General features: G+C 41.8%; 3 non-coding genes across 3 annotated transcripts; all 3 read left to right on the top strand.

The window, feature by feature from the left end:
* Window positions 1–13,238: 13,238 nt before the first annotated feature.
* LOC112087398 lies at window positions 13,239–13,345 on the top strand. The gene has a single exon (XR_002900080.1). It is a non-coding gene; the product is annotated as a small nucleolar RNA R71 (small nucleolar RNA).
* Window positions 13,346–45,707: 32,362 nt separating this feature from the next.
* LOC112087375 lies at window positions 45,708–45,815 on the top strand. The gene has a single exon (XR_002900059.1). It is a non-coding gene; the product is annotated as a small nucleolar RNA R71 (small nucleolar RNA).
* A 15,046-nt stretch (window positions 45,816–60,861) lies between these two features.
* LOC112087348 lies at window positions 60,862–60,968 on the top strand. Its single transcript, XR_002900033.1, has one exon. It is a non-coding gene; the product is annotated as a small nucleolar RNA R71 (small nucleolar RNA).
* Window positions 60,969–72,089: the final 11,121 nt, after the last annotated feature.

Below are 72,089 nucleotides of genomic sequence, written 5' to 3'. Positions count from 1 at the left end.
GAGCACCAACGTCGCCTTAACCCGAACCTCAAAGAGGTGGTTAAGAAGGAGATACTAAAGCTCCTTGAGGCAGGGATCATATATCCAATCTCTGACTCTCGGTGGGTATCTCCTGTGCACGTTGTGCCCAAGAAAGGTGGTATCACGGTGGTAAAAAATGATAAGGATGAACTCATAGCCCAAAGAACTATAACCGGCCATCGCATGTGCATTGACTATAGGAAATTGAACTCTGCATCAAGAAAAGATCATTTCCCTTTACCATTCATTGATCAAATGCTTGAACGGTTAGCCAATCATCCTTATTTCTGTTTTCTCGATGGATACTCTGGATTCTTCCAAATACCAATAGATCCAAGAGACCAAGAGAAAACGACATTCACTTGCCCTTATGGCACTTATGCTTATAGGAGAATGCCTTTCGGTTTGTGTAATGCACCGGCCACTTTTCAAAGATGTATGATGCACATTTTCTCTGATCTAATTGAAGAGAAAGTCGAGGTGTTTATGGATGATTTCTCCGTATACGGCTCCTCTTTCTCCGAATGTCTTGCTAATCTTTCTCAGGTTCTAAAGAGATGTGAGGAGCATAGGCTTGTATTGAACTGGGAGAAGTGTCATTTCATGGTACAAGAAGGCATTGTCTTGGGGCACAAGGTATCAGAAAAGGGAATAGAGGTGGACAAGGCCAAAATCGAGGTGATGGTTGATAGACAAGACTTTTTATGGTCTCAGGGCTATCAATCCCCTTGTCAATGTAGCACAAAGAGGTTTATCAATCCAAATGTGGTGTTAGACACTAAGCTATATGTTCAAGTTCTTAATTCAAGCAAACAAGAATAGGTTTTGATTAATCTAGAGACAACTATAAACATAAACAGGTTTAAAGACAAATGACAATGACAAATGATGTGAATATGATATGATGGAGGCATGAGATTCTAGACATGATAGTTGGTTAGGGTGCCTTGGTGTTAAACTAGAAATGCTAATGACAATGATGAGACATGATTCAAATGATTAAGAACTCTAATCTAGGTTAATCCTCTCATGAAGGAATTAACCCCTATACTAATCCATTTTCAAACCAAATTCCCATTTGTGAAACATGAATCAATATGCATTAACAAACAGCTCTTAATGATCATTCAAGCATTTAACAAATCATTCCCATGATGAAAAATTACTTAAACCTCTAACACAACTCTTTCAGGAATTTCATCAAATACTTTTGGTGCATGAAATTCCCAGAATCTAGATCTCAAGTGATTATCAAGGATCTAGCATAGAGAACAGCTGTTTAGAGAAATGAATCAATGAATCTAGCCCTAAGCACTCCTAATCTAACACTTTAGCACCCTAACCTACACATCTAGAACCTCATTAAGGTGACTACTCACTAATCATACTAATCTCTCTTAAATCTTTGCAAGTTGAGTAGATTAGCATGATTAATGATGAGAAATGGAGATGGAGATGATAGATTCAAAAGAAAACAGCTTTAAACACCCAGATCCCTTTAAACTCTCTTGATTAAACACTCAAATAAAGATATTTCTCTTCTTAATGGAGTCTTTCACAAAAGAGGCAAGAGACAAAAGGAATAAAACTTAATCCTCTCCCAAAAAAACCCTAAAAAGTATTTATACTTCCTTAAAAACGAACCGGGTCAGCCCGGAACAAACCGGGTCCTGACCCTGCTTTAATGGATAAAGTGGGAATTACTGCGGGTCGGTCCAGTATGTCCCAGGTCGCACACCTAAGTCGCAGTAGATGAAGACTTGTCTTGTGAAGCCTGAATCGCCTTGTCTTAGCCGCACGCCTAAGTAGGAGTGTTTTGCGAGTGTTGCTGCGGCTTGGTCTCCTTCCTCTCCAACTCGCAGGGCTAAGGCGGTTTCTGGGGAATGTACAAACTGTGCGGGTTGGTCTCTATTGCACCTAGGTCGCAGGCTCAAGTCGGAGTAATTTGCGAGTGATCGTGCGGCATAGTTCCAGGCGCGGCTAACTCGCATGCCTAAGTCGCACGATTGTGGACTTAGCATTTCTCTTGCTCTTGAGCTTCAGACCTCTTCCAGTGATAGTTCACCCGCACATATCAACTCGCAGCATCAGCATTCAGGCGTTCATCTTCAGGCCTGCGGGTTAACCAAGTCGCAAGACCATCTCGCAGCATCCAGAGCAGCTTAGACCACTTCGCATTCCGGAGAGTGTAACTCCTATGAGACTTGTCCGAATTGAATGATTTCGGTTGCAGAAGACAGAGGACTCATCTATCTCCAACTTTGGTGAAGGAAGCTTCGGTGCTTGGGAAGTGTAAGGCTTCCTGGAGGGCACATCTTTGAAGTGCATGTACACGACCAGAGAGAGGCGTCTAGAGATGTGTCCATTCCGGAGACCATATCTTTGTGCTCATAGATCCGAATTGAATGCTCTTGGACGTTCTGGAAAGAAGACTCAAATGTCTCTGATTCTCATGAAGGACCCGGAAACTGAATCGGCCTGGAAGTGCACCGTCCTTCGCATCCTTCAGAACTGATCTGCTCGGTCCGGAATACCTGCGAGATAAGGGCTCCTTCCGACGAGCTTAACTCTCTGCTCACGCGTCCGAATTCCACGATTCCACTTGCTATGAGACCGTGATCCAATGCTCTCCAACTTCTATGAAGCACCCGCCATCTGAATCGGATCGGAAAGTTCCCCGGACAGGCGATTTCTGAGACATGTTTGCACCCGGAGATTTTGGCCGATACACTTCACTCGCGGTACGTGTTTTGGTCGACAAAGTCCACCCGCGGTACGTGAAAATGGTCGACAAAACCTTCCTGGCCAGCGAGAATGGCCGATAACCTCCATAGACCCAAGTTTTCCACTTTTTCAAGCTTTGCTCACCATTCCACCTCCTGGATTCGTCTTTTCAGCTCCATATTCACCTGATAGACACTCAAAACATGCAAAGACTCATTGGGACCTAATGCATCTCCTAAGTTCTAAAACAAACCCTAAGAACCTAAAATGCATGAAATAAAACATGATTTGGAATGATTTATGCAACCTAAATGGTGCAAATTACGAACGTATCAACTCCCCCACACTTGTTCTTTGCTTGTCCTCAAGCAAAAAGAGCAAATGAGAGAAAGAGGTTGTATGCAATGGGAGTTCACATTTTCTTTTTGAGAGAAGTGATCACAATGAGAACTCAAGTTCATGCTCAATTATGCAATGCAAAGTCATACTCAAATATATATCAACTCAGCAAGGAATCTCCACAAGTTCTTCTCTCTCTCAACTCTTTCACATTCATTAAGCTTTTATCAGGTGGATCTCATGATGCAAGGTTTAAACAAGCTGGCTTGGCTAGGGAGAGGCTATGAGATTAAAACGATCTCATCAGTGTTCAAGTGGGTTAAATGCAGCAAAGGGATCTCTCTATGAATGATCAAACTTTGGCAGAATGCTAAAGGTAAAAAGCAACCTATGCATACAAGGGCAAAGACTCACCACACCCCACCCTCTACTCAAAGCTTCCTCACTTGCTCAAAAATCCTCACTTTTCACTCTCATTTTCCTCTCACTAGGGGATTCACTTTTCACTTTTCCTCACAAGTCTTGGAACTCAAACTTTACACAGCTCTTTTTCTTTTACAACTTCTAGCCTCTTCTTTCTTTCTTAACAAAACATTTGAGCCTTTGGCTTCTTTTCTTCCTTTTTTACTTAGAGGCTAGACTCTTTCTTTTCAACAAACCAGAGCTCACTCTCTCAAAACACCAAGACTGATTTCTTTTTCTTTCATTCCCCTAGCTATTTTCACTCTCTCTTTTCCACTCATCTCACCTTTTTCCACTCACCAAAAGGTCTTTTCCCCCACACTTATTCCTTGCCAAAACTCTCAGTTCCTTGATGTTGGAACACAGCACTCAATGAGACCTGCCCTTGTCGCTCTAAACCTAACACTTTCTGCTAAGTTTGATCCAAGGTGGCCTTTCAATTCACACACAAACATTGGCTTAAAAGAAGGATGGGTTCAAGGTATGGGAACTGATCCATGATGTGGATTCAGCTACTTGAGCTAAGGAAAAGAGTGGTGAAAACTGTGGTTCTAGCTCAAGTATGTATATTGGTATCCACAAGCTTTTTCAAACAATGCATCACAAGATATTTTCAAGTCAGGTTCAAGGTTCCCACTTAATTAGAGTTGAGTTCAATTCAAACTTGCTTCTCAGATTCAAATCATTTCAGACTTTGCAAGCACAGAAAAAGATTCACAAGCATATTCAATTCAAGTTCTCAAAGTGATGTACTCTCTAGAAAACCTATCATTACTCCTTGCAAGATGCAACCTACATGCAAATGCAATCTAGACTCAATCCTAAAAATGAGAATGCAACTACATGATCATTTTTTTTTTTTTTTTTTTTTGTGTAAAATTTTCAGATTTTTCCATTTTTTTTTTGGTTTTTATATGTACTTAGATGAATATGCAACTAGAATGTGACTCAAGACTCAAAGTGTAAAATAAGAAAATAGAAAACATGATTAGTTAAGGATAAAACTCCTCCCCCACACTTAGATAACACAGTCCCTTGTGTTATAAAAGTATGAGAAAGAAGTGAAACCAAAGCAAACAGGCAAAATGCAAAAGAGAAAGAAAATCTACATGCTATTTACAAGGTTTTTAGTGGTACCTAGTGGCTGTTGAAATCGGACCCCAATGAGTAGGAGGGGTTCGATGTGTGGCCTGACGGTGTTTCCCAAGAATGGTGGCTGGCTTCATCACTTCCGTCGTCAAGATCTACCCAAGTGGTTCCATATGTAACCAAGGCTGTGCAGTTCATGGAACTCTCCCCAACTTCCTCTCTGTTCCTTGGTGAAACCGGTGCTGGAGCTCCACCTTTGCAAGGGTTTTCAAGCTTCTTGATCCTCTTCTTCATCTCCTTGATGCATTTGGCCATCTTGTGGATGGTTTTGTCTTGGTACTTGCACCATTGTTGGAGAATACCAATCTTCTGTTGAGCTCTGAACCCTGAAGTGCCTGGTTCCTCCCAGTTGTAATCATCAAAGTGATATCTGTTTCCACCAAGACGTTTTTGAGGTGGGGGCAGATCATCATCTTGAGCACCAGCTGCACTTGTGGTAGCATCTTCAGCGGTTGCTTTCTTTCCCTTTGAGGCTTCTTCTCTGCAAGCTTGCTTGTATGTGAGGATTGGTGGATCAGTTTGGACATTGTACAGCTCTTCCTTCAGCAAGAAGAAGTGAATGTTCCTTTTAACTTGGACTGTGGTGATTGAGGGATTGGGTAGGAGAACTTGGGCTGGTTCACTGATGAGTGTCTTGAAGTTGTAGACTACCTTGGTACCCACTCTTCCTTGGAGAAAGCCAATCCTACACAAATGTGCTTCATTAATCAGATCAAACTTTGCCTTGTTCTCCTTGAATCTGTACCCCATGGCTTTCAAGATCTTTGTTACCACCCATCCATGGGTCAGCTTTGCATCTTGCTTTGTAGAACCCCACATGCACTTTTTGTAGAACATCAAAGACCTTGCTAATTGAGATGCAAGGCAAAGTGGGTATTCATACCCTTCATAGGGTTCCCCATCTTCATGTGTTGGCATCAGCGGTCTCAGCCCTACACCAAGAAGCATCAAATCTCCCTTGTGAACTCTTCCAACATCAATCTTGAAGTAAAAGCTGTGAGAGAGAATCTTGTGTACATATCTCAGAACTGGGTTCCTTATCCAAGAGGCCTTTGCTGTTCCAGCTGTGTACTTCCCAGAAGCAATTGATCTCCATAGAAGTTGGATCTCATCTTTTCTGAGATTGACCTGGTTGGAGAGAAGTTCATTTCTAGGTGCTGAAAACCCAAAGATCTTATTCAATTCTCTGAATGACACTGAATACTCCTTCCCTTTCACAGTAAACTCCACATGTCCAAGTCCATCTCCTTGAATGATTCTTGAATCCCTTGGGTAGTAAATGAAAGCTTCAAAGGAGGCTAAGAACTCTTGGGACTCTTGCTCATAAGCGATTTCTCTCATCTCCAAAAGTGACTCAACACCCATGTTCCCAAGCAAAGTCTTGACATCTTCATAGAGGCCAATCTTCTTCAGAAAGTCCAAATCAGGGAATCTCCCTTGCTGGATCTCTATCTGCTGAAACTTAGCCAGATAATCAAGTGTTTCTGGTTCAGTTGTCTTGAACTTCTTTGATCCCTCTTCAATGGTGCCTTGGGAACCACCAGCTGAGCTGCTGGAGTCACTTTCAGTCTGTTCACTCTCAGATACCACAGCCAACTGTTTCCCCTTTTTCTTGGAACCAGAAGCAACCACCAAAACTCTTCCTTCAGGCCTTGTCCTTTTTGGCGCTGGATCACACTTTCCTTGCTTTGTGGTATTCTTTGCACCTTGACCTTTGTTTCTTGGCTTTGAAGTTCCTGAGACCAAACCTTTGCCTTTTGATGCAGGGCCCTTCTTCTTGGCCAAAGAGTTGGTTCTTTCAGTCATCTGCCAAGAGATTCTCAAAAAAATATTGTTAGTACAAGGATAAACCTCACAAAAGTCTCAAAATTTTGAAAAAAATTGTTGCAACAATTTTCAAAATTCAAGAACAGGTAATTACAAACAAAGTGCTCTGTTTTCCAAGACTATCTAGCACCCTAGCATTTATAAAAATAATCCCAAGGTCTAAAACAACCTATCAAAATCGATTCCACACCTTAAAGTTCAAAATCACCATTGAAGAACATGGAAAGAGGTGAATTTTAACAGGATGAAATACCTTGGGATTAAGATGCAACGAGTTCGAAATGCAATCAGGATGATGTTAACAACTCAAAAACGAGCTCAGAGCACTTTGAATCAACAATTTTGGTGGAGAAATGAGAGAGATATGGTGAAAACAATGGAGAGAAAAGAGAGAGAGAGAGTTGCAAACTCGGGTTTGTAGTAAGGAAGAGAGAGTGTGGGGTAGAGTCAAGCCTTTGGACTGGTGGTCAATAGATCTATTTTGACCAGTCAAGGCTTTGACCCATCCTTTTCTCATTGACCGGCCTCCTTTCTCTCTTTTGTGCGTCCGGGAACTGTTGGGATCGAGCCGTGTGACCGTCTCGGTGTAAAACCGGAAATAATTTTGTGCGACCTGGTCATCTTCTGTCTAACCCGCACAACCATCCCGCAGCATTTGGTACTTAGGCATTCTAGCCGTTCCTCTTTTTGCTGCGACTTGGTTTCCTATGCTTCTAGGTCGCACGCCCACGCCGCAGGGTTTTGTCACTTAGGCTCCTTAGCCGTTCTCTTCATGCTGCGACCTAACCCTCCTCTTTCCAGGTCGCACGACCATCTCGGAGTGAATTGCGAATGATCGTGCGACTTAGCCTCCTTGGGTTTCAAGCCGCAGCACCAGGTCGCACAGGTTTGGACTTAGGCGTTTTTGGACTCCTCCTGTTTAGTGCGGCCTGGCCTTCCTCTTTCCAGGTCGCACGACCATCTCGGAGTAGATTGCGAATGATCGTGCGACTTAGTCTCCCAGGGTTCTAGGCCGCAGCACCAGGTCGCACAGTTTTGGACTTAGAACCTTCGGCCTTCTTCTTTCTGGTGCGGCTCAGCGTCTACGCTTCTAGGTCGCACGCCCAAGCCGGAGTAAATTCCGAACCTTGCTGCGGCCTGGCTCCCTTTCTTCTGACCCGCACACCCATCCCGCAGGAAATGGGACTTAAACATTTCGGGCTTCTCAAGGTATTGTGCGGCCAGGGTTCTTTCACTCCAGGTAGCACGCTTATCTCGCAGGTTTTGGGACTTAAACTCTTTGGCCTCCCTTCTTTTTGTGCGGCCTGGCCTCCATGTTTCTAGGTCGCACACTCAAGCCGGAGTGAATTCCGAATAGACGTGCGACCTAGCTCCCTCTCTTCTGACCCGCACACCCATCCCGCAGTAAATGGGACTTAAACATTTCGGGCTTCTCAAGGTATTGTGCGGCCAGGGTTCTTTCACACCAGGTAGCACGCCCAGGCCGGAGTAAATCGCGAGTCTTGCTGCGGCCTGGGTTCTTCATGCACTAACCCGCACACCTAGGTAGCACTGAGGCGTTCTTCGAGTTTTTCTGGCTTTAAACAGTCCTCTCAGCTCTCTCACATGCTCCATTCCATTCATCACAAGTTATGTCCTCCAAGGGTCACCTAGTACCTGAGACCAACTCACAAAACCCATCAAAAAGTTCTGAAACATAAAGGAAAAGAGAAGAAACCAAAAGAACTATGTACAAAGATAAGCTTGGGGTGTCTCCCAAGAGCACTTTGTTTAAAGTCTCTAAGTTTGACTTTGAGAACCTGTTTAACAGGCTGGTGGATCAAGAAGAGGAACTGTTGTAGCCTCCTCTTTCCCTTGTGAAACTAAGTAATGCTTGACTCTCTGTCCATTCACCACAAATTCCTGACCATTCTTTCCTTTTAAGACAATGGCACCATAAGGCCTCACTTCAAGAACTTTGAAAGGTCCAGACCACCTAGACTTAAGCTTTCCTGGAAACAACTTAAGCCTGGAGTTGAAAAGCAAGACCAAATCACCATACTTGAACTCTCTCTTCAGAATCTTTTGATCATGCAGGACCTTGGTCTTCTCCTTATAGATCTTTGAGCTTTCAAAAGCTTCAAGCCTGATCTCCTCAAGTTCATGAAGTTGCATGATCCTTTTCTCTTGAGCTGTTTTGATATCAAAGTTTAGAAACTTCACAGCCCACATAGCTTTGTACTCCAACTCAACAGGAAGGTGGCAGCTCTTCCCATATAGCAGACTGAATGGTGATGTTCCAATTGGAGTTTTAAAGGCAGTCCTGTAAGCCCATAATGCATCATCTAGCCTTTTGCTCCAATCTCTTCTGCTTGAGCTAACAGTCCTCTCCAGAATGGCCTTGATCTGTCTATTGGATACTTCAACCTGGCCACTAGTTTGAGGATGATATGGAGTAGCTATCTTGTGTTTAACTCCATGCTTTCTCAATAACCCTTCCAGAGTCTTGTTCAAAAAGTGGGATCCTCCATCAGAAATGACAACCCTTGGAACTCCAAACCTTGGGAAGATGATGCTCTTAAACAGCTTTACTACAACCTTGGAATCATTGGTAGGGGAAGCAATGGCCTCAACCCATTTGGACACATAGTCCACAGCAACAAGTATGTATTGATTTCCAAAGGATGAAATGAAAGGTCCCATAAAGTCAATCCCCCAACAATCAAAGATCTCCACTTCTAGAATGGGGTTTTGAGGCATCTCACTTCTCTTAGATATGTTCCCATGCCTCTGACAGGCATCACATGCTGAAACCACCAACTGGGCATCTTTGAACATTGTAGGCCACCAAAACCCACTTTGAAGAACCTTTGCCACAGTTTTGAATGCCCCCATGTGACCTCCAAAAGCAGAACCATGACATTCCTGCAACACAGGTTGCATCTCCTCTTCAGCAAGACACCTTCTGTATAGCTGATCCTTGTTCAGAACATAGAGGTAAGGCTCATCCCAATAGTATCTCTGGACATCTCTGAAGAACATTTTCCTCTTGTAAGCATCCAATTCAGGAGGCTCCACCCCACATGCAAGATAGTTCACTATATCTGCAAACCAAGGCATCCTCCTTTCTTGAATGCTTTCTACTTCCTCAAACTCCAAGTAGGAATGGAGCACCATCAGAGACTCTTCAGGCAAAGCATCATCTATGGGGACTTTTTCTTCAATCCTCAGCCTTGAGAGATGGTCTGCAGCACCATTCTCAATCCCCTTTTTATCAAGCACCTCCATATCAAACTCTTGGAGCAATAGAACCCATCTCAACAGCCTTGGTTTGGCATCTTTCTTGGTCATCAAGTACCTGAGGGCTGCATGATCAGTATACACAATGACCTTTGATCCCACCAGGTAGCTTCTGAACTTATCAAAGGCAAAAACTATTGCCAGCATTTCCTTTTCAGTTGTAGCATACTTCTCTTGGGCAGAGTCAAGTGTTCTACTGGCATAGTAGATCACATGCAACTTCTTGTCTTTCTTTTGTCCAAGTACTGCTCCAACAGCAAAGTCAGAAGCATCTGTCATGACCTCAAAAGGTAGAGACCAGTCTGGTGCCTGAACTATTGGTGCACTAACCAATGCCTCCTTGATCAACTTAAAGGCTTCTTCACATTCAGCATCAAAGGTGAAATCCACTTCCTTACACAACAGTCTTGTTAAGGGCCTGGCAATCCTTGAGAAGTCCTTTATGAATCTTCTATAAAACCCTGCATGACCCAGGAAGCTCCTTATCCCTTTAACAGAAGTGGGGGTTTGCAGATTTACCATCACTTCCACCTTTGCCTTATCAACCTCAATGCCCTTTTCAGAGATCTTGTGCCCAAGAACTATCCCTTCTTGCACCATGAAATGACACTTCTCCCAGTTCAGCACCAAGTTGTGTTGCTCACATCTCTCCAACACCTGTGTCAAATTAGAGAGACAATCCGAGAAGGAGGAGCCATAGACACTAAAGTCATCCATGAACACCTCAACTTTCTCTTCAATAATGTCAGAGAAAATGTGCATCATACATCTTTGAAAAGTGGCCGGTGCATTACATAAACCGAAAGGCATTCTCCTATAAGCGTAAGTGCCATAAGGGCATATGAATGTTGTTTTCTCTTGATCTCTTGGATCTATGGGAATTTGGAAAAATCCAGAGTACCCATCGAGAAAACAAAAATAAGGATGATTAGCTAACCTTTCAAGCATTTGATCAATGAATGGTAAAGGAAAATGATCTTTTCTAGAAGCAGAATTCAATTTCCTATAGTCAATGCACATGCGATGGCCAGTTATTGTTCTTTGAGCTATGAGTTCATCCTTATCGTTTTTCACCACTGTGATCCCACCTTTCTTGGGTACAACATGAACAGGAGACACCCATCTTGAGTCAGAGATTGGGTAAATTATCCCTGCCTCAAGAAGCTTTAGTATCTCCTTCTTAACCACTTCCCTAAGGTTGGGGTTAAGTCTACGTTGGTGCTCAATAGAGGACATAGATTGGTCCTCTAGGTGGATCCTATGGGTGCAGATGTCAGGAGAGATCCCTCTAATATCAGCCAAAGAATACCCTATGGCTCTCCTGAACTTTCTTATTTCATTCAGCAATGCACTCTCTTGGTCCTCTAATAGGCTATCATTGATGATGACAGGATATGTGGAGTTTAGTCCTAAGAAAGCATACCTGAGCCCTGTTGGTAGAGGTTTGAGCTCAACAGAGGGTGCATCAGCCTCATTCCAGTCCTGGTCCAAGCTGCTTTGGCTGGTGACTGATTCTTGGATTGCCAAAACCTCAGTGCCATTCTGTTCCAGCTCCACAAACCTTGTCTCAGGACCCAGCTCTCTTGCATTGTCCAGATACAGCTTATACCCTTCACTTGCTTCAGCCAAGAGCCCATTGTCTCCTTGTTCTTGAGTTAGAGTAGCTTGAAGAGGATCCTCAGTGTTCAGCTCCTCAAGCAACTCATCAGCCAACTGATCCATTGTCTCTACATAGAAACATTGACCTTCAATGGTGGGCTTCTTCATCATCTCATTCACATCAAACTTGAGCTTTTCAGACCCAAGTTGAAGCTCTATTATCCCACCTCTCACGTCAATAATAGCTCCTGCAGTGGCTAAGAATGGTCTGCCCAAGATAAGAGGATCTACTGGCTCTTCATCCATCTCCAGCACAACAAAATCTGTTGGAACCTCAAAACCACCTATCTTGACAGGTAGATCTTCCAACATACCAACAGGCAATCTAACTGATCTATCTGCAAGGATTAGAGAAATCCTTGAAGGTTAGCCCAGCTTCTGTGCTATGGAGAATGGCATCAAGCTGACTGATGCTCCTAAATCACAACTAAATCACAAAGACATCCAGAGAATAGAAGAGGTCCAATGGCACAAGGGAGTGTGAAGCTCCCTGGATCAGTTAACTTCCTTGGAATGATAGCACTGCATTCATGACTTAGTACTACCATGCCTTGAAGCTCTTTTGTCTTGTTCAGAATAGCATCCTTCAAAAAGCATCCTTCAAAAACTTCCCCATCTTTGGCATCATTAAGAATGCATCAATGAGAGGCATTGTGAGTGGTGTCTCTTTCAGCTCTTGCCTTGTCCACTAGTTGCTTCTTAAATCTCCCTGGAAATGGGAGCTTGGGTTGGTATGGAGGTGGTGGCACATACTTCTTCTCTGGTTCTGGTTCCTTTGCTACCTCTTTACCCTTTTCTGACCTTGGTTTCTCAGCAACTTGATCATCCTTTAAGGCTGCCTCCCTCTCAGGTTGATCATTGTCCTCAATGATCACATTGTTGTTCTCAATACCAGGTAACTCCTTGCCACTCCTCAGTGTTATGGCCTTGGCATATTCCTTGGGGTTGGGTTCTGGTTTTCCAGGTAGGTGACCTTGGTTCCTTGAGCTTGATGCCTGGTTTTGCTTCAGTTCCTTGATTTCCTGCTGCATAGTCTGTTGACCCTGAAGTAGTTGTTGCAGAATACCAACCATATCTGTACCCATCTGTGGCTGCTGTTGAACCATTGGTGGCTGAAACTGTTGTTGAACCGGCGCCTGCTGTTGGAACTGTGGTGGACCAAACCCTGGTGGTGCCTTTGGCTGCTGTGAAGTGTAACCAGTGCCCTGAAATGGTTGCTGTTGCTGACCAAAACTCTGATTCTGACCAAATTGATTCTTGGGTTGGAATGACCCTTGAAAGTTGTTCTTGGAACAAAGTTCTTTGGAGCTTGAGAATTGGGATAGACCTGGTCTTGTGGGTTAGCTACATTGGACCTGTAAGAGAGGTTTGGATTGGCATTACCATACTGATATCTTTGGAACCTCTGATTCCCAATGTAGTTGAGCTCCTCTTGGGTAAGACCTTCTTCACTTATGTTCTCAAAAATTTGAGAAGGTTCCTCATACTCTCCAACAAAATGCATTGTCTTCTGAGTGGTGAATTTCAGCTTGTCCAATTCACTCCTCAACTCCTTAACTTCTCTGGTGAGCCTCTGTTCTGAGCTTGAACCTTCAGACCTATTTGATCTGTCATAGTCTTCACCATAAGTATCATTGCTCAATGCTAAGTTCTCCACTAGCTCTAAAGCAGCATGAATCTCTTTACCCAGAAAGTTCCCATTGGAAGCAGTATCCAGCTGGTTTCTAATCTTGGGAAGAGCTCCCCTATACAGTGTGCTGAGAAGAGAAGCCTCACTAAACCCATGGTGTGGGCATTGGTTTGTGTAGCTCCTGAATCTCTCATATGCTTCACCAAAACTTTCATTGCTTTGCTGAGTGAAGCTAGAGATTTGGTTCCTTAGTTTTGCAGTTCTTGAGGTAGAGAAGAACTTAGATAAGAAGGCTTGCTTGCATTGCTCCCAGGTTTGAATGGAGCCTCTTGGAAGATTCTTCTCCCATTGATGAGCTTTATCACCAAGACTGAATGGGAATAGTCTTAGCTTAAAGCTGTCTTCTGAAACTCCATTTATCTTGGTCAGATCACACACCTTATCAAACTGGTCCAAGTGTTCCAAGGGATCTTCCATTGCTAACCCATGGAACTTTGAGTTCTGGACCATATTCAGCAATGATGCTTTCACTTCAAAGTTGTTGTTCTGCACAGGTGGTGCCTGAATACCAGCTCCATACTGATGAGCATTGGCCCTGTCATTTTCGCCAACATAGATTTGGGGTTGCTCATATCTTCTTTGTTGTGGTTGGAAAGGGTGGGGTTGGTGGTGCACCTGGTGTCTTTGTTGAACATTGGCCTGATGCCTCTGTTGATGAGCCTGAGCTTGTCCCTGGTGGACATAGGCTTGTTGGTGGTGCACCTGTTCCTGCTGAACATTGCCCTGGTGAAACCCCTGACCAACTCCAATACCAGCTCCCTGACCTTGAGCCTGTTGCTCCTGAACTGGTTGTTCCATATCTACCACGTGATCTCCTTGTTCTGCCATCTCAGTCTGATCAATGTGTCTACCACGTCTGTCTCTTCTCCTCCCGGAATTTCGTTATCGGAGCCGAGCCTGGAACGGCCTGCACCTCTATTGAGTAATGCCTGAGTCTCCTCCTTGGTACCAAAAGGTTGATGTTGTCGTTTAGAGGAAAAGGAGGACCACAGCTTCTTGATCTAGACCTGGTGTTCATACACCTGAAATCACAAACAGAACTTGAAAGGAATCAGTAAAAACAAGAAAGTAAGCACTTGATCTCAAGAACAGATCAGAGCTTAATGCTAATCAAACCACAACTTGGCAACGGCGCCAATTGATAGACAAGACTTTTTATGGTCTCAGGGCTATCAATCCCCTTGTCAATGTAGCACAAAGAGGTTTATCAATCCAAATGTGGTGTTAGACACTAAGCTATATGTTCAAGTTCTTAATTCAAGCAAACAAGAATAGGTTTTGATTAATCTAGAGACAACTATAAACATAAACAGGTTTAAAGACAAATGACAATGACAAATGATGTGAATATGATATGATGGAGGCATGAGATTCTAGACATGATAGTTGGTTAGGGTGCCTTGGTGTTAAACTAGAAATGCTAATGACAATGATGAGACATGATTCAAATGATTAAGAACTCAAATCTAGGTTAATCCTCTCATGAAGGTATTAACCCCTATACTAATCCATTTTCAAACCAAATTCCCATTTGTGAAACATGAATCAATATGCATTAACAAACAGCTCTTAATGATCATTCAAGCATTTAACAAATCATTCCCATGATGAAAAATTACTTAAACCTCTAACACAACTCTTTCAGGAATTTCATCAAACACTTTTGGTGCATGAAATTCCCAGAATCTAGATCTCAAGTGATTATCAAGGATCTAGCATAGAGAACAGCTGTTTAGAGAGATGAATCAATGAATCTAGCCCTAAGCACTCCTAATCTAACACTTTAGCACCCTAACCTACACATCTAGAACCTCATTAAGGTGACTACTCACTAATCATACTAATCTCTCTTAAACCTTTGCAAGTTGAGTAGATTAGCATGATTAATGATGAGAAATGGAGATGGAGATGATAGATTCAAAAGAAAACAGCTTTAAACACCCAGATCCCTTTAAACTCTCTTGATTAAACACTCAAATAAAGATATTTCTCTTCTTAATGGAGTCTTTTCACCAAAGAGGCAAGAGACAAAGGGAATAAAACTTAGTTCTCTCCCAAAAAACCCTAAAAAGTATTTATACTTCCTTAAAAACGAACCGGGTCAGCCCGGAACAAACCGGGTCCTGACCCGGCTTTAATGGATAAAGTGGGAATTACTGCGGGTCGGTCCAGTATGTCCCAGGTCGCACACCTAAGTCGCAGTAGATGAAGACTTGTCTTGTGAAGCCTGAATCGCCTTGTCTTAGCCGCACGCCTAAGTAGGAGTGTTTTGCGAGTGTTGCTGCGGCTTGGTCTCCTTCCTCTCCAACTCGCAGGGCTAAGGCGGTTTCTGGGGAATGTACAAACTGTGCGGGTTGGTCTCTATTGCACCTAGGTCGCAGGCTCAAGTCGGAGTGATTTGCGAGTGATCGTGCGGCATAGTTCCAGGCGCGGCTAACTCGCATGCCTAAGTCGCACGATTGTGGACTTAGCATTTCTCTTGCTCTTGAGCTTCAGACCTCTTCCAGTGATAGTTCACCCGCACATATCAACTCGCAGCATCAGCATTCAGGCGTTCATCTTCAGGCCTGCGGGTTAACCAAGTCGCAAGACCATCTCGCAGCATCCAGAGCAGCTTAGACCACTTCGCATTCCGGAGAGTGTAACTCCTATGAGACTTGTCCGAATTGAATGATTTCGGTTGCAGAAGACAGAGGACTCATTTATCTCCAACTTTGGTGAAGGAAGCTTTGGTGCTTGGGAAGTGTAAGGCTTCCTGGAGGGCACATCTTTGCAGTGCATGTACACGACCAGAGAGAGGCGTCTAGAGATGTGTCCATTCCGGAGACCATATCTTTCTGCTCATAGATCCGAATTGAATGATCTTGGACGTTCTGGAAAGAAGACTCAAATGTCTCTGATTCTCATGAAGGACCCGGAAACTGAATCGGCCTGGAAGTGCACCGTCCTTCGCATCCTTCAGAACTGATCTGCTCGGTCCGGAATACCTGCGAGATAGGGGCTCCTTCCGACGAGCTTAACTCTCTGCTCACGCGTCCGAATTCCACGATTCCACTTGCTATGAGACCGTGATCCAATGCTCTCCAACTTCTATGAAGCACCCGCCATCTGAATCGGATCGGAAAGTTCCCCGGACAGGCGATTTCTGAGACATGTTTGCACCCGGAGATTTTGGCCGATACACTTCACTCGCGGTACGTGTTTTGGTCGACAAAGTCCACCCGCGGTACGTGAAAATGGTCGACAAAACCTTCCTGGCCAGCGAGAATGGCCGATAACCTCCATAGACCCAAGTTTTCCACTTTTTCAAGCTTTGCTCACCATTCCACCTCCTGGATTCGTCTTTTCAGCTCCATATTCACCTGATAGACACTCAAAACATGCAAAGACTCATTGGGACCTAATGCATCTCCTAAGTTCTAAAACAAACCCTAAGAACCTAAAATGCATGAAATAAAACATGATTTGGAATGATTTATGCAACCTAAATGGTGCAAATTACGAACGTATCAATGGTGAACCTACAAGCTCCGAATTCTGTAAAAGGGATAAGAAGCTTTCTTGGGCACGCTGGGTTCTATAGGCGGTTCATTAAGGATTTCTCCAAGATAGCTAGGCCTTTAACTAGGCTATTGTGCAAAGAGGTGGAGTTTATCTTTGATGAAGAGTGTGAGGAAGCGTTTAAGAGGATCAAGGAGGCTTTGATCAGTGCACCAATTGTACAAGCTCCCGATTGGTCTTTACCATTCGAAGTGATGACTGATGCATCTGACTATGCCGTGGGAGCTGTCTTGGGGCAGAAGAAAGATAAGAAACTCCATGTGATTTACTATGCCAGCCGCACCTTGGACTCAGCTCAAGAAAAGTATGCAACCACCGAGAAGGAAATGCTTGCCATTGTGTTTGCATTTGACAAATTCAGGAGTTATGTAGTGGGATCAAAAGTCACGGTTTACACAGATCACGCGGCCTTGAGGTACTTGATGTCTAAGAAGGACGCTAAGCCGAGGCTTTTGAGATGGGTCCTATTACTCCAAGAATTCGACATGGAAATACTTGACAAGAAGGGCATTGAAAACGGGGCCGCAGATCATCTCTCAAGGCTGAGGATTGAAGAAAAGGTCCCCATAGACGATGCTTTACCTGAGGAACATCTCATGCTGGTACGGTCTTACTTAGAGGTGGAAGAGGCCAACACGATCAAGGAAAGAAGCCTCCCATGGTTCGCGGATTTTGTGAACTACCTGTCTTGCGGTTTAGAGCCACCGGATCTTGATGCCTATCAGAGGAAAAAGTTCTTTAGAGATGTGATGAGATATCATTGGGATGAACCGTATCTTTACGTGCTTAACAAGGACCATCTCTATAGGCGATGCTTGGCCGAAGAAGAGATCCATCCGGTGCTACAAGAATGCCACGGTTCAGCGTACGGTGGTCACTTAGGTGCATTCAAGACGGTTGCCAAAGTTTTGCAAAGCGGCTTCTGGTGGCCGACTATATTCAAGGACGCTCAAGATGTGGTATCGAGATGCGAGGCTTGTCAAAGGCACGGTAACATATCCAAGAGGAATGAGATGCCCCAAAACCCAATCTTTGAGGTCGAGGTCTTCGACTGTTGGGGCATTGACTTCATGGGTCCCTTTGTGAGTTCATACGGAAACCAGTACATCCTTGTCGCGGTGGACTATGTGAGCAAGTGGGTTGAGGCTGTTGCATCCCCAACCAACGATTCAAAAGTGGTGGTAAAGCTTTTCAAAAGTATCATTTTCCCACGGTTTGGAGTTCCAAGAGTAGTAATCAGTGATGGGGGAAGCCACTTTATCAATAAGACTCTTGAGAGTCTTTTAAGGAAGCATGGGGTAAAGCACAAGGTGGCCACACCTTATCATCCGCAGACTAGTGGTCAAGTGGAGGTCTCTAACCGACAGATAAAGGCTATTTTAGAAAGAACCGTGAGCTCATCTAGGAAGGATTGGAGCAAGAAACTTGATGATGCTTTGTGGGCTTACAGAACCGCGTACAAGACCCCCATTGGAACCTCACCGTTTAACTTGCTCTATGGGAAAAGCTGTCATCTACCGGTTGAGTTGGAATACAAAGCATTGTGGGCAGTGAAACTTCTGAACTTTGACATCAAGACTGCACAAGAGAAGAGGGTTTTACAGCTTCATGAGCTTGAGGAAATCAGGTTAGATGCTTTTGAGAGCTCTAAGATCTACAAGGAAAGGACCAAGGCGCTTCATGACAAGAAGATACACAAGAGAGAGTTCAAAGAAGGAGACCAAGTTCTGCTATTTAACTCGAAACTCAAGCTATTCCCTGGGAAGTTGAGATCCAGATGGTCCGGTCCATTCAAAATTCTTGAAGTAAGACCTTATGGAGCGGTTGTTCTAAAAGGAAAAGATGGACAAGGCTTTGCGGTAAACGGTCAGAGGGTAAAGCACTACCTGGCATCAGAAACAAGAGAGGGAGCTACCTCAGTTCCTCTTCTTGAACCAGAATCAGCCTGAAAAGGTATGAAAAGTCAAACTTAGTGACGTTAAACAAAGTGCTCTTGGGAGACACCCCAAGCTTATCCTTGTACATATTTCGCTTTTCATCTTCTTTTTCTTTTTACTTGAAGCTCTTTGAAGGGTTTGTTAAGTGTTTCAGGAGTTAGATGGTGAATCTTGATGATGAGAGTAAGAAAAAGCTTGAAAATGACACGGCCTGATGAATTAAGTCCTAGAGTGTACGTAGCCTCGGTATCGACCCTTGGTATATACATACCGCGGTCACCTTTTACCGAGTAAAGCCTGAGAACCTCGGCTAGACTCCTCGACTCGATTTCATCATAGCCGTGTCCGAGAAGTGTCATAGTGAAATGACTAAGTGTGGGGGAAGGCCACGGTGTAAACACCTCGGTATAACTATACCGAGGGGCAAAGTTCACTTAAAACGGTCTAAAACCTCGATCCGAGACCGCGACCAGTTTACACCAGGGCCGGACCGTTTAAACCCCCTGCACCAAGAGATTCTTTGTTAAAACAAGTGACCTCGGCATGATACCCTCGTGGTGGAGCATACCGAGCTGCCCAGTTTCAAGAATGATCAAAAACATAAACACTTGGGACACTTGAGTCAAAGAAGAAGGTTTGCGCGGACTAAGGAAAAGATTTGAAGGCCGCGGGGAAATTCTTGTTAACTTGAGCTTAGCCCACTCGGCTTGGTGCCCTCGGGGTAGAACAAGTCGAGGCCGCTTAAGAAAACACGAGAAAACCCACTCTAGTCCGTACGGCCCACGTCATTCCCAAGTCGCGCCATTTGGAAGCTTTGCGCGGTAATTTGAATTTAAACGACCGGTCAAAGCTGTTTTGGCGCGGTTCAACGGTAGCAGCTGGAGGAGAAGGGGGGACCAGTCCCACTACAGTCCAAACGCCAGCTGGAAAGCGCAACACCGCCCATACCAGCCTCCATCCCGAGCCAAAACCGAGAGTTCGCCTTCTTCTCTCTTTTCTCTGCATTTCACGAGCACATCTCTCTCATTTCTCATCCATTTCTTGTGATTCCAAGCGTTCTAGACTCGTTAAGGTGTTGTATATTCATCATAAGCATTCCACTAAGCTTGAATCTTGGATTCCCAAAGGTATTTGCATCTTAAAGAACTCATCTTTTTCCTTCATTCTTTGCGAGCTTTATTGTTTGTGAAATGTGGAATCGATTCTTTTAGAACATGTCGGCCTTTGGGAACAATTTTAAAAATTCCATCACGATAGATAACATAATAAAAACCGGTCTTTGCTCTGAAAATCACTTGTTCTTGAATTTTTAAAATTCTTGAGAAAATGCGCTTGAAATCGGTCTTAATGATGCTTTGAGATGTTGAGCTGAACTGTTTAGATATCGTGTCTTTCTTTGCTTGTTCTGGTTTGTTCTTACTTCCTTTGATGTTTGGAAAAAGCTATAACCCTGGTCTTGTTAGAGAAAAAGCTCTGTTCTTGCTATCTTAAGAGACATGTGCTTGTTGATGTACATGATTCTAACGGTCTTTTTGAGGATCTGCCTTGTAGATGACCGGCGACCGAGCTGTTCCCACTCATGAGACGAACAAAAACGAGGTCCAGAGGAGGAGTACAAAAGGGAAAGTCGTGGCCGTGGCACGCAATGGTGGAACAAGCAAGAAACCCTCCGTGAGATCCGATGGTGAGCCAGCCGCCAAGCGAGCAAGGAACGCCGAGCTCACTCTGGTTCCAACCCTTGAACCAAAAAGGAATGGGGAGCAGGCAGCCACTGAGAACGATGGGGACGAGCTGAGAGCCATAGTCCCTCATGAACCCGATTGTGGCAAGAAGGCCAAGAAGGAACCAAAGCCCGAGCCCGAGGAGGAACATTTCCCGACTACTGAGGAGTACTTGGACCACTTTAACTCTATAAGAGTAGCTCAAGGTAGGTTCCCTGATATGGAGCTGTTGAGGAAGCTTGAGATACTCGATGATGTTACACTCATCTTTCAAAACATGGGCTTGGCCGAGTTCTTCATGATGAGCGATGTTGCTTACGAGGGGATCACACAACATTTTCTTGCCACTTTGGAGGTTGTCATCTACCCCTAGAGAGATCCCAAGCGTCTACATGGCAAAGGGTTCGGACACATTGAGTTTGACATAGAAGGCGTGCACTACAAGGTCAGTTTCAAGGAGCTTGATGAGATATTCGGATTTGAAAGGAATGGAAGCTCGCTTGACAAATTTGTGTACCCTCGTGATGAGTTGGCCGCGTTGTGGGAAACGATATCTTTTGGGCCTTACTTGGGAGGCAAGAGCAAGACAAGCTGCATCAGGAACCCTGCGATCAGATACACCAACCGGGTCCTGGCCTCTACGTTCTTCTCTACATACAACCCTGGTGTCATTCACACGGCAGAGCTTGAACTGTTGGGACTTGGACTTAAGCCGGTCATCACTCAAATGAAGAACAAAAAGGAGTTCCAAGGGCCAATGCATGTACCGTCTTTAGGAGCGTTCTTTGCGATCCAAATGCTCACCTATAGACACAATGTGTGGTGTGACCGAAAGAAGAAGGGAGCAAGGAGGCTTCAGAACGGTTGGATTGTCACTAAAATCTTGAGAGCTCAAGGGTTCACACTCCCTGATTCACCATCGAGGCCGAGTCTCATTAATGAGCAATACCTAAGTAAAAGTGGTTTCTTTGGAGGCAAGTCAGGGGATAGATGGGTTTACAACTTCACGCTGATGCACAGGGACGGTACACAAGTTCTACTGCCTAACCGAGGCCTCACCATGCTTGATAAGCAGTGTAACGTCTCCTTCTATGTCCTCAAAGATCAGTTGTACAACCCATCTCTCGGCCCACCAATGCGCAAGTGCACCAAAGCCATACCTAACAAGCCTCAGAACGAGAACGGCCCGGCCGGAGGTGAGAATGAAGAAGAACGGCACGCTGAGAGAAGGATGGGAGCAAGCCGATATCATTTTGATCCATACGTGTGGGGTGAGCCTGAATACCACACCAAGAAGCTGTATTTGCGAGTGAACACTCTCCAAAAGTGGTGTAAGTGGCAAGACAAGACCATTCATGCCTTGGTGGACTGTGTAAGGCACCTGAAGAAGAAGGTCAAGCAGCTCACACGGCCATCTTCTCCGGACAAGAACTCGGGGACCTCAACCGCACCAGTTACACAGGAGGAGGTTGGGGAAAGGTCAAACGCAAGGAACCCGGAGTTTCCACCAGGCAAAGAGGATTGGATCGACCCTGCCTTGGCATTCTTACCTGAACCCTCGGATAGCAGCCCACCACGTCAGTCCACACCCTCCTGCTCAACATCAAATCCCTCGTACTACTTGGGATCAGACCTCTCCGACTAAGGTATCGACTTCAAACTCTTGTACATATGCATCTTGTGTATATCATCCTGCATTCGTTTAGTTTGTCTTTTTACTTCTCTCACACGCTTTTATAACACACGGGACTGTGTTATTCAAGTGTGGGGGAGGAGCTTTGTGTTTTCTGATCTTGTTTTCTTTGTTCTTATTTGACTTTTGCATTCTTGAGTCTCATTTAGCTTTGTACATATGGTAAAACCGCATCATTAACATTCTAGTTGCATCTCGCATTCTAAGATCTAGTCTAGTTGCATCATTTAGGATTGCATCAGTGCAAGGAGCAATGATAGATTTTTTCCTAGAGAGTAAATCACTTGAGAACTTGAACTAAATATGCTTGTGAAACTCATTCTGTGCTTGTAAAGCTTGAAACGATTTGAATCTGAGAAGCAAGTCTAAATTACACTCAACTCTAGTTAAGTGATAACCCTGAACTTGAATTGTAAATATCTTTTGATGCATTGCTTGAATTGGCTTGTGGATACCGATATACATACTTGAGCTAGAATCATTGTTTTCACCACCCTCTTTTCCTTTGCTCAAGTAGCTGAATCCGCATCATGGATCAGTTCCCTCACCTTGAACCCAACTTTCTTTTCGAGCCAATGTTTGTGTGTGAATTGTAAGGCCACCTTGGACTGAACTTAGCAGAAAGTGTTAGGTTTAGAGCGACAAGGGCATGTCTCATTGAGTGCTACGTTCCAACATCAAGGAACTGAGAGTATTGGCGAGAAATAAGTGTGGGGGAAAAGATCTATTCGTGAGTGGAAAAAGGTGAGCTGAGAGAAAAAGAGAGAGTGGGAATAGCTAGGGGAATGAAAGAAAAAGAATCGAGTCTTGAATTTGAAAAGAAGAGCTCTGTTGTTCTAAAAAGAAAAGTATAGTCTCTGAAATGAAAAGAAGCCAAAAAGGCTCAAGTGTTCTAAAAAAAAAGAAAAGAAAAGAGGCTAATCGCTGTAAAAGAAAAGAGCTGTTTGAATAAGTAAACACCAAAGGCTTGAAAATCAAAACAAAAGTGAGTCCCCTAGTGAAAAAGAAAGCGATTGAGAGAGTGAGGATCTTGAGAGGGTGAGCAAGTGAGAAAAGCTTTGAGTGGAGTGTGGGGTGTGATGAGTCTTGCCCTTGTATGCATCGGTTGCTTTTTACCTTTAGCATTCTGCCGAAGTTTGGTCGTTCATTGAGTGATCCCATTGCTGCATTGCACCCGCTTGAATATTGATGAGATCATTTTTATCTCATGACCTTACCCTAGCCAAGCCAGCCTATTTGAACATTGCATCATTTGATTCACCGGTTACGAGCTTAATGAATGTGAAAGAGTTGAATGTGATAATGACTTGTGGAGATTCTGAGCTTTAGTTGTAAAATATCTGAGTATGGCTTTGCATTGCATATTTGAGCATGAATCCAAGTTCTCTTTGTGATCACTTCTCTCTAAAAAGGAAATATGAGCTCCATCTGCATTACAACCTCTTTCTCTCATTTGTTCTCTTCGCTTGAGGACAAGCAAAGGACACGTGTGGGGGAGTTGATATGTCTATATTTTACATCATTTAGAGAGCATTTTAGAGTCCTCATCATGTGTTTTCCCATGTAAATTGTGTCTTTAGGCATGAAAATAGGATTTAGGGCTTGCATTAGGTCCCAAAGAGTTTTGCATGTTTTGAAGTCTTTATCAGGTGCTTTGGGAGTCGTTTGGAACTTAAGAAGAGGAGCAGAGGAGAAAACGGTGAAGAAAAGGGTCAAAAATGGTGAAAACCGCTTGGAGAAATTTCTCGGCCAAATCGCGTACCGGACGGACGGAAACCTCGGCCAAATTCCTTACCGATCGCTCAGCACCGGCCAAATTCCTTACCGATCGCTCAGCACCGGCCAAATTCCTTACCGATCGACCAAAGTCAGCTTGGGTCGAAGATCGGGTGCAAATACCATGGGTTGAGTTTTTGGCCGAGGCGAAGGAATTTTTACGACCAAAAAGCTTACCGCGGTACACAACCCTCGGCCATTTTCCTTACCGCGGGAAGCTTTTCTCGACCAAAATTTGTCCTTGTCCGCGCGTTTCAAAGATCAGCAATCCGGGGAAGTCCGCGCGTCTCAAAGATCTGCACTCCGGGGAACCTTCCGGTCCGAACCCGTTGGCGGGGTCTTCATCAAAGTTTGAGATCTGTGAAAGACCTTTTCAAGACAGTTGGGGTCGCTCAATTCGGACGAGTGGTTTGAAAGATAAAGTCTCCAGAGTTCACATCGGTCCAAACAGCTTATTTTCCGGTGATTCCAATGCGGTTCAAAGATGTGAAATCCAGGAAGCCTTCTACTTCCCAAGCTCCGACGCTTTCTTCATCAAAGTTCGAGCTTATTGAGTCATCTTGACTATGGGACTGGTCTCAGTACATTTGGAGTCGTGGGTTGAAAGTTACTGCTTCCGGAAGGCGACATGGTCAATACGAGCCCAAATATGTTGCGATACGCGCTAAGTGTTTTCTCAGGGCTCGGCATCATTACCTCGACATCGGCCAAGTCAAGGCTCATATTTTGGGTAAGTATAGTGGTAAGTATTCCCGCCTGTCACGCGGGTGACCCGGGTTCGATCCCCGGCAACGGCACCAATTGATAGATAAGACTTTTTAGGTCTCAGGGCTATCAATCCCCTTGTCAAAGTAGTACTAAGAGGTGTCAATCCAGACTTGTCAACGAGACACTAGTCTATGTTGTTTGTTTATTTAAGTCAAGATAAAAAGGTGAAGGTTTTACTAAGCTAAATAACAACGATTAAGCATGTAAGTAAAGTAAATGATGAGAATCAAACAAAGCAAAGATGCAAATGATAACTAAGCGATTCAGATGATGATAATATGTAATAAAGCAAGAGACTTTAGACGAGATACTTGACTCGGGTGCTCCCAAGTTTAACTAGTGGGTTAATGAATCAAAACATCAAGCGGTTTCATTTAACTTTGAACTCAAGGCATGTTAATCTTCTCATGAAAGTATTAAGCATCTAAATTGATCCTCCTTCATACCAAAAATGTCTTTTGAGAAGCATCGAATCAATCAGCAATAAGAATCAGTTCAAAAATGTCATTTCAGAGAACAAACTATCACTCTCGCGATGAAAGACTCTTAAACCCTTAACCGAGTGGTTCAGACATTTCTACAAACACTTTTGATGCGAGATATGTCTCAGATCTGAACCTCAAGTGATGTGCTTGGATTAGAGATCTCGTCGGTTAAAGAATGAAACATGCAAGACTAGACACCTAAACCCACTAATCTACCTTGCAAGCACCCTAATCTACTCATCTAAAGCCGCTTAAACGACTACTCACTAATCATAACGAGCTCACTGAGTCCTTTGCAAGACGTGTAGCTGGTCATGATGAGGAGTTTAATGTTAGATGATAAAAGAAATAAAGAAAAAACAAGATTTCTCATGCAAAAACGAGATATCGGATTAGAATGATCAAGTTTCACCAAAGAGGCAAATTGGAAAAGCTAAAAACAGATAAGAGATAAGATGATTAGGTTTTTAGTCTCAAAATGTATATATAGCAAAGGTAAAGTGTCGCGGGTCAGCCCGGAACAAACCGGGTACTGAACCGCGTTCTTGGGTTGATGGGTGAGTGCCACGGTGTGTCGGAGAGTGAAGCCGAGGTCTTCATGTCGAGGAGTGCACGTGAGTCCAGATCCAAATGAAGATCTTCTGAAGAACACGTCAAGAACATGCATGAACCCTAGTCTTTGATCCATCTTCACTTGTGTGTTCTTGGGCAGCTTTGTTCTTGATTCTGGGTTCGTGACAATGGACCCCGGCATGAAATTCCGAGGCGCTTGGTAGTCGAGGGGTTTGGGCGAACAGGGTCCGGCATGCACGCCGAGGTCGCTACACCGAGGTGCACGTTCAACACTTAGTTGTTTCCAGCTTCATTTCTTACGTGTGCATGCCTTGATTCCAACGTGCCGGCGTGTCAGCACGAAGCCTAGTTCAGAATACCCCCAAAATATGAGCCTTGACTTGGCCGATGTCGAGGTAATGATGCCGAGCCCTGAGAAAACACTTAGCGCGTATCGCAACATATTTGGGCTCGTATTGACCATGTCGCCTTCCGGAAGCAGTAACTTTCAACCCACGACTCCAAATTTACTGAGACCAGTCCCATAGTCAAGCTGACTCAATAAGCTCGAACTTTGATGAAGAAAGCGTCGGAGCTTGGGAAGTAGAAGGCTTCCTGAATTTCACATCTTTGAACCGCATTGGAATCACCGGAAAATAAGCTGTTTGGACCGATGTGAACTCTGGAGACTTTATCTTTCAAACCACTCGTCCGAATTGAGCGACCCCAACTGTCTTGAAAAGGTCTTTCACAGATCTCAAACTTTGAAGAAGACCGGGCAAGCTGGTTCGGTCCGGAAAGGTTCCGTCCGCCGTGATCTTTGTGCTCCGCCGTTTGGTTCTCGGATGCGCGTAATGTTGGTGCATCTTCCGGAAGCTGTATCTTTCTCCCCACGGGTCCGAATTGGATGATTCCAACTGTTCTGGGATCTTTGTTTGATTATCTCCAACTTTTCTGAAGACCCCGCCAACTGGTTCGGACCGGAAGGTTCCCCGGATTGCAGATCTTTGAGACGCGCGGACAAGGACAGATTTTGGTCGAGAAAAGCTTCCCGCGGTAAGGAAAATGACCGAGGGCTGTGTACCGCGGTAAGCTTTTTGGTCGTAAAAATTCCTTCGCCTCGGACAAAACTCAACCCGCGGTATTTACGCCTGATCTTCGACCCAGGCTGACTTTGGTCGATCGGTACAGATTTTGGTCGGTGCTGAGCGATCGGTAAGCTTTTTGGTCGAGGTTGAACGATCGGTAAGGATTTTGGCCGGTAATGAGCGATCGGTAAGGATTTTGACCGAGGTTTCTGTCCGTCCGGTACGCGATTTGGCCGAGAAATTCCTCCAAGCGGTTTTCACCATTTTTGACCCTTTTCTTCACCGTCTTCTTCTCTGCTCCTCTTCTTAAGCTCCAAATGACTCCCAAAGCACCTGATAAAGACTTCAAAACATGCAAAACTCTTTGGGACCTAATGCAAGCCCTAAATCCTATTTTCATGCCTAGAGACTCAATTTACATGGGAAAACACATGATGAGGACTCTAAAATGCACTCTAAATGATGTAAAATATAGACATATCAGAAGCTAATTGGAAATGCCACCCAACATCGATTAGAGTAAACCGGAGAAGTCTAAATCGCCACCTATGAGTTTAGAGTCTATAGTTTGAGTCGATATGCTTGAGAGATCTTTTAACAATTCATTATGCATTGCATCTTATTACTTGTGAATATAAGATTAGGTTTAGTTTAGGATTCTTAACCAAAAACCCCAAAATCCCATGAGTTTATGACTTTGCTTACTTTCCCAGTTTTTGTTGTTTCTCGCAGATTAGTCGTCCTCCCTGTGGATTGACACTCTAAGTCCTACAACGTACATCTGTGCACTTGCAGACACTAGGTTTTATAAATTTAAAACTTTTTGAGGACCAACAGGCTTGTTAAAAACAAACCCTAGGCCTGCAAGCCCATCACAACTTGATCGGGTCAACGGGCCATGAGATACATAATATCCAAAAGGGCCACCACGCTACCTGTCCCGAGTTTAAAATGCCTTCGGACTAATCCCCGAGTTTTTTTTTGAGGGAGGAGCTGACGTGGCAAGAGAAAGGCGCTTGAAAGAGTGATTAGGGTTTAGGAATCTTCTCCCATATGCTACGGTGTCGGCGGCCGCTGCAGGTGCCTTTGACGTCGGAGATGGGGATTCCAGGTCAGGGAAAGGTATCAGAGGGTGTGAAGAGTTTGGTGGAGAGAACTCAGGTCATGAGAGGGGAAGGACAGAACTTGTGAAAAAAGGCGAGAAAGGAGAAATGAAGGTATCGTCATGGGCATCGGTGGTGGAGAATAAAACACACTACAAGAAAACATGAAATTAGCGACTGCAAATTATGACTGATAAATCAGTCGTAACTTTTTCCGACAATTTAGCGACTGCTTTACGACTCTTTAGTGACTAATTTAATTTACTCGTAAAAGGGTCGCTGATTTGTTGCTAATTAAAATAGTCGTAATTTGGTCATTAATTAACGACTACATTGCTACTTGTGTGGCGGGTCGCTTAATTTAAAACACATGTTATGACTTTTTTGGTAGGTGTACCAGTTTTTTGCGACTAAAACCGTGCAGTCGCAGTTTAGTCGCAAAATAGTAGCAATTTAGTCGCAAATTTTTCTATATATACAGCACAACGCATCTCTCTTCTATTCACTCACAAACACAATCTATAGAAGCTCTGAAAATCTGAGAGCGTTTCTAAGATATAATGTCTAGAAATTTCAGTAATAATAATAATAGAGAGTGGATGTATAAACGGATCGATGAAGAGACGGGAAATTTCTCAACGCAATTTGTTTCCGGGGTGGGGAACAATTTATGAATTTTGCAAACAACAAAACGCTAGCACAGAGTAATGGCGGTAAATTTTACTGTCCTTGTAGTGTTTGCAAAAATAATAAATTTTTGGCGGGGGAACAAAATTTTGGAATCATCTGTACAGTAAAAGGGTTCCTGCCAGATTACCATATTTGGTATAAGAATGGGGAAGAAATTACTATGGACTATGGAACTAGTTATGTTAATACAACTCATTTAAGTTCGAATCAAGATGATATTTACCAGAATGTACAAGAACCGGTGCGTAACAATCCCCAAAAATTTTACGACTTGTTAAAAGCTGGAAAAAACCCTTTATATGATGGTTGTCATGAAGGTCACTCGCAGTTATCCTTAGCTGCTCGGTTCATGCAAAATAAAGTAGATTATAATATGAGTGAAAAGTGTGTGGATTCGTGGACGTCTTTTTTTACGGAGTATTTACCAGAAGGAAATCAAGCAACCAGTTCACATTACGAGACAGAGAAATTGATGGGAAATTTGGGCCTCCCATTTCAAAAAATTGATGTTTGTATTAATAATTGTATGATCTTCTGGAAAGAGGATGAAATGTGAGAGGTTTGTAAATTTTGTCAAGCGCCAAGATATAAGCCTAACGAAGGAAGACGATCACGAACTAGAATACCATATAGTCGTATGTGGTATCTACCTATTGGCGACATATTTAAGAGGATGTATCAGAGCTATAAGACTGCAGCGGCAATGAGATGGCATGCTGAACACCAAGCAAAGGAGGGCGAAATGTGTCATCCCTCTGATGCGGCAGAGTGGAAATATTTTAAAAATCTACATCCCCGATTTGCTGAAGAACCCCGTAACGTGTATCTTGGATTATGTACAGATGGATTTAATCCATTTGGGATGTCTCGTAATCATTCGTTATGGCCCGTGATCTTGACTCCTTACAATTTACCACTTGGTATGTGCATGAAGAAAGAGTACTTGTTCCTTACAATTCTCAATTCTGGGCCAAATCATCCACGATCTAGTCTTGATATCTTCCTCCGACCTCTTATCGAGGAATTAAAAAGAATTATGGTCAACTGGAATCGATGCATACGATGTGTCCTTGCATCAAAATTTCAAATTAAAGGCTGTGTTGATGTGGACGATAAGTGACTTTCTGGCGTATGGCATGTTATCAGGATGGCCGACCCATGGTAGATTGGCTTGTCCAATTTGTTTGGACGATACAAAAGCTTTTTATCTGCCCAATGGAAGGAAGACGTGTTGGTTTGATTGTCATAGAAGGTTTCTCCCTCAGGGACATCCACTAAGAAAGAATAGAAAAGACTTTTTGAAGGGTAGACACGCTATGAATGAGTCTCCACCAGAGTCTTTGACAAGTGAGCAAGTTTATTGTGAGCGAATAGAAACGGTTAACCCTGGGAAAACGTCTGATTGTGGTGGAAACGGTCATGAAAAAAAGAAGCCCGGATATGGAAAATGGCATAACTGGCACAGAGAAAGTATATTTTGGGAGTTGCCTTATTGGAGGGACCTCAATCTTCGACATAATCTTGATGTGATGCATATAGAAAAGAATTTTTTTGACAATGTTGCGAGTTGTAAACGGGGTTGGTTGTTTTCGTTTTACTAAGCTTCAGGTTTTAAATTTATAACTCCTAAATATCTGCAAGTGCACAGATGTGCTCTGTAGTACTTAGGGTATCGATCCACAGAGACTTAGTTGTTTCAGTACGAATTCACTGCAACGCTTAAATCAGATTAGAACTAAAAATGTTTTGGGTTTTGGTTTTGGGTTTTGATTGTCACTAAATCTAAACTAGAAAGCAAGTAAAAAGCAAATAAAAATGAAAGCAAGTGAAAGCAAATAGAAAGCGATTAAACAAGAGGCGATTTGAAGCAAAGAACAAGCGAATGAAAAGCAGATAAATAGCGATTAAAAAGCAGATGAAATTGAAGGTTGTAAGCAATAAAAGACAAACGTTGGGGCTCAAGGGGAATTCGCAGGGGTTCATGGACTAATCTATGTCGATTTTAAACATATGATAAAGGTAATCAACTACGTATGTTCTAGAACTCGAGGCACGGGAGTATGAATAGCCTACTTTCGCAGCACTAAACAACTATCTCTCGCAACCCTAATCAGTAGGTTTCCACTCTGATTCTGGAAGGGAGAAGATGCAATAGCAGGACAAGACTCATCAACATTCACAACTCAACTACAGGTAGGTTTCCACTCCTATAGAAGAATTGCTCGTTTCACCCTAGTTCAGACAATCAATGAAAACTTTCGCAACATATCATATCAGATCGGCTTCTAAGTGGCCAGCAAAGAATCACGCAGTAAGAATAAAGGCAAACGAAGAACATCTAGAAGATTATAAATCCTAAATCTATCGATTCATAAGCAAAGACACATGAAATTGCCTTTGAAAAATCCCTTTAAACCCAACTGGGTACTCAAACATATTGTAACAAAGCATCATAAACGAAATTGAAAGTGCAGGAAAATAAAGAAAAGAAGGAAGAAGAACGAAGAACAGAGAAGCAGAAGGAGGCGCGATGGTCACTCCTGCGGCGGCTCCTCTTCGAAGACGGCGGCCTCTCTAGAGTTTGTGAAGCACCCACACAAATTCTCTCTCTATTTTTATCTTATGTCGTCTCCACACCTTTAGGAATGACCTAAAGGGGGTATTTATAGCTTCTGGGGTGGTTGTGGACACTTAGGGCTTCAAAAATAACGAAAGGAATTGATCTGGGCTTTAACTAAGTCGTCGGGAAAGTGAACGACCAAGTTCCGCGGTCGCGGTGGCTGTACCCGCGGGAAAATGGGTGTTTGCCGCGGTCCCGGCACTTGCTCTCTTCCGGAACTGCATTTTTTGTCATTCTTGCATCGGGAGTATCTGAAGATCTAACCGTTGGATTGTCTCCAAACCAAGTGAATTAGAAATCTGGTTGGATCCTCTATGTTGTCTCAAATTTTGGGGGTGATCAGACGGTGAGAAGGTCTTCATCGCTTGTCATACTTCTGACGGTCTGCATTTATCCAAAACTGCTCATTTGTTCCAAATTGCATATCTTGTGGCCAAGTTTCCTGTAAAGTCTTTTGAAACTCTAAAACATTGAGAACACTTTAAAAACCATTGAAAACAGAGTTAAAACACCTGCATAAAATACAATTATGATCCATAAAAGTGGTCAAAATACGGTGTTATCAACTCCCCCAGATTTACCTTTTTGTTTGTCCTCAAACAAACTTAAGTCAGGAAAGAAATTTTGAAAATCGCAGGAACTAAACAATATCTCAGTGACCGTCCTTCTAAACCATAACTTATCGTGAAACATTTATTTGGATCTAGTCTAGAAAATTCTCACCAAAATACAAGCAAACTATTCCGTTAATCCGTCATGCGAAAATCTACACACTTAGATCTAACTTCCAGTCAACTAGCTCTCTACATTCATTAAATATATTGTGAGTTCTCATCAAAGACATTATTCAGGGTAGACGGCGTTTGGCATTAAAGGCTATTTAAGTGGTGGAGCTTAGGTGTTTAGGGTTACCTGAAGAATATGGAGGATGCAAGATTATGCAAAACCGAAAGAGAGAGTGAAGCTGTTGGTATCCACAGTTTCCAGTCACTTTCTTATTGCCATAGATTACTGGCCTTCTTCCTCAGGTTCTCTCCTAACTCCCCCAGACTTAGATTTTTGTAAATCTTTCAAAAACATAGCTTTATAAACGCTTAGTAGATACTTCTTCCTCCCCAAATTTCGACAATCTAGGACTCATTAGGCTTTTTGTTTCCCTCTCTCTTTTCATTCATTCCTTTTTTTTTTTTTTTTTTTTTTTGAAAAAGAGGGAACACCTTTAGATATAGAGTCTTAGAGAGCACGAAATTGCCAGTTAAGATTTGTCTTGTAAAGCTTCTTGATGTTTCTGATACTCTTCCTTCCCAATTCCATTCAGTCTCCTTTGTGAGTGACTGAAAACTGCGTCGCTCCTCTTCTCTCCGACGTTTTTGCACATATATGCTGATATAAACTAAAGAGAGAATGCACGAGGATTGAAAACAAAGGTTTTGGGTTTAGGGTATGGTACCAGATAAAGATAAACTGGTCATCTAGGACGACAAAGAGTGGTAAAAGTGAGGGTAAAAGACGTCCTAGATGTGTATGTCGATGCCTGCCTAAAATCAATGATGAGAAAATTAAATGTCAATATTAAGGTCAAATAAAATGAGCTAGTATATCCTGTCAGAAAGAATCTCCATGAATAGAAGTCCTCTGGTGGGATTTCGTAATGCAAGTACTTAGCTACCGCCTAGTCTACGCCTAAATCACAAAAGAGCAAAAAAAACGAGGAAATAGCGTAGAAGCACACTGGTCTAATTCATCATAGTAATGTTTACTGTGTTCCTGGTTTGAAAACTTTTTGAAAAACATTTTTGAAGAAAACTTTTATGTGTCCAAAACAAACTCAAAACAAATCAAATTTCATTAGTAACGGATGAACATCCTCCCCCAGACTTATTTCACACTGTCCTCAGTGTGATAAATCTTGGAAAGAATGGTAAAGAAAATAGAAAAGTTGAAATGTTTAAGTAAACTTATCGTGCTGGAGAGTGCTGCTCGTCTTTTTTATTTATTCTTCCTTATTGAAAACCTGAAATTAAATGAAACAGAAACAAAGCAATGGAAATAGAAAATAAAGGTCAAAGGGAAATAGATAAAATACCAAGTGAGTTGCCTCCCACTAAGCGCTTGTTTCAAGTCATTAGCTTGACATTGTTGCTCGATTAGACTTAACCGGGGTCGTGACACTCTTTGGTCTCATCATTGGCCGATGATGGATCAATAAAAAACATCACTTCTCTTTCGTCTTCGGTTTCTTCAGCCAGATATGGCTTTACACGCTGTCCATTCACTGTAAATGAGTTTCCGGTTCTGTCCCACAGGACAATGGCTCCGTATGACTTGACTTCCTTTATCGTAGGGTCCTGACCATCTTGAACGTAATTTTCCTGGAAAAAGCTTAAGACGAGAATTGAAAAGAAGAACCTTATCATTAGGAGCAAAAGTTCTATGAATAATCTTCTTATCATGATATGCTTTAGTCTTCTCCTTGTAGATCTTCGAGTTTTCGTAAGCATTGTGTCGGATTTCTTCTAACTCGTGAAGTTGAAGTAGTCTTCTTTTTCCAGCTGTTTTCATGTTCATGTTCATCTCCTTGATAGCCCATTGCGCCTTATATTCTAGTTCTACTGGAAGGTGTTGAATGGTGTTGAATGGTGTTGTTCCTAACGGTGTCTTGAATGCTGTTAGATATGCCCATAATGCATCGTCAAGCTTTGTAGACCAATCCTTGCGATGAACTGCAGTAGTTTTCTGCAAAATCGACTTGATTTCTCTGTTTGAGATCTCTACTTGACCGCTGGTCTGGGGATGGTATGGAGAAGCAACTTTATGTGTAACTCCATTCTTTCTAAGAAGGTTTTCGAAAACTCTGTTGATGAAGTGCGATCCTCCGTCGCTTATCACAATTCTAGGAACTCCAAAACGCGGGAATATAACAGATTTAAACAGCTTCATGACAACTTTTGCATCATTGGTGGGGCTAGCGACTGCTTCTACCCACTTAGAGACGTAGTCTACTGCTACTAAGATGTATTGGTTTCCAAAAGAAGTAGGAAAGGGTCCCATAAAATCTATTCCTCAGACATCGAAAATTTTGACTTCGAGAATAAAATTTTGAGGCATCTCATCCTTTTACTTATGTTGCCCATCCTTTGGCATTTATCGCATAGCGATATATAAGCTTGAGTATCTTTGAACAAAGTAGGCCACCAGAAACCTGCTTGTAAGATTTTTGAAGCAGTTTTAAAAGTCGCAAAGTGTCCTGCGTAGGACGAGCTATGGCATCCGAATAAAATTCCTTCCATCTCTTCTTCAGCCACGCGTCTTCGGAATAACCCATCAGCACATCTCCTATAGAGATAAGGTTCATCCCAAAAATAATGTCTTACGTCTTTCAGGAACTTTTTCTTCCTATAACCAAAGAATTGTGGTGGTTCTACATCAGCTGCTAGGTAATTCGCTATGTGCCTAAACCATGGGGTGTTGAAAGCATCTGCTCGTCGCATTAGAGGACGTGGTGGTGCGGTATTAGCATTGGTGGGGGTTGTATCTATAGCATAGATGTTTTCTTCAGGCAAACTTTCATTTAAAGGCAATCTTTCTTCAACTCGAATTCGTGAAAGATGGTCTGCAACTCCATTATCTGCTCCTTTCCAATCTCGAATTTCGATATCGAATTCTTGCAGTAAGAGGATCCATCTTTTCAACCGAGGTTTAGCGTCTTTCTTAGACATTAAATACTTGATTGCAGCATGATCAGTATGAACTATGACCTTAGATCCTACGAGATAAGAACGGAATTTCTCAAATGCAAATACGACAGCTAGAAGTTCTTTCTCTGTTGTAGCATAATTGCATTGAGCTTCGTCAAGAGTTCTTCTTGCGTAGTAGATTACGTGCAGTTTCTTATTCTTTCGTTGGCCAAGCACTGCTCCGACTGCGTAGTCACTTGCATCGCACATGATTTCGAATGGGAGTTCCTAATCAGGTGCTTGCACGACAGGAGCGGAAACAAGAGCTTGTTTGATCTTATGAAACGCGGCTAAGCACTCATCATCGAACTCGAAGTTCTTTTCCTTGCAAAGCAAACGCGTAAGAGGCCTAGCTATTTGAGAAAAATCTTTTATGAAGCGCCTATAGAATCCTGCGTGTCCTAAGAAACTACGAATTCCTTTTACGTTTGTGGGTGGTTGTAGGCTGGTCATGACCTCAATATTAGCTTTGTCAACTTCAATACCTTTTCTGGAAATTCTGTGCCCAAGCACGATTCAGTCTTGTACCATGAAGTGACATTTTTCCCAATTTAAAACTAAGTGCGTATCTTCACATCTTTGCAGAACTTTACCAAGATTGCCTAAGCATTTTTCAAAAGAAGATCCATAGACGGAGAAGTCATCCATGAATACTTCCATGAAATCTTCAATAAAGTCTGTGAAGATCGAGATCACGCACCGCTGGAAGGTAGCAGGTGCATTACACAATCCAAAAGGCATACGTCTGTAAGCAAACGTGCCATATGGACAAGTGAATGTCGTTTTTTCTTGATCCTCCGGGCGAATAGGAATTTGGAAAAATCCGGAGTATCCATCAAGAAAGCAATAGTAAGGGTGATTAGCTAATCTTTCTAGCATTTGATCTATGAATGGAAGTGGAAAATGATCTTTCCTAGTTGCTGCATTCAGCTCCCGTAATCGATGCACATACGATGTCCAGTTACTGTTCTTGTAGCGATCATTTCATCTTTATCATTTTTAATGACAGTGACTCCTCCTTTCTTTGGGACAACATGAACTGGGCTAACCCAAGTGCTATCTGAGATAGGAAAGATTATTCCAGCTTCTAAAAGCTTCATAATCTCCTTCTTGACAACATCCATGAGATTAAGGTTCAGTCTCCTTTGACTTTCGATTGATTTTTTAGCATTATCCTCTAGATTTATCTTGTGCATACAAAGATCTGGGGAGATTCCAGGTATGTGATCAAGTGTATATCCTAAGGCTTTTCTATGCTTTCTCAGCTCGGTCAACAGCATTGTGGTTTCTTCTTCCGTCAAACCAGAGTTTATAATGACAGGATAAGTTGAATTTTGTCCAAGGAAAGCGTACTTAAGTCCGACGGGAAGAGGTTTAAGCTCGACTTTAGGGGCTTTAAGCTCGCTCCAAGGATCATTAATTGCTGCAGCAGTGTCTTTAGGAGGTGTAGGAATGTTTGTTTGGTCCTTAAGATCTAGATAGTGTAGAGGTTTCTTATAAGTTTCGGACTTATCAAGCATACGTGCGCATTCACTCGAAATTCCTTCAAGGAAATTGCGTTAATCTTTTGCGGGTGAAAGTGTGACACTTAAAGGGTCGTCTAGAAGCAGATCTTCATAGACTTCCTCAATAATTCCGTCTAACTCATCAACCCAACAAATTTTGCCATCCAAAGTTGGTTTATCGAAACTTTTGTTCATGTCAAACTGCATAACTGAACCGGCTAGATGAAGGTCGATTTTTCCTTCAAGAAAATTGATTATGGATCCGGCTGTAGATAAGAATGGTCGTCCAAGAATAAGGGGATCCTTAGGTTCTTTTTCTAATTCTAGAACTACGAAATCGGTAGGTATGGAACATTTTTCGATTTCTACAGGAACATCTACTAGGATACCTACTGGTTGTCTAACAGAACGATCAGCTAATACTAAAGAAATTTTAGTGGGCTTGAAAGTGTGATGTCCTAAACGTTTTGCTACAGAAAGAGGCATCATGTTTATGCTAGATCCTAAATCACAGAGAGCACGCTCAAAAGCTACATCATTGATGGTGCATGAAAGTACGAAGCTTCCAGGATCATTTTTCTTTTCAGGGATTCGGCTTTGCAGGATAGAACTACATTCATGGGTTATCATCATAACGCCTTCTTCAAGAGTTAAAGAATTTGTTAGAATACCCTTCATGTATTTTCTTAAAGCAGGAATCATAGCACAAGCTTCTACAAAAGGTAATCTCACATTTAATTGATCGATCAACTCTTTCAGCTTAGCTTTTTCTTTCTCTTTCTTAGGGGCTCTTAAGGCTCTAGGATATGGAGGTTTAGGTTTATAGACACGAGTTGGTGGAGGTGGTAGTGGGTCTTCTCCAAGGATTTCCCGGGATGAATCTTCTCTTACTTGTTCTCCATCCTTCTCTCCTACCACTTCTTTTTCAACATCTTCATTCGTGATTCTTTCTTTTTCTTTCTCCTTTTCCTTACCCTTTTCCTCGTCTTCGGGATCTTTAGGAAATTCAGGCTCTTTGTAAGCTAATCACTCCTACGTGTGATAGCTTTCACATCATCGGAGGGATCTGCTTCACTTGAGCTTTCGAAAGAATTTTCACTTGGCTCCTCTTCAGATTTTTCTAAGTTTTTAGAATTAGTTTTGACCATTATGCTAAGGAGGGTATCGGAATCCTTCTGCATCTCTTTTAGTTCAGATCTAAGATCACTAATCTCTTGAGACATAGATTTTTCAAGCTCTAGAATCTTTTTGTTTAGGTTTTCAGCTTCAGAAGAGGGAAAACTTGGATAGGAAACAGGACTAGATTGAATACCCAAGATTGGTTCGGAAGGTGGTTTCCAACCAGGCTCGGAAGACAATTTCCCGCGGTCAGGTGGCTCACGACCGCGGTGAAACACGTCTTGGCCGCGGTCAGAACCAGCACGACCGCGGTAAAAGCTTGCTTGGCCGCGGTCCGAACGAATGGACCCGCGGTGATCAGAAACGAATGGAAAATCTTGAATTTGATAGACTTCTGCAGTGTTCATCATCCCTTGATCATAAGAATACAATGGGTTGTCCCTGATAACACCGTATTTTGACCACTTTTATGGATCGTTTTGAAATACTTTTTCTATGTTTTTAATTGCTTTTAAGTACTTTTATTACGTTTTTCTAGTATTTGTAGTTTCAAGACTCTTTTCAGGAAACTTAGGGAAAAGCTTAACAAAATGGATAGAAAACCAGATTTCAGCTCAGAGTCAAACCGTTAGAAGTTCACCCCTGATTGAAGGCCTTCTCACCGTCTGATCCAGCTCAAATTTGGAGACTTTAAAGATGGAAGTATCAGCTTTCCAGTGCACTTTACAGCTTGGCAATCCAACGGTTCAATCAAAAGATACGCGAAGAGCAAGATGTCCCGTAAACCAGCTGGCCAGCACTTCCACCCGCGGCCAACAAGCAATTTCCCACGGTCAGGAGCATCCCGACCGCGGCAAACCACCCATTCCCCGCGGTCAGAGCACTCCCGACCGCGGCCTTCAACCTCCGAGCCCAAAAAGCCCATTTCTGAAGCCCACATTTGGAGAAACCCTAAGTGACGTCCAGAGAGGTCTTGAGCACTATAAATACATGTCTTAGGAGCCCTAGAAATCGTGTAACCTAGGAACCGAATATCATCTTTCATTACTTCAAACTTTTATTGTTTTTGCTTTAGCTTTTAGGGAGAGAGAGATTTGTTCTCTTGAACCCTTGTTCTTTCTTTTTCAATTTTGGTTTCTATTCTACTTCTTAATACTATGTCTTTGATTTCGTTTATTATGTCTGAGTAGTTTTATTGTTGGGATTAAGGGATTTTCGATGGGGATTTATATGTTTGGTGAGGATTCCATTGGCTATTGAGCTGAATCTTAGAACTTTTTCTTCTGAATTCGTTTTTACTGCATGAGGGTAGCGTCATGAACTACAACCTGATCCAGATGCTTGGTGACACGAAAGTGTTCATCAGGTATCAGATCTAGTTTAGGAGAGCAAAACAACCATATGAGTGGAAACCTACCTATGGGCGATTTGTGAATTAGGACGAGTCTTAAATATAATGCATCTCTTCTCTTCCAGGGCCAGAGTGGAAACCTACTGGTCAGGGTTGAGAGAGATAGTTGTCTATGATCACGACAGTGGCGTATTCATACGTCTGTGACTCCAGTTCGAAAAGTTTAAGCTAAGATCTTATCAATTTACTCTCTAGCAATGTTTTGAATCGTTCGTACCCCTGAGAAAACTTCCCTGAACCCCAACGCTTTTTTCTCCATTGATTTCCTGCGATTTTTCTTTAAGCTTTAGTTCAATATTGTCTTTCCTTTTTAGTTCATTTTCATTTAAGCATTAGAATATCGGTTTTTATCATTTTTAGTTATTTTCGTTAAGTTTAGTTATTACGCCATTTTATTTCCGCACTCTCTTTTAATATTTCGTTTTTACATTTTAAACACACCACCAAACCCTCACAAAACCGTTTTTGTTCTAGACTTCCTTACTTTAACTTATTTCAAAGGCTTTTTGCAGCAAAAGATCCTCCTTCCCTGTGGATTTGATCCTTAAGTACTACAATTGATCAGCTGTGCACTTGCGGCTATTGATTTCAATTAGGGTAAAACTTGACAACCCTCGACAACCACTTCAAGTCACCATCAAGTTTTTGGCGCCGTTGCCGGGGAAGGCACGCGTTTTCTTTTCTGCAAAACCCCGAGAAAGGTTAGTAAATCGACTCTAGAACCCCCTTTTCTGCAACTTTCCATTTTTTGGTTATTTTGTTTCCATTTCAGAAGATATGGATCCTATAAATCGAAATAAACAAAATGAGGAAGGTTTCTATAACACTTCTCAAGCCACCAGACGCAGAGAGAAGCATCTAAGCAATCTCTACAAAGAAACTCAAAGCGAAGACAACAGAACGTCCCAGAAGGAACCTTGCGCACCTCAAATGGCCAACCCTGAACAACCTGCTCGTCGACTGCCTCACAAGAATGAAAACGTCAAACCTATTCACCGATTGGAGCTACTAGAATTGGCAGTCTCGCACTTACTCGACGTTCAAGCAAGATCCAAAATTGACGACTTGTCAATACTCTTTAAGAGAAAGCTTGAAGATCTTTCAGCTCAAGTCAAGACCGTCGAAAGCCAGCTAAACGAAGGTGCCGAAACCGTCAAGGAGAGGATGAAAGCAATCGAAGAACGAGTTGGAGTACACGAAGTTCGCATTCGCAAAGCCGGTTGGAGCATCCGCACCTTAGAGATCAAACTTGGTGAAGCAGAAGAGACTATTAACTACCACAACAACCAAACCTATTCCTATGTGGAAGAGATTTGGGATGGAGTACACAAGGTTCAAGAGAAAGCAGAGACAATAGACTCAACTGTGGACGAAGTAGTCTGTACCCTCGACGAAATCGAAAAGAAGGTCGAAAAGCTTATGCAAGGATGTGAAACGAATGGTTCGACGCTTCTCATCGAAGATCTTAGCCTAAAAGAGGAGGAGACGGAGTTAGAAGGTACAGGAATCAGACCAGATGGCAGAGGAGTAGACGAAACTGAAGAAACGACTCGGCGCCCCATTCCCGCGGTCAGAACTCACGTGACCGCGGCCAACAAGCTTCCAGCCGCGGTCGTGAGCATCCTGACCGCGGCAAAGCCATCTTCACCCGCGGTCGTGGAGCTTCTACCCGCGGCCAGCACTCCTTCAGATGCCCTTCAGCCCTCTTCAACTCCTACAGGTCAATGCTCATTTGATACATCTGCTGGGATGGTCAAAACCCCTCTTCAGGAGCAGACGGTATATGCTATCAACTCCAAGACATCTCAAGAAGAAAATGAGGTACTCCCTTGCAACATAGTCTTAGCATATGAAGATGAATATGAAGGGCACTACCTCGAAGATGAAGACTATCGTCTGTTCATAGAAGGAGGGAATCCAGACAAAATGGTGGAATGAAGAGCACCAATCTCCAGAGAAAGGCTCGTTGAATTCAACAAGTTTGTGAAATCGATCCCTTTTTACACAGGTTTCGATGATATATGGCATCTTGGTTGTTTGCAAGTTTTCTTTAGGTACAGCAAGGAGATAAAGGAGGATATCAGAACCTATTTTGGGAGGGCCAGACGTCTGACTTTCCCCAGAACATCCCCTGATGCTGCTGTTTATTCAATCCATCTCCAAAGACCGGAAGAGTGCAGCCACTACACCAACAAAATCAGCAAAGAAAAGCTCGATGAATTTAATGATGTGGTTCGAAATTTACCTGAAGGAATCATGTTTGCCAAAGCTTGCAAGGACTTTATGATAGGCCACTACTTCTGTGAGAGCAAAGAATCAATCCCTGAGATAGAAGACTTGTTCAATCATGCCAGAAAAGGTAAACCTGTTCGAACACTTCATAAAATAGAAGGTGTAGGTCAGTTTCTTATCTCTTGCTCTATTAGAGGAGAAATGTTTAAAAACGTTTTATGTGATTCTGGAGCTTGTCTTAACATGATGTCCAAGGCAATTGCTTTGAGACTTGGTATTAGACACCTGCGCAGGACTAGAGCAAAGATTAGCGTAGCTGACGATTCAAATGCAACACCTCAAGGAATAGCCTTTGAGAATAGGAGATTGCATAGTGCCTGTCGACTTCTACATTGTCGAAACGAGAGATGCAACATATCCAGTGATTTTGGGATGGTATTTTCTAGCAACTTCCGGAGCTATAATGGACTGGCCAAACCGGAGGATTTCATTTGCTAATATCGACAAAGATGTCTTCACAGAAGCTGCTCCATACAACAGCAAAGCAGGAAAACGTCCTGCAACAGAAGAGTTTGAAGAAGAACTTTGGAGTGACGAAGAACCTGCTAAGCAAAGCAAGGAGATGTCGAAAAAGACTTGTCTCAGGACAAGGTCTTCTTCATTGGAATAAGTCACGTCCAACACCGAAAGTCGAGCTAAACGACTTAAAAGAGAAGCGCTTAATGGGAGGCAACCCATTTAGGTATTGTTTTCTTTAGAATTTTTCTTTCTTTTGCTTTTGATCTTTTTTTTTTTCTTAGTTTCAGGTGTTTCTTATAAAACAAAAAGCCAAAAAAAAAAAAAAAATCAAAAAACCAGAAAAAACCAAAAAGAAGGATGGTACCTGACTGCTCGGCCCAGCAGGCACCAAGGAGAAGCAGGAAGAGGCCGCGATATAAGCCCCCGCGGTCGCAGGTGTCCGGACCGCAGGAAACCTACCGTCGGCCGCGGTCGCGTAATCCTGACCGCGGCCAAGTGCTTGTTTGCCGCGGTCGTATAGCCCCTGACCGCGGCACTTGGTCGTTGACATCAAACCCGACCCAAACCACCCCTTTCACCCCATTCCACCTCACCAATCACCCTCCACCTCATTCATCACCTTCCACCACCTTCATCACCACCTAATCACCTTCCCAAACCCCTTCGAATGAATCCGGTTCATCTCCACCAGCATTCTGGATCCAGGTAAGTTCTCTTTGTCCTTACCAATTCGATTATCTATGCATTTTTCTCATCCAATCTCGACTTGTTTCACACTGAGGACAGTGTGATTTAAGTCTGGGGGAGGATTTTATCCCTTTCTAACCACTTTTCTTTCATAAGTTTTGCATTATCTACATTTTTTGCATTTTCCTTAAAGTTTTTCAAAATCGGTTTTCAAAACAAAATACGTTTTAAAGGGAATGGTGAACATGAATCAATGATAGTTGACTGTGTGCTTTAGACTGTTCCTAGTGACTTGCTCATTCATGGTTTTGGACTAGACTAGGCGGTAGCTAAGCACATTTGAAACGAAGTACCCCAGAGGAATTTGAATGATTTCGATTTAGATGAAGGGATACACTAGCTCTGTTTTATTTGGACTTAATTTGGACTTAATTTTCTCATTGAAGCATTAGACCAGGGAAACGAATCATACATTCAGGACTCCTTTATCTTTTTACCACTCTCTGTTGATCCTGAATGGCTAGTTCATCTTTAGCTAGTTCCCCACCTTAACCAATCCTCTTTCAAACCACATGCACTCTTGTTTTCTATTGTCTTATATGCAGATAAGTGCAAAAACGTTGGAGAGAAAGAGGAACGACGCAGTTTTCAGTCACCAAGGACAGAGACCTGCGATTTGCCGGAAAAGTTCCCGGAAGGATTCAATACAAGAGAAACTCAGTTTGCCTTAGGAAAATCTCAAATTTTGGTACAATCTCGTCATCTAGTCTCTCTCTCTTCAAAAGGCATTTCCTTTCGTAAAAAAAAAAAAAAAAATCCGAAAATAAGAAAAGAAAGGAGATAAAAGCCTTAGAGAGACTAGAGAGGTCGAATTTTAAGTCCCAAGACAACTGGAGTTTGATTTTATGGAGTTTTGGAGATTGTTTTTCTGATTCCCGGAAAGAATCTAAGTCTGGGGGAACATCTGTTTACAACAAAGGAGGAAGGATTATGCAACAACATTTGGCAAGAAGAAGTGATTGAAAACTGTGGTCATCAACATGTCCTTATCTCTCTTGCGGTTTTGCATATTATCTTGCATCCTCCAGATCTTCAGGTAACCCGAAACACTTTAACTCCACCACTTAAATAGCCCTTTAATGCCAAACGCCGTCAACCCTGGATGATGTCTTTAATGAGAACTCACTATTGAACTTAATGAATGTAGAGAGCTAGTTGACTGAAATCAAGATTTAAAATGTTTAAGTTTTGTATGACGGAAAAAGTGGACTAGTATCTCTTGTGCATTAGTGAGAATTTTCTAGACTAAGTTGTGGATTGATGCATTATCTTTGGTCCTAGTTTAGGAGTTCATGTCTATGAGATGTGCATTCCTTATTTTTGTTTTCACTTAACCAGTTTAGGCTTTTGCTTTGTTTGAGGACAAACAAAGGTTTAAGTCTGGAAGAGTTGATAACACCGTATTTTGACCACTTTTATGGGTCGTTTTGAAATACTTTTTCTATGTTTTTAATTGCTTTTAAGTACTTTTATTACGTTTTTCTAGTATTTGTAGTTTCAAGACTCTTTTCAGGAAACTTAGGGAAAAGCTTAACAAAATGGATAGAAAACCAGATTTCAGCTCAGAGTCAAACCGTCAGAAGTTCACCCCTGATTGAAGGCCTTCTCACCGTCTGATCCAGCTCAAATTTGGAGACCTTAAAGATGGAAGTATCAGCTTTCCAGTGCACTTTACAGCTTGGCAATCAAACGGTTCTATCAAAAGATACGCGAAGAGCAAGATGTCCCGTAAACCAGCTGGCCAGCACTTCCACCCGCGGCCAACAAGCATTTTCCCACGGTCAGGAGCATCCCGACTGCGGCAAACCACCCATTCCCCGCGGTCAGAGCACTCCCGACCGCGGCCTTCAACCTCCGAGCCCAAAAAGCCCATTTCTGAAGCCCACATTTGGAGAAACCCTAAGTGACGTCCAGAGAGGTCTTGAGCACTATAAATACATGTCTTAGGAGCCCTAGAAATCGTGTAACCTAGGAACCGAATATCATCTTTCATTACTTCAAACTTTTATTGTTTTTGCTTTAGCTTTTAGGGAGAGAGAGATTTGTTCTCTTGAACCCTTGTTCTTTCTTTTTCAATTTCGGTTTCTATTCTACTTCTTAATACTATGTCTTTGATTTCGTTTATTATGTCTGAGTAGTTTTATTGTTGGGATTAAGGGATTTTCGATGGGGATTTATATGTTCGGTGAGGATTCCATTGGCTATTGAGCTGAATCTTAGAAATTTTTCTTCTGAATTCGTTTTTACTGCATGAGGGTAGCGTCATGAACTACAATCTGATCCAGATGCTTGGTGACACGAAAGTGTTCATCAGGTATCAGATCTAGTTTAGGAGAGCAAAACAACCATAGGAGTGGAAACCTACCTATGGGCGATTTGTGAATTAGGACGAGTCTTAAATATAATGCATCTCTTCTCTTCCAGGGCCAGAGTGGAAACCTACTGGCCAGGGTTGAGAGAGATAGTTGTCTATGATCACGACAGTGGCGTATTCATACGTCCGTGACTCCAGTTCGAAAAATTTAAGCTAAGATCTTATCAATTTACTCTCTAGCAAAATTTTGAATCGGTCGTACCCCTGAGAAAACTTCCCTGAACCCCAACGCTTTTTTCTCCATTGATTTCCTGCGATTTTTTTTAAGCTTTACTTCAATATTGTCTTTCCTTTTTAGTTCATTTTCATTTAAGCATTAGAATATCGGTTTTTATCATTTTTAGTTATTTTCGTTAAGTTTAGTTATTACGCCATCTAAATTCCGCACTCTCTTTTAATATTTCGTTTTTACATTTTAAACACACCACCAAACCCTCACAAAACCGTTTTTGTTCTAGATTTCCTTACTTTAACTTATTTCAAAGGCTTTTTGCAGCAAAAGATCCTCCTTCCCTGTGGATTCGATCCCTAAGTACTACAATTGATCAGCTGTGCACTTGCGGTTATTGATTTCAATTAGGGTAAAACTTGACAACCCTCGACAACCACTTCAAGTCACCATCAGTCCCAGCCATCAAAGTTACACGTATTGTGTACCTTATTTGGTTGTTGCAATCCAAGATGACTCATTATGTGACGGAGACACTTTATAACTTCTGAAATTTCTTCTTTTTTCTCACGAAGTGCAGAAGTACCAAAGGTTACTTGATTTCGGGTGTTGTTTCCTAAATTTTTAATGAAAACGTGAGCATCTTCTACAGCTCTAGTTGTGAAATCTCCATTACTTGCTATGTCGAAAGAGTGTCGTAACTCTGGAGTTATACCGCGATAGAAGATACCTAGCAGGTATTCCTCGGCATATCCATGGTGTGGACAATCTCTTTGGTATTCCCTAAATCTTTCCCAAGTATCTAAAAGATCTTCATCTTCTTTTTGTTTAAAAGTTCTTATCTTCTTTCTTAAGAGATTTGCAAGATTTCTAGTGTAAAAAAGATTTAGGAAAGAAGTTTTACACGCTGCCCACGTTTTTAGGGAAGCAGGTGGCAAAGATTTTAGCCATTTGCTGGCCTTATCTCTAAGAGAGAATGGGAAAAGACTACACTTGTGGTAATCCCCATTTGCTGTAATGGTTACACATAATTCTTCGAACGTCTCGATATGGTCTATCGGGTTTTTGAATGAATAACCAGAGAATTGATTTTGTTGAACTAAATGGATATGGGGTACCTTAATTTCGGTTTTGCCATCCTCAAGTAAGGCTGGTTGAATAGCTCTTCGATCTCCCATGAACTTTTCGAGTGAATCAAAATTTCCAATCAGTTCATCATCATCTTTGTGTTTGACCGATCCGATTAGCTCATTGTCATCATAAATCGGTTCTTCAAACTCATCATCAGTCAGGTCATCATCACTTGGATCACCATCCACACGATTTGGTGGATCACCAAGAGTTCCGGAACATGTTCCCGGTCTCTCATTGCAGAGAAACCTGAAAAATTCAAAAGAGAAAGTAAAAGTAAACAAGTGTTCTAATGGATTTAAGCTGGGATTCGCAACGAAACAAATTTAGTTCCCCGGCAACGGCGCCAAAAACTTGTTGCGAGTTGTAAACGGGGTTGGTTGTTTTCGTTTTACTAAGCTTCAGGTTTTCAATTTATAACCCCTAAATGTCTGCAAGTGCACAGATGTGCGCTGTAGTACTTAGGGTATCGATCCACAAAGACTTAGTTGTTTCAGTACGAATTCACTGCAACGCTTAAATCAGATTAGAACTAAAAAGGTTTTGGGTTTTGGTTTTGGGTTTTGATTGTCACTAAATCTAAACTAGAAAGCAAGTAAAAAGCAAATAAAAATGAAAGCAAGTGAAAGCAAATAGAAAGCGATTAAACAAGAGGCGATTTGAAGCAAAGAACAAGCGAATGAAAAGCAGATAAATAGCGATTCAAAAGCAGATGAAATTGAAGGTTGTAAGCAATAAAAGACAAACGTTGGGGCTCAAGGGGAATTCGCAGGGGTTCATGGACTAAGCTATGTCGATTTTAAACATATGATAAAGGTAATCAACTACGTATGTTCTAGAACTCGAGGCACGGGAGTATGAATAGCCTACTTTCGCAGCACTAAACAACTATCTCTCGCAACCCTAATCAGTAGGTTTCCACTCTGATTCTGGAAGGGAGAAGATGCAATAGCAGGACAAGACTCATCAACATTCACAACTCAACTACAGGTAGGTTTCCACTCCTATAGAAGAATTGCTCGTTTCACCCTAGTTCAGACAATCAATGAAAACTTTCGCAACATATCATATCAGATCGGCTTCTAAGTGGCCAGCAAAGAATCACGCAGTAAGAATAAAGGCAATTGAAGAACATCTATAAGATTATAAATCCTAAATCTATCGATTCATAAGCAAAGACACATGAAATTCCCTTTGAAAAATCCCTTTAAACCCAACTGGGTAACTACTCAAACATATTGTAACAAAGCATCATAAACGAAATTGAAAGTGCAGGAAACTAAAGAAAAGAAGGAAAAAGAATGAAGAACAGAGAAGCAGAAGGAGGCGCGATGGTCACTCCTGCGGCGGCTCCTCTTCGAATACGGCGGCCTCTCTAGGGTTTGTGAAGCACCCACACGAATTCTCTCTCTATTTTAATCTTATGTCGTCTCCACACCTTTAGGAATGACCTAAAGGGGGTATTTATAGCTTCTGGGGTGGTTGTGGACACTTAGGGCTTCAAAAATAACGAAAGGAATTGATTTGGGCTTTAATTAAGTCGTCGGGAAAGTGAACGACCAAGTTCCGCGGTCGCGGTGGCTCTACCCGCAGGAAAATGGGTGTTTGCCGCGGTCCCGGCACTTGCTCTCTTCCGGAACTGCATTTTCAGTCATTCTTGCATCGGGAGTATCTGAAGATCTAACCGTTGGATTGTCTCCAAACCAAGTGCATTAAAAGCTGGTTGGATCCTCTATGTTGTCTCAAATTTTGGGGGTGATCAGACGGTGAGAAGGTCTTCATTGCTTGTCATACTTCTGACGGTCTGCATTTATCCAAAACTGCTCATTTGTTCCAAATTTCATATCTTTTGCCCAAGTTTCCTGTAAAGTCTTTTGAAACTCTAAAACATTGAAAACACTTTAAAAACCATTGAAAACAGAGTTAAAACACCTGCATAAAATACAATTATGATCCATAAAAGTGGTCAAAATACGGTGTTATCAGACAACATCATGAATACTCTTATGAGTGTGGCGGGGAAATCCAAAGACACTATCAAGTCAAGATTGGATATAGATCAATTTTGTGATCGGGCACACTTACATGTTGATGAAAATGGTCAAGCTCCTTTTCCGGTATACACATGGGAAGAAGCTGAAAGAAGAAGATTACTGTAATGTGTGAAAGCGGTCCAATTCCCAGACGGTTATGCGTCAGACGTAGCTATTTGTGTTGATATAGAGAAGGGAAAGCTTTCTGGCATGAAGAGTCATGACTGCCATGTTTTTATGGAACGGCTACTTCCATTCGTCTTTGCAGAACTCCTAGACCAGAACGTCCACCTTGCATTATCAGGTGCTTTATAGCCTATTAAATGGTACACATAAAATATGATTACAGTAATTTATTCTAACTTGATTTTGAATATATAGGGGTTGGAGCATTCTTTCGGGACTCATGTTCAAGAACTTTGCAAAAAAACCGGGTCCAGATTCTAAAACAAAACATAGTCTTAATCTTATGCAATTTGGAGAAGATCTTTCCACCATCGTTTTTTGACGTGATGGAGCACTTGCCTATACATCTTCCTTATGAAGCTGAATTAGGAGGCCATGTGCAGTATAGGTGGATGTATCATTTTGAAAGGTTTTTCAAAAAACTGAAAGCAAAAGCGAAGAACAAAATATATGCTTCAGGATCAATTGTTGAATTATATATCAATTTTGAGATTGCTTATTTTACAGAGCACTACTTTGCCTCTCATATCAAACGAAATCAAGGTAAACTCGTAATTACATTTTCTTTTTCTGTTTTAATTGGCCACAAGATAAATTTACATTGATGTTAACTCATTTATATTTCAATATTGGGTAAGATTATCAAGATTTGATGAAGGTGAAGTCCCTGTATATGATGTCCCTGGAGTTCCTGAAATATTTACTCACGTAGGTCGGCCAAGTGGGCAAATGAATGAAATATGGCTTTCAGAAAAAGATCACACAATTGCACATGCATATGTTTTGCGAAATTGTGAATACTTTCAGCCTTTTTAGAGGTATATCTTATTTGGTATTTCACAATTCACATTTTACTATCATTTTATCACATTGAATATATGTTTGTCGTACACGTGTAGGATGTTCGAAGATTATATTGGCACAAAATACCCACAACTCTCCGAGAAAGATCTCTCTGCAAAAAGAGCCGATGAATATCCTTCATGGGCGAAAGAATATGTATGTTTTATCAATTACTACCAATTTTTAACACTACAAGAAAAACATCATTTTACAACGGCCGAAATGGTCGTTATTTCGTCGTAATAGTGCTATTACGACGGACTACCGACGATTTCGAAATCGTCGTAAAGTCATCATCGTAATAGACAAATCGTCGTAAAATCGTCGTATAATATACGACGGTTTCGTTTCGTCGTAACATCGAGGGATACAAAATCGTCGTAAATGCATCGTACAGTTTACGACGATTTTACATCAAATTGCATCGACTTGGTCTTGGCCTGGACCGTCGTTAAGTGGTCGTTAATGGTCGACGTAAGATCGTTGTAAAATGTACGACGCATAAATCGTCGTAAATCAATCGTAAAGTATTTAATCATTTCGTCGTAAAATCGTCGTAAAGCACAGACGTATAATCGTCGTATTTGTCGTCGCACATTTTAGTCGTACATTCGTCGTAATATTTATGACGAATTTACGACAGTTTTAATAAAGCTATTACGACGATTATACGACGTTTAATATAATTGAAAATTAAAAAAAAAATTATTTCGAATTAAAATTTAAATTAAAAAAAAAAATTTATAATATAAAATTTATTAAAATTTGAAATTAAAATTAATTGTAATTTATATAAAAACCCTACAGATCTAAATCTAAATCTAAATCGTCGATCCCGTCGATCCTGTCACCGGCCTCCTCCCCATCGTCCTGGACGTGTTCCTTGCCGGGTCTTCGGTTTGATGCTTCCGCCGGCGCCTGATCTCCGGCTCTAGGAGGCTCAACCCCGAGAGATTGGAACATCTCCTCGTCCGTCTGCACCGGCGGTTGCGTCCTAGTGGATGACCCGGCGGCAGACGATCCGACAACCCCATCAGCCCGCAGCTTGTCCAACTGCGCCATGAGTACCGGGTTGTCGGCTCCCATGATCTCGAAGAGACCGTAGAGCTGGTCGATCCTTGTCTTGTACCGGGTCCGCATCTGATCGATCTCCTGGCGGATAACCAGATCCGGGACCCGGACGTGACCAGTCGCCGTAGCTCTCAGGGTATCACGGATGGACCCCATCCCTAATACCTGCCCCTTTTTCTTTGGGGCAACCTACAAATATTTTAAAAACAGTATGGTTAGAAATTTAATTTAAAACTAAAGTTACATTAATTAAATATAGTAATTAAACTGGGCATACGGTACAGGCGGGATCGGATCAGCCTCAGGATCGGCCTGGGCGTGAGCCGCTGGTTCGGCTGGTGGTGGTGGAGGCGGTGCCGGCTGCGGAACAACGACCGGTTGGGAAACCGTCCGTTGTGTTCCCGAGGACTCCGGGATGGCTGATCCGGTCGCCGAGGTAGACGGGGCTGTATCGTCAGAATCGACGAGCTGTCGGTAGTGAAATCTCTTAGCCCGAGGAGCCATATCGACAGAATCTACAAAATTTTAAAAAATTAGTTACTAATTTTTCAAATATTTATTTAAATTTACCAAAATCCGGGCCTAACTAAATTCCGAAACCTAAATCTAAATTCCGAACCTAAATCTAAATTCCGAACCTAAATCTAAAATAATATGTAATGAAATTAATTTAACAAAAATACTTACAAATTAATTGGCTGGAGAGTAGGGAGAGAAGGGAGAGGTTTATTTGTAGAGAGATAGAGAGATTTCTAGAGAGAGAGAGGGAAGAGAGGAATGAGCGACGAAGGAGGAAATCTCGCGTCCCTTATATAGATTTTGTGATCGTCGTAAAATCGTCGTAACACTACGACGGTTTTACGACGATTCGGTTGTATAACAGTCGGTCCACTGCATGACATGACACGTGTCGTGATGGGAGCATTTGACCGTTACGACGGTTTTACGACGATTAAACCCCAAATCGTCGTAAAATCGTCATAACGTCTAAACATTCATAACCTCGTACCTCGGATCAAGAGCCTATCCGGTGCAAACGTTACGACGGTGTTACGACGGTTTTGGGTTTAATCGTCGTAAAACCGTCGTAACTTTACGAGTATATTACGACAGTTTTACAATGTTTTTTAAAAAAGTGAGTAAACCCTAAATCTTATAAATGGGATATTGCATAAAGAACAATGCAAAGGTTATTGTATCCTAACATATAACAAAAGGTTTACAACTTTGCATGTATGATGGATTTATGACATAAGATAGTAAAAATTGAAATTCCGTAATCTAATATATAACCTTTCACTTAACATTTACGAAAACATGCATGAACTTGTAAATATGTATGTTTTTTTAAAATTTTTGATTTTGATCAGATTGATAGCATTTCATATCAAAAATAAGATAACCAATCAAAAACATTTGGGAAATACCTTACAACCAATAAGATATAAAAGATTCAAATTCTTGGATTTCAACATTACGACGACATTACAACGAAATAGTGTACTCGTCGTAAAACCGTCGTAACTTTACGACGATATTACGATTGTTCGTCGTAAAGACGTCGTAATGTTGAAACCCTATTCATTCAGGGCTTAAAACCTAGACTTAGGGTTTAGGGTTTAGAAAAACCGTCGTAAAACCGTCGTAAAATCGAATTTTAGGGTTTTTAAAAAATTCAAACAAATAAAGTTTCAAATTACATAATAACAAACATTCACTAAATACAATGCATGAAACTCAATCAGATTCATCTTCCTCTATTACTTCATCACCATCACCGTCGTTTTCTTCCGCCAAATCGTCATCATCGGTTTCAGCAAACTCATCATCACCTTCTTCTTCTGTATCATCGGGAAGATCTTCAACTTGCCTGTTCCGAGGGTCTATTAAGAAAATCTCCTCATCAACATCTGGTTCAGACAGATCTACGCAAGTGTCCTGTTGAAGTGGAACATCCTCAACCCCTACAATCTTGCCCCTCGGAGCCACTTTAACTACTGCTAACCATGAAATTCCTGTTGATCGAACTCGAGGGTATGGCAGAAATGTTACCTGTTCTGCTTGAGAAGCTAATATAAATGGCTCAAACCTGTTGTACCGTCGTGATTTGTTCACGTCAACAACCAAACTTGTTTAGACGTACCCCTCGTCCAACAGTTGGATCAAACCAATCACATTTGAAGAGAACAGTTTTCAGCCTTAACAATCCAGGATACTCTGCTTCAATTATTTCTTGCACAACTCCATAAAAATCGATTTCACCCCTCACACAAACTCCATAGTTAGTTGTCGTCCGCTTTGCACCGGGACGGTATGTGTGAAAAACATAGCCCCGAGTGAAATACATTGAGGCTGTAGTTATTTTGGCCATCGGACCTAGTAGTAACTCATGGATCCATGTTGGAAATTCATCCGGATCATTCGGGTCCACCTAATAAGAAAAAAATTCCGCTTTTATTTCTTGAATTCGATATATATAGCAAATTAAAGTAGTCTTTTAATTAAAATTTTATACGTACTTGTCCTTTTAACCACTGGGCATACTGTTGATCTTTACGATCATTGATTTCAGTTTCAGAAACCCCAGATATGCATTCTTTAACCTCATCAACAAATGTGCTGAGAAAAACAACAAATAGTTTTAATACTGACACTTTAATAAAGATATTATTAATTAAATTAAAAGGTACCTTTCATACGATGACAACACTTCACAATTTAACAGGATATACGTATGTGCACTATGATAATCTTTTTCATTGGACCACCAAACATCTTTTAGTTTTCCACTAAGACGTCCGATCGGCGAGAATATGTCAGGTACACCTTCAACGGCATATGTATGGCCAACTCCTCCATCATCATATCGACGAGTAGCTCTTTTGCGTGTTCGTACTTTCGGTGCAAAATAGTATGAAGTGAAGTGTGAAGTCTCTTGCGTCAAGCTTCCCGCCACAATTGAGCCTTCCACTTTAGCTAGGTTTTTGGCTTTACCTTTAAGATGCTTCATGAAACGCTCGAACGGATACATCCACCTGTACTGAACGGGTCCACCGAGCTCTGCTTCGTGTGGGAGATGAACAGGAAGATGTTCCATAACATCAAAAAATGATGGTGGGAAGATCTTTTCCAAGTTGCACAACAAGATTGGAATATTCAATGCCAGTTGTGATATTACATCAACTGATAATGTTCGTGTACTAAGATCCCAAAAAAAGCACCAATGCCTCCAATAGCTTCATGGACGTTTTTGGGCAAGAATTCAGCAAATGCAAATGGAAATAATCGTTGCATAAACACATGGCAGTCATGGCTTTTCATCCCAGCAAACTTTACCCCCTTCTCAACAGATTTGGAAAGATTAGAGACATACCCATCAGGAAATTTAACGTCAGAAAAAACCATCTGAACAATGCTGACTTTTGATCTGCACCCAACCGAAATACAGGAACTGGTGCTTTCCCGTTTCTCAGTAGATGCAACTCACTTCTGTTGCATAAATCAGGCAAATCCAATCTTGACTTACCATTGTCTTTTGTTCTTCCCGCTACGTTCATAACTGTATGCATGATATTATCAAAAAAGCTTTTTTCAATGTGCATGACATCAAGATTGTGTCTGAGCAGATGATATTTCCAATGAGGTAGTTGCCAAAAGATACTTTTCTTGTGCCAATTATGATGAACTCCATAACCTTCAGGCATATTTGCAGGAGTGTGCCAGTTTCCCCCACGAGTTACTGTTTCTTCTGCCCTCCAATGATCGATTTGCGCCTGTATATCAGCTCCTGTTAAATTAACGGGTGGAGCGGCGGCTGTCCGAGCTATAGTAGCTCGGAGCTCGTTCATCTCCTTCACCCCAGAACGGGTGGTGGCAGAGAATGAGTACCATTGATAACTAAAGTTTTTAAAGCCTTAGATGGGTTATCAATCCCCTTGTCAAAGTAGTATAAGGGGTGTCAATCCATATGTGTGGTAGTTAGGCACTAGTTTATGTGATAGGTTCTTAAGTCAAGTAATCAAAGATGAGTTTTGTGAAACCAGCAACAAGAAAGCATAAAACAAGAAACAAACAAGCTATGATTAATGAACTAAGCAAGCAAACAAAACAAGATGATGGTGATTAAGCAAATGATAAAAGCTAAACCTCTAGATGTGATCATTGATTAGGGTGCTTTAGATAATGAATCATGATGCTAAGAACATAATGCAACACTTGCTACTCTTTAGTCTAGGCTTCTTAATCAGATTAATTCATTCCCATGACAATAATCCCTTTGCAAATCACTTAATCAAGTCTAACAACCATTAGATATAATCAAGCAATCAGCAAGCATAATGCATCAAGCCTAATAAGTGACCAAACAATCTCTCAACCAAGAAGACTGAATCTTATACAGAAAGACATAACAAGCAATCACATGATCTCAAACATTTCAACTTAGAACTCTAATCTAGACTAATCCTCTCATGAAGGCATTAATCTCTACACTAATCCACTTTCAAACCAAATCATCATTTGTGAAATATGAATCAATGAGCATTAAGAAACAGTTCTAATATGTCATTCATGCATTTAACAAATCATTCCCATGATGAAAAAGGCATAAACCCTTAAGTTAGCTCATTCAGGCATTTCATCAAACACTTTTGGTGCATGAAATGCCTATGAACCCAGATTTCACTTTCCCAAGGAAATCTGGCATTAGGAGCAACTAACTAAGGAAATGGAATGAGAATCTAAACCCTAAACATCACCAATCAAACATCTAAGCACCCTAATCTACACACCTAGAAGTTTAAAAGATGACTACTCACTAATCATGAAGAACACATCTAATCTTTTGCAAGAGATGATGTTAATCATGATTAGAAGCAGAAATGAAATGATGAGATGATGACAAACAGACTTAGATTGATTAAATCCTTGAGATCTCTCTTAATCCAAAACGTTTTTACACTCAAAGGAAAGAAAACTAGAGAGAAACTAAGAGAGAAGATGATCTTAGGGTTTTTCTCCCAAAAAACTATATATACTAAGTGCTAATGGACCGGGTCAGCCCAGGACAAACTGGGTACTGACCCGGCTCAGTTGGGTCAAGTGGAAATCCTGCGGGTCAGTCCAGTATGTCCCAGGTCGCACACCTAAGTCGCAGTAGATGAAGACTTGTCTTGTGAAGCCGCACGCCTAAGTAGGAGTGTTTTGCGAGTGTTGCTGCGGCTTGGTCTCCTTCCTCTCCAACTCGCAGGGCTAAGGCGGTTTCTGGGGAATGTACAAACTGTGCGGGTTGGTCTCTATTGCACCTAGGTCGCAGGCTCAAGTCGGAGTGATTTGCGAGTGATCGTGCGGGTTAACCAAGTCGCAAGACCATCTCGCAGCATCCAGAGCAGCTTAGACCACTTCGCATTCCGGAGAGTGTAACTCCTATGAGACTTGTCCGAATTGAATGATTTCAGTTGCAGAAGACAGAGGACTCATTTATCTCCAACTTTGGTGAAGAAAGCTTCGGTGCTTGGGAAGTGTAAGGCTTCCTGGAGGGCACATCTTTGCAGTGCATGTACACGACCAGAGAGAGGCGTCTAGACATGTGTCCATTCCGGAGACTGTATCTTTCTGCTCATAGATCCGAATTGAATGCTCTTGGACGTTCTGGAAAGAAGACTCAAATGGCTATGGTTCTCATGAAGGACCCGGAAACTAAATCGGCCTGGAAGTGCACCGTCCTTCGCATCCTTTAGAACTGATCTGCTCGGTCCGGAATACCTGCGAGACCTGTTCGTCTTCCGATTACCATATCTTTCAGTTCCGTGGTCCAAATGCCTTGATTCCAACTGTTATGAACTCTTGACTCAATTATCTCCAACCTTTATGAAGACTCCGATAGCTGAATCTGACCGGAAGGTTCCCCGGACGGGCGATTTCGGAAACGTGTCTGCACCCGGAGATTTTGGCCGAGAGACTTGACCGCGGTACGTGTTTTTGGCCGAGAAAGCTACCCGCGGGAAGGATTTTGGCCGAGAATCTTCGGCCATCAGTATATCATTTTGCCGAGAAACCCAAAATTGCTCCTTTTCACCATTTTTGATCATTTCAACTCCATTTCTTCATCTGAATCACATCATCCACTCCAAATTGGCTCCAAAAGCACCTGTTTAACACTCCAAAACATGCAAAACTCTCTTGGACCTAATGCAATCTCCTAAGTCCTAAAACAATGCCTAAAGACCTAAAATGCATGCAAATGAGACATGATTTTGACTAGAATATGTACATTAAATGATGCAATTTATGAATATATCAACTCCCCCACACTTATCCTTTGCTTGTCCTCAAGCAAAAAGAACAAATGAGAGAGAGAGGTTGAATGCATTGGGAGTTCATATTTCCTTTGAAAGAGAAAAGTGACAACTAAGAGAATTCAAGTTCATGCTCAATATGCAATGCAAGACCATACTCTGATGTATCAACTCAACAGTAATCTCCACAAGTTCTCTTATTCCTCAACTCTTTGACATTCATTAAGCTCTTTACCAAGTGGATCAAATGATGCAATGTTCAAACAAGCAAAGTTTGGCTAGGGTGAGGTAATGAGACTAAAATGATCTCATCAGCGCCTGAGTGGGTTCAATGCAGCAAGGGGATCTCTCTATGAATGATCAAACTTTGGCAGAATGCTAAAGGTAAAAAGCAACCTATGCATACAAGGGCAAGGACTCATCCCACCCCACACTCTACTCAAAGCTTTCTCACTTGCTCAACCTCTCAAGATCCTCACTTTCCAAACTCATTTTCCTCTCACTAGGGGACTCACTTTTAATTTTCACACTCAAGTCTTGGAGTTCAAACTTTACATAGCTCTTTTTCACTTCTTTTTTGTAACTTCTAGCCTCTTTTTCTTTCTTTCTAAAACATTTGAGCTCTTGGGCTTCTTAGACTTTTTCTTTTCAAAACACTAGAGCTCACTTTCTTTGACTCAAAACTCCAAGACTGATTTCTTTTCTTTTTCTATCCCCTAGTTCCCACCATTCTCCTTTTATTTCCACTCATCTCTCCTTTTTCCACTCACCAACAAGTATTCCCCCACACTTAGTTCTCACCAAATCTCTCAGCTCCTTGATGATGGAACTTAACACTCAATGAGACTTGCCCTTGTCGCTCTAAACCTAACACTTTCTGCTAAGTTTGATCCAAGGTGGCCTTTCAATCACACACAAACATTTGGCTTGAAGGAAGGATGGGTTCAAGGTGAGGAAAACTGATCCAGATGTGGACTCAGCTATTTGAGCTAAGGAAGAGGGTGGTAAAAACAGGATTCTAGCTCAAATATGTATATAGGTATTCACAAGCTTATTCAAACAATGCATCAAAGATAATTTCAAGTCAAGTTCAAGGTTTTCACTTATTAGAGTTGAGTTCAATTCAAACTTGCTTCTCAGATTCAAATCATTTCAAGCCTTGCAAGCACCTAAGTCATTTCACAAGCATATTTAATCCAAATTCTCAAGGTGATGTAATCTCAAGGAAAGAACCTATCATTACTCCCAGCAAGATGCAACCTATATGAAAATGCAAACTAGACTCAACCTAAAATGTGAATGCAACTACATGAACATTTTTTGTGAAAATTTTTCAGATTTTTCCATTTTTTGGTTTTTAAATGCACTTAGATGAATGCAAAATGAGACTCAAAGTGAAAAGGAAAATAAGAGCAGAATAAACATGATTAGTAAACACAAAACCCCTCCCCCACACTTAAATAACACAGTCCCTTGTGTTATAAAAGCATGAGAAAGAGAAAAAAGTCAAACATGAAATGCAAAAGATAAAGAAAAATGCTAAATGCTCATTTACAAGTGTTTGGAGTGATACCTGGTGTGGTTCTTGTGCAAAAGGGGAGTGAGTATCTGCACCAGATGAGGCCAGACACCACTGGAGATGGATTTGGCTTGGCCTGAACTTTCTTGCTGCGGCCTGGTCTTGTTCTGTTCTGACCCGCACAACCATCCCGCAGCTTTTGTTACTTAGGCATTCTGGCCGTTCTCTTCATGCTGCGACCTGACCTTCCTCTTTCCAGGTCGCACGACCATCCCGGAGTAAATTCCGAACCTTGCTGCGGCCTGGCTCCCTTTCTTCTGACCCGCACACCCATCCCGCAGTAAATGGGACTTAAACATTTCGGGCTTCCCCAGGTTTTGTGCGGCCAGGATTCCTTCACACCAGGTAGCACGCCCAGGCCGGAGTAAATTCCGAGTCTTGCTGCGGCCTGGGCTCTTCTCTTCTGACCCGCACTCCTAGGCCGCAGCTTTTGGGATTTAAACGTTTTTCTGGCCTTAAACACTTCTCTCAGCTCTCTCTCACATGCTTTTTTTTCCATTCATCACTGAGCTATGTACTCCAAAGATCACCTAGTACCTGAGACCAACTCACAAAACCCATCAAAAGATCCTAAAACAGAAAAAGAAATGAGAGAAAAGAATTAAAAGATTATATACAAGGATAAGCTTGGGGTGTCTCCCAAGAGCACTTTGTTTAAAGTCACTAAGTTTGACTTTCAAAAACCTGTTTTCAGCTGGGGTGAGGTTGAGCACTGATGCTCTTCAGCACTTCAATGGTCCTGAGCAAGAAAGCTGAGTTGGTTTGCTGCCTTTGGGAACCATTAGACCCTTGTCCTTGAGATCCCACCTTGAGACCTTTGTCCACCAGCTCTTGAATACCATCTGGGTCTTTATCAAAGATGGCCCTTGTGAGACATGCCCTCACTTCAGCAAACAGACCTGGCTTCCCATTGCAATCCAGCTTATACTTCAGAGAACCATCATCATCAACCCAAGGAGTGAGATCAAAGTCTTGAGAAGAAAGATCAGGTTTAATACTCTTCTCTTCTGTTGCTGAGCCATCACTTTTGGTGTTAATCATCCTTAGATCACTAAGTGTAGGGGACCATGAGAGCAAGATGTCTTCTTCTCTGATCAATGGCTGTTCAGTCCCATCCTTGTAAACAGAGTTGGTGTGAGGTTCTTTTTCCATTTCCACAGCTGAAAGAGATTGGGATCCACCTAAAATCCCAGCACTTCCTACATACTTCATCTCAAGTACCTTAGGGGGTTCTATCTCTTGAACAACTGATCCACAAAATTCAGCTAAAGGTGGTTGAACAGGGTAAAAGGCATCCTTATCCACCTTTGTAAGCACCACTCTTTGAGTATCAAAGTCAATCATTGCACCAGTGGTGTTGAGAAATGCAGTTCCAAGCAATAGGGGGAGCTCTTTGGTCTTCTTCATCTTCATGATCACAAAATCAGTGGGAATTATGCATTCACCAACTTGAAGTGGATAGTCTTCTAAAAATCCATATGGTTTCTTGGAGTAGGAATCACCAAAGGTGATAGAAGAGGGGTAGGACGTTATAGACTTGACCTTTAGCTTCTCCATCATATCTTTAGACATTATACTCACACTTGAGCCTGAATCACACAAAGCATTCTCAACTCTAAAGTTTCCAAGAGTGCAAGAGATGGTGAACTTCCCTGGGTTGCCTAGCTTTGGGAGGGAGGTGGGCTTCATCTGAGTTGATTCAGAGGTGGAGGCACAATCTGTTAGCTTTGCTTGACCAGTTGGATGCTCCTTTGTTTCAATAGACACTGAATCATTCCCTTGCTGAACAGAAAGAACTGAACCGGCTGCCCCCACACTTTTGCTCTCAATGTCCTCATTGAGTTCATGTAAGAAGCCAATGAAATCATCTATAATGGTGTCCTCATCTACTTGAGTGTGTGCATTCTCAGTAAAAACTTGACCATAAAGGAGGTCTTCAATCTCTTGCACAGCAGCTGAATGGTCCTCACTGGAGTAGATGGCATTGCAATAATCTTTTGAGTTTTGAAGAGCTTTACCAGGAAGAGAGACTTGTGGTTCAGAAGTGCAGATGCCCTTGTTCTTTTTAATAGACTTTAGTTCAGTACCTAGTGTCTCCAGGTCAGATACCATCTTTTGTTGTCCTAGTAAGAGCTGTTGGAGAAGAACATTGAAATCAGGACTTTGTTGAACAGTTGGTGGGCCAAAACCAGGAGGTGGAGCCTTTGGCTGTAGGCTGACTTGATTTGTGAAGCTATTCCCTTGATTCTGAACCGCTGGTTGCTGAAAACCCTGTTGACCTTGGGAGTTACCTTGGTACTGATTCTGTTGAACAAAGCTTTGAGGAGGGTGTATTTGGTCTTGGGGGTTGGCCACATTGTTGCTCCTATAGGACAAGTTCTGGTGCTCCATGGAACTTGTTTTGATTTCCAATGAAGTGCAACTCCTCTTGAGTGAGACCCTCTTCATTGATATTTGTGAAGCATCTCTTCTCCTCACTCACATAGTGTATAGGCTTTTGAGTGGCAGCTAGGGCTTTGTCAAGCTTTATATTCAACACTTTAAACTTCTCTTCCAGCTCTTGGTGTCTACCAGAATCTTCTCCTCTATAGCTTCTATCATAATCTTCCCCATAAGTGTCTTGGCTCATGGCTAAGTTCTCAACAAGTTCCATAGCTGCATTGATTTCTTTTGCCAAGAAATTTCCATTTGATGCTGTGTCCAACTGAATCCTGATCTTAGGAACAGCTCCTCTATACAAAGTGCTAAGGAGAGAGGCTTCTGAAAAGCCATGATGTGGACACTTATTTGTGTAGCTTCTAAACCTGTCCAAAGCTTCTCCAAAGGTCTCATTAGAATGTTGAGTGAAGCTGGAAATCTGGTTCCTTAGCTTTGCAGTCCTTGAGCTTGAGAAGAACTTGGATAGAAAGGCAATCTTGCATTGCTCCCATGTGTGGATGGATCCTCTTGGGAGGTTCTTTTCCCACTGATGTGCCTTATCTCCAAGGCTGAATGGGAACAATCTCAGTTTGAAACTGTCTTCAGATACCCCATTGATCTTAGTGAGATCACAAACTCTGTCAAACTGATCCAGATGCTCCAAGGGATCCTCCATAGGTAAGCCATGGAACTTCTGATTCTGAACCATATTGATCAAAGAGGCCTTCACCTCAAAGTTGTTGTTTTGGACAGGAGGTGGCCTGATTCCTGCTCCATACTGGTGTGCATAAGCTCGGTCATTCTCACCAACAAAGACTGGTTGGGGCTGATGACGTATGGGTGGGTTTGGGTGGGGCTGTGGTGGATTAACCTGAGGTCGGTCTTGGTTCTGGTTACCCTGAGCGTGTCCCTGATGGACCTGAGCCTGTTGAGCCTGAATTCCAATCCCATTACCAGCTCTTTGACCTTGATCAGCTTCTTGAGCCTGATGCTCATTCCCAACTTGCTGATTCATTCCTAACCTCTCCAAGTGAACAGCTCTTTCTCTTTGTCTTCTGGCTTGGCTTCTTGTGATCATAAACCTGAAAACAAAGACAGAGCTTGAAAGGTGATCAGTAAAACAAAATAAACTTGATCTCAAAAACTATATCAGAAACTAATGCTAACAATCCCCACACAATATGGCAACGGCGCCAATTGATAACTAAGGTTTTTAAAGCCTTAGATGGGTTATCAATCCCCTTGTCAAAGTAGTATAAGGGGTGTCAATCCATATGTGTGGTAGTTAGGCACTAGTTTATGTGATAGGTTCTTAAGTCAAGTAATCAAAGATGAGTTTTGTGAAACCAGCAACAAGAAAGCATAAAACAAGAAACAAACAAGCTATGATTAATGAACTAAGCAAGCAAACAAAACAAGATGATGGTGATTAAGCAAATGATAAAAGCTAAACCTCTAGATGTGATCATTGATTAGGGTGCTTTAGATATTGAATCATGATGCTAAGAACATAATGCAACACTTGCTACTCTTTAGTCTAGGCTTCTTAATCAGATTAATTCATTCCCATGACAATAATCCCTTTGCAAATCACTTAATCAAGTCTAACAACCATTAGATATAATCAAGCAATCAGCAAGCATAATGCATCAAGCCTAATAAGTGACCAAACAATCTCTCAACCAAGAAGACTGAATCTTATACAGAAAGACATAACAAGCAATCACATGATCTCAAACATTTCAACTTAGAACTCTAATCTAGACTAATCCTCTCATGAAGGCATTAATCTCTACACTAATCCACTTTCAAACCAAATCATCATTTGTGAAATATGAATCAATGAGCATTAAGAAACAGTTCTAATATGTCATTCATGCATTTAACAAATCATTCCCATGATGAAAAAGGCATAAACCCTTAAGTTAGCTCATTCAGGCATTTCATCAAACACTTTTGGTGCATGAAATGCCTATGAACCCAGATTTCACTTTCCCTTCACTTTCCCAAGGAAATCTGGCATTAGGAGCAACTAACTAAGGAAATGGAATGAGAATCTAAACCCTAAACATCAAGCACCCTAATCTACACACCTAGAAGTTTAAAAGATGACTACTCACTAATCATGAAGAACACATCTAATCTTTTGCAAGAGATGATGTTAATCATGATTAGAAGCAGAAATGAAATGATGAGATGATGACAAACAGACTTAGATTGATTAAATCCTTGAGATCTCTCTTAATCCAAAACGTTTTTACACTCAAAGGAAAGAAAACTAGAGAGAAACTAAGAGAGAAGATGATCTTAGGGTTTTTCTCCCAAAAAACTATATATACTAAGTGCTAATGGACCGGGTCAGCCCAGGACAAACTGGGTACTGACCCGGCTCAGTTGGGTCAAGTGGAAATCCTGCGGGTCAGTCCAGTATGTCCCAGGTCGCACACCTAAGTCGCAGTAGATGAAGACTTGTCTTGTGAAGCCGCACGCCTAAGTAGGAGTGTTTTGCGAGTGTTGCTGCGGCTTGGTCTCCTTCCTCTCCAACTCGCAGGGCTAAGGCGGTTTCTGGGGAATGTACAAACTGTGCGGGTTGGTCTCTATTGCACCTAGGTCGCAGGCTCAAGTCGGAGTGATTTGCGAGTGATCGTGCGGGTTAACCAAGTCGCAAGACCATCTCGCAGCATCCAGAGCAGCTTAGACCACTTCGCATTCCGGAGAGTGTAACTCCTATGAGACTTGTCCGAATTGAATGATTTCGGTTGCAGAAGACAGAGGACTCATTTATCTCCAACTTTGGTGAAGAAAGCTTCGGTGCTTGGGAAGTGTAAGGCTTCCTGGAGGGCACATCTTTGCAGTGCATGTACACGACCAGAGAGAGGCGTCTAGACATGTGTCCATTCCGGAGACTGTATCTTTCTGCTCATAGATCCGAATTGAATGCTCTTGGACGTTCTGGAAAGAAGACTCAAATGGCTATGGTTCTCATGAAGGACCCGGAAACTAAATCGGCCTGGAAGTGCACCGTCCTTCGCATCCTTTAGAACTGATCTGCTCGGTCCGGAATACCTGCGAGACCTGTTCGTCTTCCGATTACCATATCTTTCAGTTCCGTGGTCCAAATGCCTTGATTCCAACTGTTATGAACTCTTGACTCAATTATCTCCAACCTTTATGAAGACTCCGATAGCTGAATCTGACCGGAAGGTTCCCCGGACGGGCGATTTCGGAAACGTGTCTGCACCCGGAGATTTTGGCCGAGAGACTTGACCGCGGTACGTGTTTTTGGCCGAGAAAGCTACCCGCGGGAAGGATTTTGGCCGAGAATCTTCGGCCATCAGTATATCATTTTGCCGAGAAACCCAAAATTGCTCCTTTTCACCATTTTTGATCATTTCAACTCCATTTCTTCATCTGAATCACATCATCCACTCCAAATTGGCTCCAAAAGCACCTGTTTAACACTCCAAAACATGCAAAACTCTCTTGGACCTAATGCAATCTCCTAAGTCCTAAAACAATGCCTAAAGACCTAAAATGCATGCAAATGAGACATGATTTTGACTAGAATATGTACATTAAATGATGCAATTTATGAATATATCAGATTCAAGTGTTCCTCCAAGACAAAAATGTTTTAGCTGAAACGCATCAGTTCGATGAAGACAATAAGGACAAGATAGCCTCCCATGTGTAGTCCATCCTGATAGCATACCATAAGCGGGGAAATCGCTTATTGTCCACATTAGCACAGCCCGCATAGTAAAATTTTTCCTCGTAGAACAGTCATATGTACAAACGCCAGTATACCATAACTGGTTCAACTCATGTATGAGTGGCTGAAGAAATACATCGAGAGCTCGCTTCGGATGATTTGGACCTGGAACCAAAATACTTAGGAAAAGAAATTCCCTTTGCATGCACAAATCTGGAGGAAGGTTATAAGGAGTTAGGATTACTGGCCATAATGAATATTGTCTACCAGACATACCAAATGGACTAAAACCATCAGTGCACAGACCAAGATAGACATTCCGTTTGAACTTAGCAAAATCTGGGTATACCATATTGAAGTGTTTCCATGCCTTTGCATCTGAAGGATGAACAACTTCTCCATCTACTTGTGTATGTTCCGCATGCCATCTCATTGATGCAGCTGTCCTTTCAGATTGATAAAGCCGTTTTAACCTATCAGTTATAGGGAGATACCACATACGTTGGTACGGTATCCTTTTACGCCCACCAGTTTGCGGCCTGTATCTTGGTTTTTGGCAAAATCGACATTCCTCCAGCTGATCATCATCTTTCCAAACAATCATACAATTGTCAACACATACATCTATCATCTCAGAAGGTAGACCAAGACTAAAAATCAACTTCTGAATTTCATAGTATGTTCCCGCTGCCAAGTTATCCTCCGGTAGATACTCCTTCAGAAGATCAGCCCAATCATCCATGCAAACCTCAGCCAGGTTATGATCTGTTTTAATTGACATCATCCTAGCTGCCAACGATAATTTAGACAAGTCTTCTCTACATCCTTCGTAGATTGGCTGATTAGCATTGTCTAACAAATCATAAAATCGTTTGGCATCTACATTAGGTTCCTCAACAGCATTACCCGTATGCGTTTCATGAAATGCATCAGTCACCATTTCGTGCATCCTATCATGATCTACACTTTGGTCATATTGATACTGATTAGGCTGATGACCATAATTCGATTCATCAATATCAACATGACTTTGATAATTACTACTACTACCAGCATTCCCAGTATTACTGCCATATCCTTCTCCAGGTAGATACCAAACAAAATATTGCGGCATAAACCCTCTATTTAATAAATGCGTCCACACGGTTTTGGTTAGTGTATACCTCGTATTCTTGCATTTCAAACAAGGACAAAACATCTTCCCACTATCTTTCGTTCTCTCCATATTTGTAGCCTAATACATAAATATTTCTAACCCGTTCTTGAACTCTTCTGTCAACGCCCCATCTGAATCTTTACGCATATACATCCAACTTCTTAGCTCGTATATAGACATCTTGAAAACAAACTCACAATACTATCACTTTTTATTGATTAGACAATAAAGGAGGTGGTCTCTTGTGTCACGTCTAGCCACATGAATGGAGTAAATTAACCTTATAATATTATTACTTCTTTTTTTCAAAGTAATATAACTCTTAATTCGGGTTTCCGGCAATGGACAACCCCATATATAAGGATTTACAACACTATACTAAAATTTAAGAGACCTACAATGGGTCTCCAAGATGAAGATGCTCTTATGTTTGAATGATGATGTGTTGTGATTGAATGAAGGAATGAAGATCTATTTATAGGAAAATTTCGGGCTTTACAACGCTTTTACGACGACTTTTTACGACGGTTTTACATTCAACAATAATATTACGACGAGTTTACGACGATTTTGCGATAAAATTTTTCATCTACAATTGTTAGGTACACATGTTTTAAATGTTTTTCACCTAACTTCTTTTTTGACGTAAAATCGTCGTAATATGTACATCGAAATGAAGTCGTCGTATATTCGTCGTAATTTTGCGACGAATTTACGACGATTTTACATTCACTAGCAAATCTCTCGTTATCGATGTATAATCGTCGTAATTCGTCGTAAATTGTACGTCGAGTTTACGACGGTTTTACGACGGTTTTAAATTAGACGTAAGATCGTCGTAAAATCGTTGTAAGTTTGCGACGATTTGAAAACCGTCGTAATGGACCGTTGGAAAACGATTGTTTTCTTGTAGTGTAACATTTTCTATCAAAAAAATATTAATGTACATATATTTATATCTGCAGGTTACATACTGGAATGCGACGAATCTTGTTCCTATTTGGGTTCAGAATATAGTGCACGGACCAGTCAATAAAGCCAAAACCTGGCCCATTTATCTTATCAGAGGATATTTGTTTGATACGAAGAATCATGGCATAGGACGGAAGACATGTAACTTTGGGGTGTGTGTTAAAGGAGAAAACTACACCGATGCATCTGATGGCTGATTTTTACGGGATCTTAACTGATATCATACAACTTGAGTATGAGGGGATGACAAATTTGAAAATCACGCTTTTCAAGTGTGACTGGTAAGACCCTGTAATTGGTCGTGGCACTCGAAGAGGCAATGGTGGTGTCGTTGATGTTCTTTCATCAAGAAGATACAACAAATACGAACCATTTATTCTAGGTACGTATATATATATATATATATATATATTAAATAATTTAATAAATATATAAAATGATGATTGTTTTAACATTATTATTGCACAGCCTCCCAAGCAGATCAAGTTTGTTATATCCAGTATCCATACCGGAAAAAACCAAAGCAGTTGTGGCTTAATGTACTAAAAGTAAATCTGAGGGGAAATATTTCAGGACAATATGAAGACAAAGAACCAACTCTCTTGCAACAAGATAATGATGATCCTGTAATGCTGACCACAGTTGAAGATATCGTTGTCGAAAATCGGGTACACAGAGGAAACCAAATAAATCTCGATTACGACGTCGGAGATGCAGAACTGGAAGATGAATTCATGTGTAATTTATCTTCATCAAACGATGATGATGAAGATGAAGAGGAACCTTACTAATTTGTGTTGTTTAAGAATAAATTACTTCTAATGTATAATTAAATTTAGTTTTGTTGAATTTTTTAAAATAATTGAACTTTTCAGACTGATTTACGACTGAATTACTTCTAATAGCCCAAATAATTGTCTGCCATTTAAGGCCGACCCTAAACGCAAAATTAAGCCCAAATGTTTTTGAAGCCCAATGAAACCCAATGAAGCCCAATGTTTTCACGCCTTATTTCCTACTACGCGTGAAATCCATAATACTTCTAAGTCCCAATTGCTCGGACCCTAACTCCCAAAAAACCCCAAATCCACTTTTGAATCCCGTATTCGAGCCCTAGTTCGATCCCAAATCCCGTAATCGATCCGTAATCCGATCCCAAATCAAAACCCTAACCTAATTCAATCCCAAATCTAAGCCGTAATCCCTTTTCTCGATCTAAATCCACCCCAAAATCGAAGCCGTAATCCCCTTGTTTGAAACCCTAACTTCAGTCTCCGATGGCCGGCCGTGGAAGGAAGAAAGCACGAGGAGGAGCAGCTGGGTCGAAGAAGAGGCCACTGGAGGGTAGTACTTCCGAAATGTGACAAACTCCGTCGCCTCTACCCAGTCGGTACGAGTTCATTCCGGCTTCATCTCCACCACCCGTTATCCCAACCTAAGCTCCTTCGACGCATGTGCGTGACTATCCACCTCCAACGGAGCTTTTCCAAAACTTGCAACAAGGAGCCCCTGAGTCTCAACCACCGCCTAAACAACGAAGGTCAGAACAGTCTCAACTTCGCTTCTCTGCATCTCCTCAAAACCTGTTTCCAGAACAACCTCAGCGTCAGCACTCTTCAACATCTCAACAACGAAACTCTCAACAAGGAGCTTCTTCATTCTTGCAACACGGACCCTCTCCATTCTCTCAAGAAGGAGGTAATTCTCCACGCTCTCAACAAGCTCACAGTGACGGTGATGAAGCTCCATATGAAGAGGGTTCAGAAGAAGAATATGGTGATATCAACCTCGCGGAAGACAAGCTGAGGATACTGAATGCTTTGCTCACAAAGCCAGGCAGAGAAGCTTACACTACTGTCCTATCTCCCATAGAGAAGCCGGGTACATCGTGGTAAATGTTTACTTGTTGCTTTGGAATTATAAGTTTGTCTCTTGCTTTGAAATGCTTAAGTGTCTATCTTGCTTTGAAATGATGATGATGATGATGATGATGACTGCTTGGTTGCTTTGTTTCTTTGTCTGCAGGTTTGGTTGTGACAAGTCGTCACTGACCCGGAAGATTACCAAGGTCTTTACCAACAAGTTCGATGGTCCATTCTACAGCTGGAGTCGTGTGCCTCGTGACAGACAAGAGAGGTACTTCGTTGAGTTCGCGGTAATGTGATCTTGTTCCCTATACTTACATTTTTTTCTTGTATTAGCTTACTAAAATCATCTTAATATGTTTTTACTATTCTAACATCATCTGTTTCTCTCTTCTTATTGTAGAAAACCCACACATGGGATCCCTTGATAACTGGTGTGGTTCAAACGCATTTTGAGAGTATCTGTAAGAGCCGGATGAAAGATATGGTCAGCAACGTGAGGACTTCTCGAGTGCAACCTAACTGGATCGGCGATACACTCTGGGATTGGGACACAGAAGAATCCAAGGAGAAGAGCTCAACGACATCAGCTGCTCGGATGTCTGAACGTGGGGGTCTTGGTCCACACGTCCACTTCTCAGGACAGAAGTCCTATATCCAAATCCAACAGGAGATGGTAAGCTTATCTGCTCCTTTAGTATTCAATCAGAAAACATTTGAGTATAAGTTTCATTGACATTATCTTGTTTATTATTTCAGGAAGATGAATTGGGAAGACCGGTGAGTCTTGGTGAAGTTTTCATCAAGACTCATAGAAAAAAGTATGGGAGTTATGTTGATGGAAAGGCGCAGAGAGTTGCTGAGACATATAAGAAAAACTTGCAAGCCAAGTTGGATGCCATCGGGGCTGAGAACTCAGAGACTGGTGAGGGTACATTGCCTCGAGTGCTATCTATAGATGAGGAAAATGAGTTATTTCTCCAGGTATACTTCTCTTTCTTTATTTGTTTTTTTTTTTTTGCTTTATGTGTGTTGTTAGTATGGTTAGAGTCTTCATGAACCAGATGTATGACTTTTTTTTTTGTTTTGGCAGTCCACTATCATGAGTGAACGAGGAGTTCCTTATGGAGTTGGAAGCCTGTCCTAGTTGTATGTTAACGGCAAACGCAAGTACCAAGGAAGCTCTTCATCGTACAACACTCTGCAGGAACAGCTACATCAAGCTCAACGCCAAATAGAAGTGCAAGCGTCTGAGAATGCAAGGCGTGAAGCAGAGTTTGTGAAGACATCAGCTGCTCAAGAAGCCAATATCGAGAAATTCACACTGGTTGAAAGGTACTTGACTGAAACTGATCCAAGGTTCAATGACTTTTTGGCTACTCAAACAACTGTGTCGAGCACTGCTGATCCGAACTCAAACAATCCACCAACTGCTGCTCCGATCAACTCACAGAATTAAAACTCTCATCATACCCCAAAAGAGTAGGTTCCTCTAGGACTCTTCTCTCTTTATGTCTCTCAAACCATATGTTTGTTAGCATTATTTAGAACTTATCTCCAATGGTTGTATATTGTAACCATTGGAGTTTATTTTTGGTATGGTGGTGAACATTGTATAACCTTTTTGTATATTATATGTTTCATATGTTTTTTGGTTTTTGTTTAGCATGTTTAAAGACTTCAAAATGCCTTTTAACAAATTATTGTATTTAGGTTACCAAATTAGAACTGGAAAGAGAAATACCAATCGTATTTACGTTGTTAAAATTAGTGGCAAGGAAGTCGTAAATCAGTCGTTCCTTAGTTGGGATCAGTCACAAAACAGTCGTAAATTTGCAAACAATTTTCGATTTCGATTATGGGTCAGTCGTCAAACCGTCGTTATTTAGTAGCTGTTTTGGTCAGAAATCAGTCGTAAAAAAGTCACAATATTTAACGACTGATGTACTACTACGTTTTCAAAGTTTGTTACGACTAAGTACCAGTCGTAACTTAGTCGCTATCGTTGTCGTTAAGCCGTCGTAAAAAAGTCGCCATATTTAACGACTGATCTACTACTATATTCTCAAACTTTGTTACGACTACATTTCAGTCGTAACTTAGTCACTAAATTGGTCGTTCATTAGTCGTTAAAATTAACGACTAAATTGCCACTGTTTCCCGACGTTTTGTGTTAGTCGTAAAATTGTTGTGATGTAGACGTAACTTTACGACTGTATCACGACTGCTCTTATTTGCGAGGAATTATTACCGACACAAGATTTTAGTCGTAAATCAGTCGTAACTTGGACTTTACTGACTGTTTAGCGACGATATATGATGTCGCTAAATACATGAATTCTTGTAGTGACAGAGATGATCCATTATGATCTACAGGTCATAGAGATCAATGGTATCCCTACAGAAATGTTACCGGAAAGTGTTTGCAAGGAATCTAGTCCATTTTTGGGTTTTCTGGTAGGAAAATTCTTGTCTGAGGCTCCATTTATGGGCAAAATCCATGCTTTGGTGAACAGAATATGGACCCTAGCAGACAAAACGAATAATATTGATGTATATGTCGTTGATTGCACAATAGTACGATTCAAAATAAAATATCCAAATACGAAGGAACGTATCTTACGTAGAGGAATGTGGAACCCGTGTGATGTTCCAATGGTTGTCACAAAGTGGAGCCCAATTGTAGAGAAGGAACAAACAGAGCTGACTTCCATACCTTTGTGGGTAGTCATAATGAAAGTCCCTCCTCATATACTCTCATGGAAGGGATTGTGTGCTCTCACTAGCCCACTGCGGAAGCCAAAGAAGCTGCATCCTGACACAGAAGCCTGTCAGAATCTGGAGGAGACAAAGGTGTTTGTTAAGTGGACCTAACAAAGAATCTTTCCAGAGAATTTATGTTTTAATTCAGATACAAAGGCCGATACAGTGGTACAGTATGTGTTTCAGTGGTTACCACCTTGGCACGTAGGGTGCTCGAAATGGGATCACCTAGGTAAAGACTGTGCTCTGAAAACTTTATCAGAAACTATAGTAAGTGGGAAGCAAAGTGACAATGTAGTGGAAACGAGTAGTCCCAAAGCAAGTCCAACGAAGATGGCTCTGGTTCGGGTGGAGAGTATCTCCCAACGGGAAAATGCAGACACTGAAGGGTGGTCGACACCATAAAAACCGGGAAAAATCCCACGAAAGTCACCTGAGCTACCATATGGAGAAGTATTAATTTTGACTTCTTCCAGATTCGGATGCTTAAGTGGTAAAGGAGAGAATAGGGATAACTGACAAAGGAAAATATGGAGCTGGGAAAAGAAGAGTCACATTCAAGTAATGCGGAGAAAGTAGTGGAAAATGAAACATAACGGAATGCAGAGCAGATAGACCGTAAAGAGGGGAGTAAGAGTGTTAAAGGTGAAACAGGGGTAGGACTGTTACGACAATCTCTCCCTCGAAGCTCCAAGGATTCTCATAAATTCCTTTCTCACACAAGCACTGATAACTAAGAGTTTTCGGACTCTTAAGGAGGTTATCAATCCCCTTAATCAGTTTTATAATAAAGGGTTATCAATCCAACAATGTGGTTTAGACAGTTATCTATGAGATAGTTTCTTAATCCAAGCAATATGAGTAAGGGCTAGCAACTTTATGCTTGACTCCATGCTTTCTAAGCAGCCCCTCCAAGGTTTTTTTTATTAAATGACCACCACCATCACTTATGACTACGCTTGGTATGCCAAATCTTGGGAAGATGATGCTCTTAACCAGCTTGCACACAACCTTAGAGTCATTTGTAGGACAAGCAATGGCCTCCACCAATTTGGACACATAGTCCACAGCCACTAATATATACTGATTCCCATGAGAAGAGATGAA

Source organism: Eutrema salsugineum, unplaced genomic scaffold, assembly GCF_000478725.1.
Source record: "Eutrema salsugineum unplaced genomic scaffold, Eutsalg1_0 scaffold_18, whole genome shotgun sequence".
NCBI classification, from domain to species: Eukaryota; Viridiplantae; Streptophyta; class Magnoliopsida; order Brassicales; family Brassicaceae; genus Eutrema; species Eutrema salsugineum.
The sequence above is the reverse complement of the archived record's forward strand: the minus strand, read 5'-3'. Positions and strand labels throughout refer to the sequence as shown.